We start from the raw sequence: 72,089 nt of genomic DNA, 5'->3' as shown, positions 1-72,089 counted from the left end.
ATGAGTTTGAGGAGCAAGATGAAGAATGTACATGTTCAAGCCATATCAGACCAAGCGGGTTAAGGGTCTATCAGTGATGAACTTTTGAATTCTATTTTGCCGTTCAGGTCGGCTAGAAATAAATGACTTGTAATAACGTTTGTAAATATTTTTGGGATCCCAACTATTTTAAAAGTTTTAAATATATTACAAGTTTATTTTCCTTCTGTTTAATATAAAAGTTTAAATTGTGCGCTATTTTGATTAGTAATCCCGTTTAGGGGATTAGGGTTTCATAAGTATTTTGGGTAGCGTGCCTAATTATTTAGGGCGTTACACTATAGCACCTCCACCAAGAGTAAATAATGACCCAAATATTGACTTTCGACTAACTTTGTCTAATTAAAAATCAGAATTAGTATATTCAGTAGGATTTAACTCTCTACCAGAATATACAAGCATGAGATCTCTCATTCTCCGAAGATACTTGAGAATGTACTTTATAGCAATCTAGTGTTCCAAACTTGGATTTGATTGATAATGAATAACAATCCCTAAAATGTATCATATGTCAGGTTTTGTACACAACATTGCATACATCAAGTTTCCAACTGTCGATGCATAAGTGTACTTTCTCATGTCCTCTTCCTCTTGAGGAGTCTTTGGACATTGATCTTTACATAAAGTAATTCCATGTCTAGACGGCAGTTGTCCTTTTTTAGAATTCTCCATTAATAATCTTTCTAGCACCTTATCAATATATGTTGCTTGTCACAAAGTATAATACCCCAAAAAATTCTTGGAAAAACAGAGCACCATTAAAACCCAAAACATGCGAATCACGTAACCTTAAAATTTCTAGCCCTAGATTACTAAAAAAATTCATTTAAACCCTTATTTCAAGAAATAAATGATGTAACAAAAATATAGGAGAAACAAAACAAGAAGAAATTAGAAGATTGATAAAGAAAGGTCACTTAATGGTTTGATGTAAGAAGTTGGGTGCCGAAGAATATTTTGTTGAAAACTCCTGATGCAGAGATCCTAGATGATGTCGATTCTGGGTTTGAGGAATAAAATCACTTGATACTCGAAGAAAATATGTAAAGGATAACGAGGGCATGCAATTTCAGTATGCAAATTGGTTTTAAGTTTTTTGACTTCTAAGAGCTTCGTGAATGATAATGGCAGAATAGAAGGAATTTTGGGTTTAATATCCAAATGATGAAAATCGTTTGATTACAATGATGACTGATCGAACGGATGAGAATTATTGGGAAAAGAAGGTTCAGTGTAATAAATGTTGAAGTAATGTGTACCTCAAAATTTTGAACCACCAAAATAAAGCGTGCAATTTTTAAATGGGAAAAATATGATCGTACCCTTTAAGAAATTAAAAAGTTATTTCTATTTTAAAAAATACTTCTTAGGGAGCAATTGTTATACCCATATTTCGAGAAGTAATATGGTGCTGACACATGTAATGAAGCTAGAATATGAACCAACCCTAATTATACAATAATAAATACATTTAGACAACTTGCCTCAGGAAGTACAGCTAGTAAGAATATTCGAAATCTGATGTGGTGTAGTCTAAGAGTTTTAAACACACTCTTATAGACTAACATATAGTTCCTCTTCTTAATCTTAGGATTTACTTGATTGTCTTCCAATGTTCTTCTCCTGAATTAATCTGATACCTACTCATTACTCCCACTCAACAGCAGGTGTCTGGTCTAAGGCATACAAAAGCATATCTAAGACCTCTCACTGTTGATATAAGAAATTCTTTCATGGCTTTATCTTTTCTGGAATAGTTAAGACTTTTCCTTAGATAAATAAAATCTATACCTAAGAAGTTGTGAAGCTTCTATAGATTGCCATTAGAAAGAAAATGCTTCAGCATCTTACTAAAGTAAGTTGCTTGCATTAGAGTAAGTAATTACCAGGTATACCACAAGCCATAGGTTTACTAGGAACAGGAAGTTTTGTTAAGTCCATTGAATGGACTTATAAACGAAAATTTCCTTTTATGTCCTTGTAGTAGAAAATTTTAGGTTATTCCATGTGAATGGATTAAACCATAGTTCTATTGGCTTTCTTCTTAGTTTCTTATCTTAACAATCCATTACTTGTTTAAACTCACAATGGATATTAATCACTAGTGTCTCCCAAGTCATAAGAAGGTGAGTTCCTAGAAACTCTCCCACTACGACAAGGTACCGTGAATTATGTCTAAGAAAATGGTATTGACCTCTTCGGTTGTGACAAGACAACAGAGGCAGTGGGATCATCATATGTTATATAAGATGATAGAACACTTTTGGAATCAAGAAAAATGTCTCCTTTATTTTCTACTTGTTTTCACACTTAGTCATTATCTTAGAAAAGTAGTATTTGTTTGAACAAACACTTTCTTATCTATTGACAATGGGATGGTCCACCCCTAATCACTTAGAATAGAAAATGCAAACTCTCGATTTTTACAAGGTTCGGTAGAGCTATGCCACCTACGTTCTTGGTCTTCAAAGCTATGGACCTAGCTTTGAGTTCCAATATCGAGCCAAGTTAACGAGCTTGACTAACCCTTACAACCGGGAAATTTTCACCAAGGTATTTCCAAACCTCTTACAATAGTTTCGCACCCCCGAGGACTATTAACCTCTTTCTCGGATTGTTGAAGTGCCAATCTCACTATTACCGGGTTGTTTACAATACCGGTGCCAACCTCACCTCAATCACAATATGGAAATGTGTTTGATATACAAGCTAAAATCACTCTAGAAATATGATGATACAATGGAAACCTAGAGTGAAAAGCAAGCACACTTAAGATGAATAAAATCAAATTTTGGCTCAAAGTGTGTGAAAAGTGTATGTTTGGATTTCAAACTTGGAAGCTCCTTAATCTCACTTAGATAGGTTAGATGTTTGTAATAAATGCTCAACCAACTTATTTTTTGAAAGAAAAATCGAGTTTATATAGTGTTGGAAGGAAAACTAGCCGTTTATAGCCGTTAGCACGTTTCTCGAGGTGAGGTCAGCCGTGAACCGGAAGTCCGGATGGGAACCGGAATTCTGGATTGATTACAACCGGAATTCTGGTTGCCAACCGGAATTCCGGATGACTGACCAGAGGCAAAAATGCCATTTTTCGGGACTTAAACGCGCATAACTTCTTACTCGATTATCCGATTTCAGAAATTCCAACTTTGTTCTCTTAGTTAAACAAAATGTGATTTAGAAATTCAATCAAAAAAAATTTTGAACTATCGTGTGAGAAAACTTGTTGCACAAGTTAGTGAATGGGCCAAAATTCAAATTTATAAAAACTTAGTGTGCTATGCAAATCACTTTAACAAGACTAAAGTAAATTTATACCATTTGATTTTGAGTAGTCTTGATGTAGATGAGCCTCCTAGCTTGATTTGCATGTTTTTGATCCCATGTTGACTTTTCCCGAGAGTTGACCTTGACTTTGACTTTGACTTTGACTTTCAGGTTGACTTTCAGGTTGACTTTTTGACTTTGGGCTTTTGAAGACCTCTTTTGAATAGGGTCTTGAGTTGTTGATCCCTTGATGAATCTTTTGCTCTTTATATGCTTGTTGAATCCATTTAGTGTTGCTTTCAAAAGTTTGGTAAAAATACCAAAATATTTATTTTCTCATTTAAATTTGCTACAAAATCAATAAATCATTAGTAACAAATAATAATCAAATATTTGTTAATCATCAAAACAAGGAGATCTAAAAGTTTGAGTTAACAATCTCCCCCTTTTTGATGATATCAAATATTTGATTATTTTGAAAGGGAAAGAAAAATTTAAACAAAGTAAATTGGATTAGCTCCCCCTTAATGTGTGCAAGAAAAAAAATTTACCTTTTAATTTTACCTTGCATGAATTTGTAAACTCCCCCTCAATTTTTACTTATGATAAATAGATTAGATACCAAAAAAAAATTTGAGGTGATGCCAAAAATTAATCAATAGTTGTTCTCCCCCTTTTGATTCATCAAAAAGGGTGGCAAGGAATTCACAAAATATAAAAGAAAAGAGAGAAAAAAAAATAATAAAGATAAAAACAAAGCAACATTCCAATGCATTAAAAAAAAACCATAACATCCAAAATAACATTCAACACAAAAAAAGATAAAACAAATAAAAGGACCAACTAACACAAAGTCAAGAGGCATGAAGCTTTTGCACACAACCAAAAACAAAATAAAAAGAAACTAAATATGCCAAAAAAATGATGCAAGAACTAGTTTGGTGGGGGGCCAAAGCGATCCATGTATGCCCTCCATTGTGCCATCTCCTCTTGAACATTTGCAAACCCATGAACCATGTCACTCCTCATGGTGTTGATATCATTGTTAAGGTTGGTGAGTTGTGAGTTGAGATCATTCCTCAAGGTTTGAAATTGATTGTCAACCGAAGTGTGAAGACAAGTAAAAGTTTCCTCAAGGTTGAATTGGGGAAAGTTAGGCATGGGAGGAGCTTGAGGAGGCATCTCTTCTTCTTCTTCTTCACTTTCACTTGCGGGCAAATTAATTTCTTCATCATCACTCTCCAAATCAATTTGCATTCTTTGCCCTCTTTTTGGTGTGAACACCCATTCATTGTTAAGGAATTTGTAACCCATAGCCTTGAAAGTTTTGGATCCTAGAATGTCACTAGAGGTAGGATCATTTTTCTTTTCATGTAGGGTAGGGATTCCTAAGAGAGGAAAAAGGTAGCTAAGAAGAAAACCAAAAGGAAGTGCCTTAATCATATTAGGCTTGTCCACATCAATTATGAATTTTAAAATAAGATAGCCTAGATTGATTGGTGTAGTTTTGGCTATGATGAGATGCAAGAGTAATTGATCAATGGAATTTATCTCATCTTGGTGTCCACTTCTAGGAGCAAGATTTGCAACAATGAATTTGTGGAGAATTTTAGCCTCTAAAGTGAGTTGGTGTCTTTTTGGTCTCATAATAAAAGGGCCATCACCACAAATATTCCTAGAGCATTCATCAAAGTTAAAAATGGCATCATTTTTTATAGAAAGTTTGGGTTCAAGTAATATGCCACTATTTGGTGCTCCTAACATGTCATTGAGAGAGCTACATTGAGTTCAAAAGCTACTCCTCTAAGGGTTCCTTTAACACCTAAAGGTTCTAAGGTAGGTTTAATGCAAGCATAAAAACCTTGGACTAGTCTAGGATACAATGGAGTATTAATTTGAATGAAAGATGTCCATCCTAGGGTATCAAAGTGATGACTAAAATCAACATAATCAAGGCTAGAGAGATCACAAATTTTACCTTTGAGAATCTTCCTAGAAGAGAAATCATTGACAAATTTGTTGTGATCCTCATCATTGAAGAATAGAGTGGGCTCTTGCCTTGCTTTTGCCCTTATTTCCCTTTGTTGAATTGCACTAGCCATTCTCTTGTGAGCTCTTGAGGAGGGATTAGATGAGGAAGCCATTGAAGAACACACCTTTTTTTTTTTTAATTATTGGAAGATGAAAGTGAGGTTTTGAAAGAGAGAATTTGAGAGAAAAGGGAGGAGTGGCTGCTGTATTAGGTTAGAAAATCTGAATGGGGAATGAAAATTTCTGTGGTAGGGTTTTAAAGGGGAAAAATTGCACTGAAAAGACGAATTTGACCTTATTTTCTGGTCCTGCGCCATCCGGAATTCCGGATGGTACAACCGGAATTCCGGTTGGTGCAGTAGACCAGAAAAAATCCCCCTAAAATCGTCCTAAAAATTCCTATTTTAACCCAAATGACCCCAAACCAATTCTAATACCTTTAATATGATAAAACAAAATTGCTCAAACAAGAAAAACTGAAAAATAATGAAAAATGACGATTTACGGTAAGTTTTTCGAAAATTGCCAAGAAAACTAGAACCTTACCGAAAATGAGTTTTAAGCAACGAAACTGAAAAATTCTTTTTCCGACAGTTTGATAAAATAAAATGTGAGGTGTACAAACTTACGGAATCGAAAAATGTTGAAAAATGAGAAAGTTTGGCAAAAAACACTCTTTTAGGCCTAAAAATCTATAAATTCAACAAGTGAGGTACCAAAAATTTGTTCCATGCAAATTTCAATCAAGATAAACCTATAGGCACACTAAATACATTCTATTTCACATATTCAAGCATATAGACACATAAGAAAATCAAATATGCAAAAATTCACATGTTCACTTGTTTAAAAAACAAGTCCAAAGTTCACCAAAAATCCACATTTTGACCTATAATTTTGAGTTTTCAACAAGTATAGTTCATATAGGTCAAGTATCAATAAATTTTCTCATCTATGCATATAAATCTCATTAATATCATATTTGGAATAATTATGCATAAATAAGTAAGTAAAGAGATATGAAATTTTTCATAGCTAACAAACCTTATATTTCATTTAAGTTGGTCATGCCTAGCTCTCTTCTAATGAAACTAAATCTCTCATCACTAAGAGGCTTGGTGAATATATCCGCTAATTGGAATTCGGTGCTCACAAAGTCTAGCATAATATCACCTCTTTGGATATGATCTCTAAGGAAGTGGTGCCTTATGTCAATATGCTTGGCTCTAGAATGCAATATTAGATTCTTAGAGAGGTTAATGGCACTAGTGTTATCACACTTTATGGGTGTACATTCAAAATCAATATCAAAATCCTTAAGAGTTTGTTTCATCCAAAGTATTTGTGCACAACAACTACCCGCGGCTATATATTCGGCTTCGGTTGTGGATAGAGCTACCGAGTTTTGTTTCTTCCTAAACCATGACACTAAGGAATTTCCTAGAAAGTGACAAGTTCCACTAGTACTTTTTCTATCAGTCTTACAACCGGCAAAGTCGGCATCCGAGTAGCTAACTATTTCAAAGTTTGAGTTCTTGGGGTACCAAAGTCCTAGATTCATTGTGCCTATCAAGTATCTAAATATTCTCTTAACGACACTCAAGTGGGATTCTTTAGGACAAGATTGGTACCTAGCACAAAGACCAACACTAAACAAAATATCCGGTCTACTAGCGGTTAAATATAATAAAGAGCCAATCATACCTCGATACTTGGTGATGTCCACATTCTTACCGCTTTCATCTTTGTCCATCTTTATGGATGTGCTCATGGGTGTATTCATGGACTTTGCATTTGCCAAGTCAAACTTTTGAAGAAGATCCTTGATGTACTTAGTTTGACCTATGAATATGCCATTCTTTTGTTGCTTGATTTGAAGTCCAAGGAAAAAGTTGAGTTCTCCCATCATGCTCATCTCAAACTCACTATGCATACACTTAGAAAATTCTTCACAAAGAGCATCATTAGTAGCACCAAAGATAATATCATCAACATAAATTTGTACTATAATAATGTCTTTCGATTTTCTTTTTATAAAAAGTGTATTATCCGCTTTACCCATTGAAAAACCATTTGAAATAAGAAAAGTGCTTAATCTTTCATACCAAGCTCTAGGAGCTTGCTTTAAACCATATAACGCCTTTTTCAATTTGTAAACATGGTTAGGGTAATTATGATTTTGAAAACCAGGTGGTTGAGAGACATAAACCTCTTCCATAATGTACCCATTTAAGAATGAGCTTTTTACATCCATTTGGTACAAGATAAAATTCTTGTGGCATGCAAAAGCTAACAACATTCTAATGGACTCAAGTCTTGCTACCGGGGCAAAGGTTTACTCATAATCAATTCCTTCTTCTTGATTGTAACCTTGGGCCACTAATCTAGCCTTGTTACGCACAATGACCCCATGCTCATCTACCTTATTTCTATAGACCCATTTTGTTCCAATCACCGATTGATGTGACGGTCTTGGAACTAACTCCCAAACATTATTTCTTATAAATTGATTTATTTCTTCTTGCATAGCTAGAAGCCAAAATTCATCAACTTCGACCTCTTTAAAATTCTTTGGTTCAATTTGAGAAATAAAAGCAATGAAATTACACAAGTTTCTAAGGGAGTTTCTAGTAGTGACACCTTGAGAAGGATCACCTAGAATTTGGTCTATAGGATGAGCACTTTTGAATTTCCACTCATGTGGAAGGTTAGAGTTCATACCTTGGCTTTCATTTACCTTTTCCACGGGTGGTTCCTCTTTGGGAGTTTGTGAAGGAGCATTGGAAGTCTCTCCAATTTCGAGATTTTGAATCTCATCTCCCAAACCTACAACATCATCATCTAAACTTTTGCTTGTAGGCGGGTTAGTCTCATCAAAGGCAACATGAATAGATTCTTCAACAACATTAGTTCTTTTGTTATAAATTCTATAAGCTTTACTATGTGTTGAATACCCTATAAAAATTCCAACATCGGATTTTGCATCAAATTTTCCAAGGTTGTCCTTGGTGTTTAAAATGTAACATTTGCATCCAAAAACTTTAAAATAGCCAATGTTGGGTTTTCTTCCTTTCCAAAGCTCATAAGGAGTTTTATTCATGTTGGGCCTAATGAAAACACGATTCAAAATATAACAAGAGGTATTGACGGCCTCGGCCCAAAAATATTTTGGTAATGAAATTTCATTTAGCATTGACCTAGCCATTTCTTGAATTGTTCTATTCTTCCTTTTGACAACTCCATTTTGTTGTGGAGTTCTTGGTGCCGAAAAGTTATGGTTAAAACCATGTTCATCACAAAACAATTCTAAGGCATCATTGTCAAACTCACCACCATGGTCACTCCTAACGGAGGTAATAGAATATCCTTTTTCATTTTGCACACTTTTACAAAATTTGACAAAGTTTTCCAAAACATCACTTTTAAGAGTCAAGAAAATAACCCAAGTAAATCTTGAAAAATCATCAACAATTACAAATGCATAGTATTTACCACCAAGACTAGCAATTCTAGAAGGACCAAATAAATCAATATGAAGCAATTGCAAAGGTCTAGTAGTTGAAATCTCTTTCTTGGAATGAAAAGATGTTTTAATTTTTTTTCCAAATTGGCATGCATCACAAAGTTTATCTTTAACAAACGGAATAGATGGCAAACCAATAACAAGATCTTTTCTAACCAATTTTGAAATAGAATCCATACTAGCATGTCCTAATCTTCTATGCCACAACCAAGAATTATCATTCATAACGGTTAAACATTTATTTTTACTATCAAAAGAATCAACATCAATAACATACACATTATCCTTCCTTACTCCAAGGAAAATAACTTCATTGGTTGAAACATTTTCAATGGAGCATTTTGAGGATTCAAACACAACACGAAAACCTATATCACATAATTGACTAATACTAAGCAAGTTATGTTTAAGATTATCAACAAGAAGCAAATTTTTAATACATGGAGAGTATATGTTACCGATATCACCAATGCCCAAGATTTTTCCTTTTGAATTGTCTCCAAAAGTGACAAAGCCGCTTTCCTTGCTTTTAAAGCTTGAAAATCTTGATGGATCACCGGTCATATGCTTTGAACACCCACTATCCAAGAACCATAAGCTTTGGCTCTTTCTTGTTGATTCCTACAAAAATAAGTTCATTTGTTGGCTTTTGGTACCCATATAACTTTGGGTCCATTCTTGTTAGTTCTAGAACCCTTTGGTACCCATTTAGTCTTGCCTAGATATGCAAATTTCTTCACATGACAATAGGAAATAGTATGACCATCTCGGTTACAATATGTGCATGTAAAGTGAGGTAGACTCGATGATTTCACAAAAAAGTTTCTCAAAAACTTTTGTTTCTTACTAGGATCATAACCAATACCATTTTTTGAAAAACCACATGATTGGTTTCCCACCATGAGATCATAGCCTTCCTTACCTCTAGTGAAGGTATATATGTCATTTTTTAGGCTTCTCACATGGGCTTTCAATTCAACAATTTCTTTCTTATGTGAAACACATGTAGCACATTGAGATTTAGCTATAAGTTATTTTTCATTTATTTTTAAAATCTCAATTTCTTTTAAAAGCATGTTGGTCTTCTCTCTAAGGGTTTGGTTTTTAACAAGCAATTTACCAAAATCATCAAATAGTTCCTTAAATGAATTAGACAACTCATTATATGACATATCTAAGTTATCATCATCATTTTCGCTATCACAATCATTTTGGTTAGAAATGCTTACCCCATCATCAAGTGCCATCATGCACATGTTTGCTACTTCATTCTTTCCTTCTTCAAAGTCCTCTTCGTCACTATTGAGCCAATCCGCCAACATTGCCCTTCCTTTGTATTTGTTCTTCTTTCTCATTGGACAATCCATCTTCATATGTCCGGGCTTCTTGCATTCAAAGCAAATTGGTGGATCATCTTTGCTTTTTCTTTCTTTTGAGTCACTCCCTCTTTGTGGCTTCTTCCCAAAGTTCTTTTTGAATTTCATGAACTTTTTGTATTTCTTAGAGAAGAGTGCCAAGTCCTCCATGTCACTACATAAGCTTTCCTCATCTTCTTCACTAATGGCATGGGAGGAGGTAGACTTGAATGCAATAGTCTTCTTTTTCTTCTCAACTTCCTCTTCTTCTTGAGCACTCATTAAAATTTCATGGTTCATGAGTGAGCCAATTAGTTCTTCCAAGGGAAGTGTTGAGAGATCCTTGGCTTCTTGAATGACAACCACCTTTCCTTGATAAGCCTTGGTGAGACTTCTCAAAATCTTGGTCACCATATCCTTTTGAGTAAGTACCTTGCCAAGAGAGTTCAAACTGTTGGAAATTATTTTACCAGGATCTTAGATCTACTCACAAGTATGTTGATTAACACCCTAAATATGAACTTTCTAAAACGATGAAATAAACACATATAAAGTTTAGGAAACCTTACATTGGGTGCAGCGGAATAATATGACTCCTTCCGTTCAGATATCTAGCCCTTGATTCCTTTCTGTAGCAGAGCATTATCAATATCTGAACCTGGATCTCTTTCTCTGAATCTTTGATGCTGAAACTCCTTTGCTGATGATCTTTCTTCACGATCTTCCTCACTATGATTGAGGTATCACTTGCTGTGTGTGGGCACTACTCATACACTAAGGATTTCGAAATTCAAGAGGGAAGAGAAAGAAGAAGTGGCAGCTAAAGATAGGGAGAGAGAAAGGCTCAGGTTTTTCTCTGAAGGAAAAATAGAAAATTTAAGTGTAATTTTCCTGAAGCCTTCACTATCTATTTATAGCATTCCACTGGGGTTAGGTTTGAATTATTTGGCATTAGAATAATGAAAATATCAGTTTAAATTTCCTACAAAAGTGGCTGGCCCTATACTAGTGGATTTGGGCCTCATTTTTTGCAATTTTGCAGTTTTACCTTTTCTGCATCTGATTTTTTCAAAAACGCCAATTTTCTAATTCAACCATTTAAATGCCAATTCTAACTATTTAATAACTATAAATGATTATTAAATAATATTGTCATTTATCATATTTATTAATTGAACCATACAAAGTATCATAATTAACAAATATGCCCCTATAAACTCTTTCTTTACAATTTCGCCCTTACTTAGTGAAAAATTTCACAAATAGACATAGTCTAATTTGAGAATTATAATTGATTAATCAAAACCAATTACATGAGTCTTACAAGCAATATTATCTCAACTAGTGGGGGGACCATGGGTCTATATAACCGAGCTTCCAATAAGTAGATCAAGAATTTAGCACTAAAATTCACTAACTTATTAATTCTTCGTTGAATCCACGCATAAAACTTAGAATTGCACTCTCAGTATATAGAATGCTCTATATGTTCCACCATATAGACACATCATTAGTTATCCATTGTTATAATCCTAATGTGATCAATGATCCTCTATATGAATGATCTACACAGGGATTAAATTACCGTAACACCCTACTATGTATTTTATCCTTAAAACACTTGACCCCGTATAAATGATATTTCAGCTTATGTGAAATGAGATCTCCACCATTTATTTTCGTTTGGTCAAGCTCGAAGGAGATCATCCTTTGCTTACTATTTGCCAGATAGAAGCTATAGATTCCATGTTTATGCTAGCGCTCCCACTCAATTGCACTACCGTGTTCCCAAAATGTACGTATCACCCTGACCTAAAAGTAGGCTTAACTAACAAATCAAAGAACACGAATAGCCTTTCAAGATTGAGCCTAATCATAACAGGATTAAGATCATTTGATCTAGGATCAACTTGGCGATATTGACTTGAATAGATTCTACGGCAAGTTTAATTAAATCTAAGTCAAAGTTCAATATCGGTCCCTTCCGATGCATACTCCATGCATCCAACCTGAGCTTTACTTTAACCAATGTTCTGGAAAGAACATAGTATTTCTCCAAATACAAGTAAACTCTTGTTGTAGATTATCATATCAGTAAAACCCTGTGTCTGATAAATCTAGGAAACTTTATTCACATAGTCATGTTTACTTTCCAATGTGTTGACGGCACAATAAACAGGATCAAGTATGTGAAAAGGGTTTCAGATGAATTTATACATTATGTACATATAATCATGAAACAAATCATGTGAACCATGCAACATTAAATATTATTTCTGATCTATATTAATAAGTAAATCTGATTATATTGAAATGAGTTTTATTTAGGGCATAAAACCCAACAAACTCCCACTTGCACTAATATAAAACAAAAAGTGTGTTTCAAATAATCTCAACACCTTGATATACAAATCAAGTGTAGTAGTAGTAAACTCCTCGTAATAGGATCTGAAAGGTTGAATTAACCACAACCTTTTCTCCACCATTACTCTTCCTTAATCACAAAATCATTGATTGTAATATCCAGTTTATATACATATATTGGTATTTGGTATATTAAGTGTGATACAATTATATTGTTATTATTATTATTATTATTATTATTGTTGTTGTTGTTGTTGTTGTTGTTGTTGTTGTTGTTGTTGTTGTTGTGCGTGTGTAACTAGAAAAGAAATATATATATATTAAATAGTGAGATAAATAAATAGTGAAGCATTAGATTAGTTAGTTTAAAATTTAAAATTTAAATTTAAATCAGCATAATTTTATCTGATTAGTTAGATTTTTATTTTTAAATTTAAACCTATTATACGATATGTTATATACGTATATACTCTAGAACCCTAGCAGCCAGATAGTATCGTATTCCTTTATTCTCACCATCTCTCAATTACCTTTTTTTTATCCTCTCTATTGAACCAAATCAATTGTTTTAATCTTAAGAGCTTCGGGGTTAGCAATCAACCGATCATCGTTCCGTGTCTTCGAAATCTCCAGGTAAAATTCGTAGTTGTTTTTATTTTCGTTTTCAGAGAAATAGGCTTTCATAAAACTATCATATCTCTCTCCCCATAAGTCCGTTTTCAGTGATATAGGTACCGTTTTAAAGAAAATTTAATGATCTATATTTTTTATGAAGAAATTCTTTCCTAATTCTGATTATTTCGATGTCAAAAAATTCATGTTTTACACTGACTATCGAATTATAGTTTTTTTTAAATTTCTTTTTGATATTGTCATAGTAAAAGTGTGATATCTCTCTCGATATCTATTATTTTCAAGCGATTCTTGTACTGTTAGAAAGATAATTCAATAATCCATATTTTCTTTGAAGAAACCTTTCCCTAATTCGGAGTTCTTACCAGTCAAAAGTTAGTATCTTTACTCGGTTATGATATTTCGTTTTAAGTTTTATTTCAGAAAAAGTGTCTTCAGTAAAAATTCAATATCTCTCTCACTTTTGATCCATTTTAAAATATCTTTATCTCGTTTTAAAGCTTAGAAAAATAGCTACATTTGTTATGAAGAAAGTATTGTCTAGATCGGGGTGTAACTATTTTTAAAACTTTTATTTTTGAGCTGTATTCAGAAATCGGCATGATCCAGGATTTTAAAGAAACTGTTTTGAGAAAACATGCATAACTCCTAGGTTATAGCTCCGATTTTGATGATCTTTATACCGTTAGAAAGGTCTTTCAATTAACTAAAAACTTTGTGAACAGTAGAACTTCTAATTCAAACGTTTTATAAGTCAAATTCTAGGCTAAACTTGCTGTACAGTAAGAATAATAAATATATTGAGTTTATCGGTGGACTAAGGGTTTCACTAATTGTTATAGGGCCTAGAAGGTATCGTAGGAGTTAATTACAGCGGAGTTGAGGTAAGGAAAAATAATTATACTTTATACTTGCTTTTTATATGGTTTGAGTATTTAGTATGACTGCTTGAATAAATTGTATTGAAACTGTGGAATGTGATAGTTTCGGTGAAATAGTGTTTTATCGATGAATTGTATATGGCTGTTTAATCATGTTCCAGGTACTTGGAAGTGGTTGGAAACCACACATGTATGGTGATGTGGTAAGTGAGGCAGTGTACGTAAGGGTGCACTGGTTATTGGTACTGCGTTCTGGTTAAGAACGTAAGACACTCCAGATTTGTATGGAAGCTGGAGTGTGATTGTGAGTGTGAGTGTGTGGTATTTCAGTATTTGTGTGGCTGCCTCTATTTATACTTATGATTATGTTGTTGTATGTTTGATGTATATGTTTGTGCTATGATGTGTGAATGCTGGTACATAGTATTTTGTTTTTCCTTACTGGGCTTTGCAGCTCACCCCTTATTTACCCCCTATGTGCAGATAAGTAAGCCTGTAAGCTTTCGGTGACAAGTTGAGTCTGGGCAGCATGGGGTGTATCTCGTGTGATCATGTAACTGCGTGTGGTCTTGGCCATCTTCCGCTGAAAGTTTTTTTTTAATTTATTAAACTTATCGAGGATGTTGTTTAAATTTTCTTTTACTTTTCCCTAAGTGGTAATACTTTATTTTCAACTGGGTACCCATGTTTTGAAAAGTGTTTTTTTTTTAAATAAAGGCAACATTAGTATCTTAACGCCAGTTTATTTATGGCATCTTATTTTACGTAAGTAAGGGCGTTACAAATGGTACCAGAGCCACAGTTACATTGATCTTGAATTCACGCGACATACACACCATCGCTGCAAAGGATCAACTTGTCATCAAGTATGTATGCTTTATATATGTTATGTCTTATATGTTAAATTTGGTTTAGTCTTTATCTTTTAATTTTCCTTTAGTTAGCTAGAAGTTTAGGGTATGGTTAATCGAAATAATTAACTGATTCTTCGGAGTTAGAATTTTAGTATAACTCAAACAATTTTCTTATTAGTGTAATTTTTTTTTTATATGAGTGAAGATTATTTATTTATTTATTTATTTTACATGGTGAACTGTTGCTTGATGATTTACGTTTTTTTTTAGTTTATATAATTTAGTGTATAGATATTTCCTTTTTGAGCGAGATACATCTTTGGTTATTTTTCTTATCGATACCATCTCCTTTCTTTTGAAGAACAAGTTAAGGGATTTGATGGAAAACGGTGAACCCAGAAGATCAACCCGGTTGAATGAAAGAGCGGCTGTAAGAGACCGAGCTAGAGGTCGAGGGCGAGGAAGTGCTCGCGGTCGATGCAGGGGAAACCAGCATGTCCCTGCCGAGGCGGTGATCCAAGAGAATCAAAATGCCCCTGTAAATGGACAACAACCAGGTCAAGGTGGGGGCAACCACGAAGTCCCTGCTGGGGTAGTTGGTCAAGAACACCAAAACGCCCCTGTAGTGGTGCCACCACAACAAGAAGATTTGGCGCAAGATGTTGCTCGTCTCAGGGAAGAAATTAGGAAGCGAGATGAAGAGGCTCACAACCGTCAGGAACAATCCAATCAAGGACAACATCGATTTTTGCCGGTGCAATACATGCCTGTGCCGGAGGGTCGATGGGAACCAATATATGAAAGGTTCCGCAACAACACCCACTAAATTTTGAAGGGGGCTTAGATCCAATGGAAGCTGAGGAATGGTTAAGAACAGTGGAAGGTATTGTTGAGTACATGCGGCTCGGTAATGGAGATAGTGTAGCTTGTGCTGCTAGTTTATTGAAAAAGGATGCCCGCATCTGGTGGGATGTTATTAAACAAACACGGGATGTGGCCGCAATGACCTGGGCTGACTTTGTACAAGTTTTTAACAAAAAATACTACAGTGAAGCAATACGCTCAGCTAGAGTTAATGAGTTCACGAACCTGAGGCAGGGTAAGTCTACAGTTACAGAGTATGCTCGCCAATTTGACAGATTAGCAAAGTTTGCCACAGATCTGGTTCGACTGAGTTTTTGAGGATTCATCGTTTTACTGAAGGGCTCGACTCCCGAATAAGTCGGGACATAGCGATGTCAGGAATAAGGGCAACCACGTATGCTGAGGTACTGGAAAAAGCCCTAGAAGCTGAGTTGTGTGAAAGTCGTATACAGAAAGACAATACAGCAAGGTGGGAGGCCAGAAAGGCCAGTAATGGAGGTGGTGATAACAAAAGAAAATTGCCAAGTAACCAACACAACGAAGCCGACAAGAGAAACAAGATAGGGTCCAATAACTACAAAGGGAAGAAGCCATATGTGGAGTACCCCCTATGCCCAACATGTGGTCGTAAGCATCTGGGAGAATGTCGACTGAAAGGCAAGACTTGTTACAAGTGTGGGCAACCAGGCCACTATAGGAAGGACTGTCCACAAAAGGGTGATCAACTCAAGGATGACAAACTTGTCCCAGCTCGAGTATTTGCACTAACCAGAGGGGAGGCTGAGACTAGTAACACTGTGGTTCCAGGTCAGATTTCTATCTCTGGAAAACTATGTACTGTTTTATTTGATTCTGGAGCTACGCACTCATTTATTGCTTTAAAGATGATAGATAAGTTAGAACTACCGTATGTAAACTTTAGTTATAAGTTCATGACGGAGTTGCCCTCGGGCGAGGTTATGATATCATCTAGAGGAGTGCGGGATGCGCCAATAAGGATTGCAGACAAGGAACTTAGTGGAGATCTGATAGATCTGGAGATGAGGGATTACGATCTTATCTTGGGTATGGATTGGCTATCACGACATGGAGCAACAATAGACTGCCGAAAGAGGACAGTGACTTTCACCCCTGAATCTGGAGAGGCATTCATATTTGAAGGAATCAAAGTCAAGTCAAGCTTACCGCTAGTTACAGCCCTGAAGGCACAAAAGATGATACGTGCGGGATGTCAAGCATACTTGGCCAGCATAGTAGACAAGTCAAGAGAAACCACCCTCAAGCGTAGAATGTCCACATAGTATGTGAATTCCAAGAAGTTTTTCCGAAGACCTACTGTGGCTACCCCCAGAGAGAGAGATAGAATTTGTGATTGAGTTAGCACTAGGCACAACACCAATCTCGAGGGCTCCATACCGCATGGCTCCCAATGAATTGAAGGAATTGAAGGCTCAACTACAAGATCTTTTAGACAAGGGGTTCATTAGACCAAGTTACTCACCTTGGGGTGCGCCAGTGTTGTTCGTCAAGAAGAAGGACGGTAGTATGCGAATGTGTATAGACTATCGAGAGCTGAACAAAGTGACTATAAAGAACAGGTATCCCTTGCCTCGCATCGATAATTTGTTTGATCAGTTACAAGGGGCGATCGTCTTTTCAAAGATCGACTTGAGATCTGGGTACCACCAATTGAAAGTCCGAGAGGAAGATATAGCAAAGATGGCATTTCGAACACGGTATGGGCATTATGAATTTCTAGTGATGTCATTTGGGTTAACCAATGCCCCAGCAACCTTCATGGATTTAATGAATAGAGTATTCAAGGAATATCTTGACAAGTTTGTGGTGGTATTCATTGATGACATACTCATTTATTCAAGGACAATGGAAGAGCATGAGGAGCACTTAAGGCTAACTCTAAGTAGACTCAAAGAGCACCAATTGTACGCCAAATTCAAAAAGTGTGAGTTCTGGTTGGAGAAAGTGGCGTTTCTAGGCCATATAGTGTCCAAAGATGGGGTAGAGGTGGACCCTGCGAAAATTGAAGCAGTGAAGAGCTGGCCAAAACCAAAAACCGCAAGTGAGGTTCGGAGTTTCCTCGGACTAGCTGGATATTATAGGAGATTCGTTGAAGGGTTCTCAAAAATAGCCACACCATTGACGAATTTGACTCGAAAGCAACAAAAATTTGCATGGACAGATAAATGTAAGGAAAGCTTTCAGACATTGAAAGATAAACTCATAACAGCACCTGTCCTGTGTGTTCCAACTAACAAAGACAAATTTGTAGTATATTGCGACGCATCAAAGCAAGGGCTCGGCTGTGTGTTGATGCAGAATGAGAAGGTGGTAGCCTATGCCTCTAGGCAGCTAAAGGAGTATGAGACAAGGTACCCAACTCATGACTTAGAGTTGGCGGCGTGGTCTTTGCATTGAAAATCTGGAGGCACTACCTCTATGGAGAGAAGTGTGAAATATACACGTATCACAAAAGCCTAAAATACTTCTTTACGCGAAAGAGCTCAACATGAGACGAGGCGGTGGTTGGAACTCGGTAAAAGATTACGATTGTGAGATACTGTACCATCCTGGAAAGGCTAATGTAGTGGCGGATGCACTTAGCAGACGCAACTATGCAAGCTTATCAATGTTAAGGGCATTAAAAGTGTCGTTGCAACAGGAAATCGAGAGATCTGGAATAGAGTTAGTAACAGGAAAGCTAGCTAACCTCACAATTGAATCAAATTTATTAGAGAATATCAAAGAAGAACAAGCCCAAGATGAGTTTTTAATCAAGAAGCGGGTCGAACTACAAAATGGGAAAGTCGGGGACTTCTCAGTTAATGAAGAGGGTATTCTACTATACAAGGCAAGGGTGTGTGTACCTAAGAAAGCGGAGTTGCAATCAAAAATCTTACAAGAGGCGCACACTACACCGTATTCTTTACACCCAGGATCAACCAAAATGTACAATGATCTGAAAGGTAGGTATTGGTGGCCGGGAATGAAAAATGATATAGCAGAATTTGTAGCGAAATGTCTTACCTGCCAGCAAGTTAAGGCCGAACACCGCAGACTCGCATGGCTGTTGCAATCTCTTGATATTCCTGAGTGGAAATGGGAAGATATTGCTATGGATTTTGTGACAGGGTTACCGAAGAACAGCAAACAACAGGATTCCATCTGGGTGATTATCGACAGACTCACTAAATCAGCACATTTTCTGCCTGTGCGCACTAATTACAATGCAGAGCAATATGCTGAACTGTATGTAAAAGAAATTGTAAGGCTACACGGAGTCCCAAAGACCATTGTATCTGATAGAGGTTCAGTTTTTACTTCTAAGTTTTGGGAAAGTGTGCAAAGTGCTTTGGGCACAAAACTGAAGTTGAGTACAGCATTCCATCCTCAAACTGATGGACAATCGGAACGAACTATTCAAATACTAGAAGACATGCTACGAGCTTGTGCGTTGGATTTCCCAAGTAACTGGAGCAACTATTTGCCACTAATGGAGTTCTCGTACAACAATAGCTATCAATCTACAATAGGGATGGCACCCTATGAAATGTTGTATGGGAGGAAGTGTCGATCACCACTACACTGGGATGAGGTTGGCGAAAAGCGATACTTAGGCCCAGACCTAGTAAGAGAGGCCACTGAAGCGGTAGAAAAGATTCGAAATAGAATGGTAACTGCACAAAGCCGCCAGAAAAGTTATGCCGACGCAAAGAGACGGAATGTGGAATTTGCAGTGGGTGATAAAGTGTTCCTTCGAGTGTCACCTATGAAAGGGGTTATGCGTTTTGGAAAGCGAGGAAAGCTAAGTCCAAGATTTATAGGTCCTTTTGAGATATTGGACAGAGTGGGACAGGTAGCTTATCGACTGGCATTGCCACCAGTATTAGCTGAGACGCATAATGTGTTCCATATTTCTATGCTACGAAAATACGTGTCGGATCCATCACACGTGCTGAACTATGAAAGAATGGAGCTAAAGCAGGACTTGAGTTATGAAGTGCGACCAATTCGCATTATAGAGAGAGGAACGAAGGAGTTAAGGTCCAAAAGTATTCCTCTAGTAAAAGTTCTGTGGAGCAACCGTTCAGAAAGGGAGGCAACGTGGGAAATGGAGGGAGACATGAAAGAACAGTACCCCGAACTTTTTGGTAAGTCTAATTTCGAGGACGAAATTTCCTTTAAGGAGGGTAGAATGTAATATCCAGTTTATATACATATATTGGTATTTGGTATATTAAGTGTGATACAATTATATTGTTATTATTATTATTATTATTATTATTGTTGTTGTTGTTGTTGTTGTTGTTGTTGTTGTTGTTGTTGTTGTTGTTGTTGTTGTTGTTGTTGTTGTGCGTGTGTAACTAGAAAAGAAATATATATATATTAAATAGTGAGATAAATAAATAGTGAAGCATTAGATTAGTTAGTTTAAAATTTAAAATTTAAATTTAAATCAGCATAATTTTATCTGATTAGTTAGATTTTTATTTTTAAATTTAAACCTATTATACGATATGTTATATACGTATATACTCTAGAACCCTAGCAGCCAGATAGTATCGTATTCCTTTATTCTCACCATCTCTCAATTTCCTTTTTTTTATCCTCTCTATTGAACCAAATCAATTGTTTTAATCTTAAGAGCTTCGGGGTTAGCAATCAACCGATCATCGTTCAGTGTCTTCGAAATCTCCAGGTAAAATTCGTAGTTGATTTTATTTTCGTTTTCAGAGAAATAGGCTTTCATAAAACTATCATATCTCTCTCTCCATAGGTCCGTTTTCAGTGATCTAGGTACCGTTTTAAAGACAATTTAATGATCTATATTTTTTATGCAGAAATTCTTTCCTAATTCTGATTATTTCGATGTCAAAAAATTCATGTTTTACACTGACTGTCGAATTATAGTTTTTTTTAAATTTCTTTTTGATATTGTCATAGTAAAAGTGTGATATCTCTCTCGATATCTATTATTTTCAAGCGATTCTTGTACTGTTAGAAAGATAATTCAATAATCCATATTTTCTTTGAAGAAACCTTTCCCTAATTCGGAGTTCTTACCAGTCAAAAGTTAGTATCTTTACTCGGTTATGATATTTCGTTTTAAGTTTTATTTCAGAAAAAGTGTCTTCAGTAAAAATTCAATATCTCTTTCACTTTTGATCCATTTTAAAATATCTTTATCTCGTTTTAAAGCTTAGAAAAATAGCTACATGTTTTATGAAGAAAGTATTGTCTAGATCGGGGTGTAACTATTTTTAAAACTTTTATTTTTGAGCTGTATTCAGAAATCGGCATGATCCAGGATTTTAAAGAAACTGTTTTGAGAAAACATGCATAACTCCTAGGTTATAGCTCCGATTTTGATGATCTTTATACCGTTAGAAAGGTCTTTCAATTAACTAAAAACTTTGTGAACAGTAGAACTTCTAATTCAAACGTTTTATAAGTCAAATTCTAGGCTAAACTTGCTGTACAGTAAGAATAATAAATATATTGAGTTTATCGGTGGACTAAGGGTTTCACTAATTGTTATAGGGCCTAGAAGGTATCGTAGGAGTTAATTACAGCGGAGTTGAGGTAAGGAAAAATAATTATACTTTATACTTGCTTTTTATATGGTTTGAGTATTTAGTATGACTGCTTGAATAAATTGTATTGAAACTGTGGAATGTGATAGTTTCGGTGAAATAGTGTTTTATCGATGAATTGTATATGGCTGTTTAATCATGTTCCAGGTACTTGGAAGTGGTTGGAAACCACACATGTATGGTGATGTGGTAAGTGAGGCAGTGTACGTAAGGGTGCACTGGTTATTGGTACTGCGTTCTGGTTAAGAACGTAAGACACTCCAGATTTGTATGGAAGCTGGAGTGTGATTGTGAGTGTGAGTGTGTGGTATTTCAGTATTTGTGTGGCTGCCTCTATTTATACTTATGATTAGGTTGTTGTATGTTTGATGTATATGTTTGTGCTATGATGTGTGAATGCTGGTACATAGTATTTTGTTTTTCCTTACTGGGCTTTGCAGCTCACCCCTTATTTACCCCCTATGTGCAGATAAGTAAGCCTGTAAGCTTTCGGTGACAAGTTGAGTCTGGGCAGCATGGGGTGTATCTCGTGTGATCATGTAACTGCGTGTGGTCTTGGCCATCTTCCGCTGAAAGTTTTTTTTAATTTATTAAACTTATCGAGGATGTTGTCGTTTAAATTTTCTATTACTTTTCCCTAAGTGGTAATACTTTATTTTCAACTGGGTACCCATGTTTTGAAAAGTGTTTTTTTTTTTTAAATAAAGGCAACATTAGTATCTTAACGCCAGTTTATTTATGGCATCTTATTTTACGTAAGTAAGCGCATTACATTGATAATGTGAAATTCCTCTCTATATGTCTACTCTCTTGGGATACTGGATTCTATATCTTTGGCAACTACTTTTGGTTAATCAGGAAATTAACACTAGTAGTTTAAGGCAATTTGGAATGGTGCCAAAGATGTATAGAACTTTCCTTAGACTGAATAAGTACCTTTCCTGCAACCTTAACATTCAGTCCCTCTCTGGTAGACCTAGAGACTTCAGATAGGTTTTTACACTTCTCCAAAATCACTATTCCACCCCCAGAGTAACCACCATCTTATCAGAAATATTTACTAGCACATAGGCAAATTTCGAAATCTGATGTGGTGTAGTCTAAGAGTTTTAAACACACTCTTATAGACTAACATATAGTTCCTCTTCTTAATCTTAGGATTTACTTGATTGTCTTCCAATGTTCTTCTCCTGAATTAATCTGATACCTACTCATTACTCCCACTCAACAGCAGGTGTCTGGTCTAAGGCATACAAAAGCATATCTAAGACCTCTCACTGTTGATATAAGAAATTCTTTCATGGCTTTATCTTTTCTGGAATAGTTAAGACTTTTCCTTAGATAAATAAAATCTATACCTAAGAAGTTGTGAAGCTTCTATAGATTGCCATTAGAAAGAAAATGCTTCAGCATCTTACTAAAGTAAGTTGCTTGCATTAGAGTAAGTAATTACCAGGTATACCACAAGCCATAGGTTTACTAGGAACAGGAAGTTTTGTTAAGTCCATTGAATGGACTTATAAACGAAAATTTCCTTTTATGTCCTTGTAATAGAAAACTTTAGGTTATTCCATGTGAATGGATTAAACCATAGTTCTATTGGCTTTCTTCTTAGTTTCTTATCTTAACAATCCATTACTTGTTTAAACTCACAATGGATATTAATCACTAGTGTCTCCCAAGTCATAAGAAGGTGAGTTCCTAGAAACTCTCCCACTACGACAAGGTACCGTGAATTATGTCTAAGAAAATGGTATTGACCTTTTCGGTTGTGACAAGACAACAGAGGCAGTGTGATCATCATATGTTATATAAGATGATAGAACACTTTTGGAATCAAGAAAAATGTCTCCTTTATTTTCTACTTGTTTTCAGACTTAGTCATTATCTTAGAAAAGTAGTATTTGTTTGAACAAACACTTTCTTATCTATTGACAATGGGATGGTCCACCCCTAATCACTTAGAATAGAAAATGCAAACTCTCGATTTTTACAAGGTTCGGTAGAGCTATGCCACCTACGTCCTTGGTCTTCAAAGCTATGGACCTAGCTTTGAGTTCCAATATCGAGCCAAGTTAACGGGCTTGACTAACCCTTACAACCGGGAAATTTTCACCAAGGTATTTCCAAACCTCTTACAATAGTTTCGCACCCCCGAGGACTATTAACCTCTTTCTCGGATTGTTGAAGTGCCAATCTCACTATTACCGGGTTGTTTACAATACCGGTGCCAACCTCACCTCAATCACAATATGGAAATGTGTTTGATATACAAGCTAAAATCACTCTAGAAATATGATGATACAATGGAAACCTAGAGTGAAAAGCAAGCACACTTAAGATGAATAAAATCAAATTTTGGCTCAAAGTGTGTGAAAAGTGTATGTTTGGATTTCAAACTTGGAAGCTCCTTAATCTCACTTAGATAGGTTAGATGTTTGTAATAAATGCTCAACCAACTTATTTTTTGAAAGAAAAATCGAGTTTATATAGTGTTGGAAGGAAAACTAGCCGTTTATAGCCGTTAGCACGTTTCCCGAGGTGAGGTCAGCCGTGAACCGGAAGTCCGGATGGGAACCGAAATTCTGGATTGATTACAACCGGAATTTTTGGTTGCCAACCGGAATTCCGGATGACTGACCAGAGGCAAAAATGCCATTTTTCGGGACTTAAACGCGCATAACTTCTTACTCGATTATCCGATTTCAGAAATTCCAACTTTGTTCTCTTAGTTAAACAAAATGTGATTTAGAAATTCAATCAAAATTTTTTTTGAACTATCGTGTGAGAAAACTTGTTGCACAAGTTAGTGAATGGGCCAAAATTCAAATTTATAAAAACTTAGTGTGCTATGCAAATCACTTTAACAAGACTAAAGTAAATTTATACCATTTGATTTTGAGTAGTCTTGATGTAGATGAGCCTCCTAGCTTGATTTGCATGTTTTTGATCCCATGTTGACTTTTCCCGAGAGTTGACCTTGACTTTGACTTTGACTTTGACTTTCGGGTTGACTTTTTGACTTTGGGCTTTTGAAGACCTCTTTTGAATAGGGTCTTGAGTTGTTGATCCCTTGATGAATCTTTTGCTCTTTATATGCTTGTTGAATCCATTTAGTGTTGCTTTCAAAAGTTTGGTAAAAATACCAAAATATTTATTTTCTCTTTTAAATTTGCTACAAAATCAATAAATCATTAGTAACAAATAATAATCAAATATTTGTTAATCATCAAAACAAGGAGATCTAAAAGTTTGAGTTAACACTATGGAGCAAGCTTGAAGAGATTTACATGAAACCCTCTCTAACTAACAAGATTAATTTGTTAGAATCTTTATATGGTTTTAAAATGTCTTCTCATTTGTCTTTAGATGATAACCTTGATGTATTTAACCAAATCATTATAGGGTTGGCTAACTTGAAGCACACTGCTGATGAAGAAAGCCAAGCTGTCATTCTTCTCAGATCATTGCCACCTGCATACCAAGAATTGAAGGCTATGATCAAGTATGGGAGAGATACTCTCACCCTTGATGATGTTCTTGGAGCCTTGAAGTCCAAAGAACAAGAAATGTCTAAGGAGAAAGACAATGTCAAGGATGAAGCTTACTTGGCTAGAGGAAGAGACAACAACAGAGGCAGAGATCACTACAGAAAGGATCATTTCAAAGGCCAACATAGATCCCAATCAAGATCGAAATCAAGAGGAAAATACCATAAGGACAGAAAATGTTATTTCTTTGGGAAAGTAGGCCACATCAAGAGGTTTTGCATTGAGTTCAAGAACAAACTAAAAGAAGACAGAGAAAAGAAGCATGATTCTGCTTCTAATGTTGAAGAATCAGATCGTTGCTCATCTGATGGTGACTTGTACATGGTTTCAGATCAAAGAATCACAAATGAATGGATTCTTGATTCTGGATGCACATACCATATGTGTCTTATTCTTGAAAATTTTATCCACTATAGGAAAGTAAATTCTGGTACTGTACTAATGGGAAATGACAATTCTTGCAGGGTAATTGGCATTGGAAAGGTTGTTATTAGGCACTTTGATGGTACTGTTCGAATACTGCATGAAGTCAGGCATATACCAGAACTTAGAAGGAACTTGATATCACTTGGAACACCTGAGGATGAAGGCTACAGCTACAAGTCTAACAATGGTCATATGAGAATTGCAAAGGGGTCTCTTACCATCATGAAAGGAGAAAAGAAGAATGGTTTGTATATTCTGCAAGGAGAAACAGTAATGGTTTGTGAAGTTGGTGTTGTGCAACACCAAGAAACTGAGATTGAACTGTGGCATAAAAGGATGGGTCACATGAGTGAGCAAGGAATCAAAGAACTGACCAAGCAAGGACTCTTAGGCAATTTCAAACCCAACTCATTACCTTTCTGTGAAGCATGTGTGTTGGGAAAGCATCACAGATTGAAATTCATGGCTGGCCATCATTGTTCTAAAAGACCACTAGAATATGTTCATGCTGATTTATGGGGTTCTCACAAGGTTGGAACTCACTCAGGTAAACATTATTTCTTGTCCATTGTAGATGATTTCAGTAGGCATGTATGGGTTTATTTACTTAAAACCAAAAATGAATGTCTAGAGAAATTCAGAGAATGGAAAACTGAAGTGGAAAATCAGTATGAAAGGAAATTGAAAGTGCTTAGGACAGATAATGGTTTAGAGTTCATTAATATTGAATTTGGCTTGTTGTGTTCTGAATTTGGAATTGTTAGACATAGGACTGTTAAGCACACACCTCAGCAAAATGGTGTTGCTGAGAGGATGAATAGAACTTTGTTGAACAAGGTTAGGTGCTTGTTGATTAGTTCTGGTTTAGGTAAAATCTATTGGGGAGAGGCTTTGATCACTGCATGTTATTTGATTAATAGGAGCCCCAGTAGAGTGATTGATTTAAAAACTCCCTATGAAAAATTGCATGGCACTACACCTAAACTGAATCACTTGAAAATATTTGGCTGCACTGCATATGCACACCAGAAACTTGACAAATTGGAACCTAGGGCTATTAAATGTTTCTTTCTTGGATATCCTAAGGGTGTTAAAGGATATAGACTATGTCATGTTGAAAATGGAAAACCTAAAATTATCATATCTAGGGATGTAGTCTTTAATGAGCATGATTTCATGCACTTGACAGCCAAGGAAGGCAAGGGTTCTGATGTTGCAGGTACTAACAGGGATAACCTTGCTGAGTTGGAGATCAACACTGATAAGATTGAAGTCTCCATTGATTTACCCCACACACCAGAAGCAAGGACATCTCTTGAGGTGGAAACACGGGGTGCAGACACAACTGAGGCTGGTACAGATACAGCTGAGGTGGAAACCAGTCAAGATGATCAACAAGATTTGACCAACTATCAATTGGCTAGAGACAGGTCAAGGAGAGAAATTAGACCTCCAAGTAGGTATGCTGAAGCTGATTTGATAGCCTATGCCCTGGCTGTGATACAATCTGAGAGTGAACCTGAACCAACTACCTATGAAGAAGCAATTGCATGCAAATCAAAGAAGAAATGGCTTGCTGCAATGGGAGAAGAGATGCATTCCTTGAAGAAGAATAGAACTTGGATTCTGGTGCCAAGACCAAAAGATAAGAAAGTTGTCTCCTGCAGATGGTTGTTCAAAGAAAAAGAGGGAATATCAGAGGGTGAACCACTTAGACATAAAGCTAGATTGGTAGCTAAGGGATTCACACAGGTTGAGGGAGTTGATTATATAGATATCTTCTCACCTGTTGTGAAGTACAAAACCATTAGAATGATGTTAGCCATTGCTGCACACAATGACTTGGAAGTTGAGCAGTTGGATGTCAAAACTGCCTTCTTAAATGGTTTTCTGGATGAAGAGATATTCATGGAACAACCACCTGGTTTTCAGGTGGAAAATGGCAAAACTGATTCGGTTTGCCTGCTTAAAAGGTCATTGTATGGGCTGAAACAGTCACCTAGACAATGGAATCAAAGGTTTAACCAGTTTGTTCAGAGTATTGGTTTTTCAAGGTCAAAATTTGACTCTTGTCTTTACTACAAGGAACTAGGAACACCTAAGGTTGTGTACCTATTACTATATGTTGATGATATGATGATCATCAGCAAAGACAAGGCTGAAATACAAGTCATTAAGAACAAACTCAACTCTGAATTTGAAATGAAGGACTTGGGAGCAGTCAAGAAAATTTCGGGTATTGAAGTCATGAGGAACAAGCAAGAAGGAAAAATGGTGCTAACTCAGAGAAGCTACATTGAGAAGGTGATCAAGAAGTTTAACTTAGATTCATCTAAGGCCACTGCAGTTCCATTTGCAGGGCACTTCAAGTTGTCTAATGAGTACTGCCCTAAAACTGAAACTGAAAGGGAAAATATGAGAGGTGTACCATATGCTATGGCTGTTGGATGTCTAATTTATATCATGGTCAGTACCAGACCTGATATAGCACATGCTCTAAGTGTTTTGAGTAGGTTTATGGCAAACCCTGGGTTAGAGCATTGGAATGCTGTAAAATGGCTGATTAGATACTTGAAAGGGACAATCAAGTATGGTCTGATTTATCAGAAAGACACATCTGATGTGAGGTTAGAAGGCTATGTTGATGCTGATTATGCATCAAATATGGACAATAGAAGGAGTACCACTGCCTATGTATTCATGGTCAACAAAAGCTGCATATGTTGGAAATCACAACAACAACCAGTGGTGGCACTGTCAACTGTTGAATCAGAATTCATGGCCACCACTGAAGCATTCAAGGAAGCTATATGGTAAAAAGGAATACTGCAAGAGCTGATACTGCTTAAAGAAAAAGGGACAGTCTATTCGGATAGTCTGTCATCTATTCACTTGTGTAAGAATCATGTATACCATGAGAAAAGCAAGCACATTGACATTAGATTGTATTGGATTCGAGAGAAGATTGAGGACAGGGTTCTGGAATTGGAAAAGGTGCATACAAGTGACAACCCTGCTGACATGGGAACAAAGGTTCTTACATTCAGTAAACTGATGCATTGTCTCAGTTTGCTGAACATTGGTTCTTGCTGAACATTTCGAGATCTCACATCATCAAGGCTTCAGTGAAAAGTTTCTAGTAGGTTGCTTTAGAGAATCAAGGTGGAAATTTGTGGAAATTGATCCTCTAAACCAACTTATTATCCAACTCATTTAAACCAACTAACTCAACTAACTTTCGGTTATTTTAGTTAGTTAGTTGGTGCTATTCTTATTTGAGTTGGGACCTATATATAAGTCTAGTCTTTTCATTTTAGAAGGGGGAAGAACAGAAGGTAGAAGAGAGAGAATAAGAGAGAGGATTAGAGAGAGTTGCTTAGGGTTCTAAGCTGAGAGTTCTGTTCTTGAAGAGGGTCAAGAACCAGGGGTGTACTCGGGTTGATAGAGAGAAAACTGTGACTGTTTTCTCTAGTGTGTGTCGAGTGCCATCTGAGCTGTGATTGCTCTGGTTATTGTAATTGTATTGCTGCTCTCTTATTCACATATATTAATGAAAAATTGGTGATGTTTCTCAGCTGGAGTATGGCCAGGGATCATGTTGATCTCTAGGACCAGAACCAGGATAAAATCTTGTGTTGTTCTTTGTTTGATTTCTGGTTTGATTCATTGTGTTGATTAATTGGTTTATGATCATTATTACTGTCCAAGTGTTGAGATTATTGCAGGTTTATGATTGAATCCTCAAAGTTATTTCCGCTGAAATTACAACAAAATAGCTTAAAATTTACCAATGTGTTATTCTTAGCACTAAGTATTATTATTATTAATACATTTTATTTTGTGTTAGTGTTTAAGCAAAATTTTGAAAAATGTCATAATAGTAAGGACTATAGCTACGGTCACACAATCTTCATCATTGACCCATACACACACTTTTTCATTTATTTCTTTTTTATGATGGAAACCCATACACACTTTATTATGGGAAGTTGGGAAACTACCAATCTTGTTTTACTTTCTTTTATAAATTTCTATTACTAAACAACTATTTTTTTTTCTTTAAAAAAAAAAAACACTATTTTTTATGAATTTTATTTACTAAACAACTATTTATTACAATGACCCATAAAAGGATAAAATTTAAGAACCCCATGACTAATAAGATACTGACATTTTTTTAAAAAACTGATCTTCTTTCAATTTTTCAGTAGACAAATCTAAATAAAGGTAAGAAATGAGATCAAAGAAAGAGACCAACTTTTTTATAACCAAAATGTAAATATAAAATTGCATATTAAGGTAGAGAAGAGATTGCATGTAAGGGATCAACTTCAAAGTCACATGTGTTGATAAACTCCAAGTAGGGACTGCTAAGACACATGTTTTTGGGACCACCAACTATTAAAATTTGTCATCCAATCCATCTAAAAGCCTTCACAATTTTTATTTTATTTACTTTCTTTTAGAAGCAATTTGGAATTTCATTGGTAGAATTAATTTCTCAATCCTCATACGAAAAGAATCTTCCAAAACAAATTTAAAACAAACTAAAAATATAAAACTAGCCCACTCCATAGAATTAAATATCACTAGTTGATAACTTGAGCCACACAAGCCACATGGTTTTAGAATTTTGCAACAACAAACAAGTGATTCATCACCTTTATTATTTTGTATGTTTAAAATTACAGCAATCCTATTAGTTACTTTATCCAAGGCTAGAACTAAGGCTTACTCAGCTCATAAGCCAAATTTTTTATTTTTTTATTTCTGCAAATATACATATTTTTATGATATTTTTTGAAATTACTATATTTCTTTAAATACGAGTCCATTTTTTAAAAAAAATTATAGTAAATGAACTAAACATATAAGGGAAATTTGAAATTATATGCATAATAGGGACTAAAATTGGTCCCATAATTTAAAACTATTCAAAATTTGTAAAATGGGATATTTTTACTAAAACCCAATTTTACCTCTCTCTCTCTCTCTCTCTCTCTCTCTCTCTCTCTCTCTCTCTCTCTCTCTCTCTCTCTCTCTCTCTCTCTCTCTCTCTCTCTCTCTCTCTCTCTCTCTCTCTCTCTCTCTCTCTCTCTCTCTCTCTCTCTCTCTCTCTCTCTCTCTCTCTCGAATTCCCACCACCCACGGACCATTCCCACTTGACCACCGATGAACTCACTACCCCACGAACCGATGAACCCACCACCCCACGGACCGAACCCTCTTCGGATCTTTTTTTTTTCGTTAGATGTGATTTGGGAAAAATATGGGTTTGGGGTTTGATTTCGTCGGGCCCGATGCAGGCCCGACACCGGTCCGACGGTATCACAGAAAAATTGAGGAAGACAAAGACCTGATGGGGCCCAATGCCTGTGTAAAAAAAATTGATATGGTCGATTGTGAGCCTGATAGTGGGCCCGATGGTGGGCCCGATAATGGAGTCGATGGGTCCTGATGGCTATGAAATAAAAGAGAGAAGAAGAGAGAGGAGAGTGATGTAAATGGGGGGTATTTTAGGAATATTATAAAATGTGTCATATCCCACAAATATCAAATATTACGAGTTTATGGAAAAAAATTTAAGTATATGTGAGCATAAAAAATTAAATTTTCCACATATAATACTATGTAGGTAAATATTTTTATTTTTACAAAATGATCTTTTTATACTATTTCTTACTTAAATTATATTTATTCACGTAAAATTTCTTAGTTATAACATTTCTAATGTTTAATCTATATGTATATTTTTTCATATATCTTTTTCAAAAAAAAAAAAAAAAAAAAAAATTAGAAGCAAACCACTTAAATATTATTAAATATCTTTGTTATTTTTGTTAAAATATATATCAGTTGGTATTCAGTGCAACTCTATATACACTAATACTGCTATTACTGATATGTTATCTAGCAGGCATTCATAAACATGCACGCTAAACATGTAAGTACATATACAATTATAATACTAATCCTACCTTAATTCTGAATTTAGGTGTGCCGATCAACCTAAGTGAAAACTGCTGCTCGACAATTTACAAGCCCTTAAGTCACAACATACATAAAAATGATAAGTGATACGTTAAATCACTTTTTGATGACTTAAACTTAAAACTAGAACTTTTCCTATCAATAAATAGCGTGGCAATACTCTAAATATTAAATAAACATGAAAAATTGGGGTCCCAAAACTGCTAAAAGTGGTAAATCAGATTTCCAAAATGGTAAACTATTTTTCTCGGTTTTGCCTGGGAAACCGGTTGACCGTTTCTCTGTAGAAAACCCAAAAAACTTCAATACTAGCTCAAAACTTTTCCAAATCACACCAAACTCTCTAGAATACCTTATTAAACATCCATAAACATAATACAATTAGAAATTGCAAGAAAAACCCCATAATTAAAATCCATCATTAAAGAACTTTAAGCTCAAACTTTGATCTTTCTCTACAATGTCTACTAAAACAGTAAGAATCAACATAAATAACTCAAACTTAACTAGGGGTGTTCAATAAAATTTACAAACCGCCCAACCCGAATAAATCGCCCAAACCAAACCGAATAAACTGACAAAAAATACAACCCGAAATAATACAATGAAAATCCAAACCGCCCAATGAATATATTGGGTGGTTTACAAATTATTCTAAACCGCCCAATTAACCCGAATAGACCGATTTATATATTTTTCAATAAAAGTGTATATCTTATATTATATAAATTACATTTATTAGTTAAACTATTTTGTATTTAAAGTTTGGACATTTTAATTTTTAACTTAAAACTTAGATTTTATAGTTAATAAGTTTTAGTGTATTTGGATATTGAAGTTAAAGTTTAAAATCTATACTATATTATCACTTTTTTTTATTATTTTATTCAATTATTTTATATTTACTCAATTATATTTATCTTATATTAAAGTTCTTAAAATTAATTCAAACTATAGCATTTTTTAGCTTGAAATATAAATAATATATTTTTATTTTTTTAAAACTAACCATAACAATTATTAAAAAAAAAAACAGTTTGGACGGGTTAACCCGACCAAACCGACAAAATTATTGGGCGGGTTGAACTTTTTTTAAATTTTCATTGGGCGGGTTACGATTAAATATTTGCAACCCGATATTTATATTGGGTTAATAAAAATATGCTATAACCCGACCAAACCGACTGACGTACACCCCTAAACTTAACACGAGAAAGAAATTCTAAACATCACGACACCAAATAGCAACCTAAACCCTAAAACATACATAAAATCATATTTTTCTTCTTGAAATTCAAAGAGAGAAAGGGAGAGAAGCTTAACTTGAGCTACCCCTCTCTTAATCTATAGAAACCCTAGCTGAAATCCTTGACTTTCTAGATTGAAATTGAAAGTAAAATTTTGGTTTCTTGCTTATTGGTGGTGGCCGAACAAGGAAGTAGAGAGAGAAAGTTTAGGCTTTTTCTTAATTTTTTGCTAAGTGTAATCAATTAAACTACTTGTTTTATTCAACTTAAATAAGCTTAGAGTTTATTAAAATCCCACTCAAAAAACATTAATACTAAACTAGGGTAAAATGACCTTCTTACCCTTTCTTAATCACTTAAAGGTGAAATGGTCATAAACCATAAGCCCAAAAATTTCCGACATTTTAAATGTCTAACTATATTACCCCACTATTTCTAAGGTACTAAATTATATCTAAGTGACTATACAGGCCATACGTCGCATTCCACTATTACCGGCATAAACTATGAAAATCATAAAATTCTACATTTATTATAGTTAATACACATAGAATTAAAATAAATCTCCATAATTGTAAAAATAACAATCAAAAGTCTATTTCTAAAATTAAGCTCTAATTATCTACTGATTCTCATAATAAAGCTAAGCGGTGATTACAATATGTGTTGGTTTTTATGGTACTAAATCGGATACGCAGCGAAAAGGTTTCGTATTGTTGATTATCATTGTATCATATCCCAACAATTTCCAAATGTATTTACATTAAATTAAAACATAAAATAATAAGTTTAGAATATATACATTTTGAATACTATCATGGTATCCTTGAAATATCTCATATGTTGTATCCCTTAATCCAGAAGATGAGGATAATGAAATTGGACTCATACTAGTATTTTTCAAATTAATCCACCACACATAAAGAATAGTGTGGGCTATTAGGATAAAGTGTATAGAGTTATTTTTGTTGAGTTTTCAACACATGAGCAAGAACAATTGAGAGAAAAAAAATTTCTTTCTTTTCTCTCTATATTTCAAAAATATATATTTCAAAGTAAGTGTTATAATTTCTCAAATCAAGCTTCTATTTATAGTAGTTAGAACCTTTTAATTAAATCATATTAAATTATTTAAACAAATCAATATCTATAATCAAATTCGGTTACTCACATTTATGAGGGAATCTCTTAACTACTTGAGAGAATATCTCAACCACTTTAAAATATCTTTAACCACTTTTTAAATTCAAATATTTATCTAATTGAATCAATTAATCCAAAAAGACAAACTCTATAGGGACAGCTACATAGTAGGCGCCTACCCTTGTCAGTTTATGACAAGAATGGTGTCCTTTGTCCTGACAACTTTTGTCTCAATAAATCTTGTCTTAACAATTTTTATCTTTTTTCTATTTAATTAATTTGAAAAAATATTTATTTATTACAAAAATAAATAATTACTATTTTTTCAATTCAAAATATTTTTTTTTCTGAACGATATTATACTACTCTTTATTCCTTCCTTTGACAATATTTCAAGGTGGTGATTTGGGGACCATGGACCTATAATTCTAAGCTCCAATAAACTAGATTATTTATTGAGTCTCATCAACCAAATAATCATTGTTTATTAATTCCATAATTACTCCACTAAAAATATAGAATTGAAGTAATTATAGAACTTTATTTAGTGATTTTTATTGTAGTATCCATTAATATAATCAATTCTAGTGATTAGTCCTCCATGTGTTGATTCGTAATTAGTTTTGATCAAATTACCATTTTACTCTACTGATTACTTCTTTAACATTTAGTACCATTAATTATATTGGTCCTTGTCATATATAATATATATTATACACAGCACATTCACTTTGATGTCATGCTATATTCGTAATCCGACTAAAGATTACTTGCACCAAAGAATGGGCATCAGTGAGCCGTACTAGCAACCATCGATTAAAGATTCTATATCTTTAATATGTTGATGATTATAATCATAGTTAAGTGGTCTTAGTTCTATGTACAGCTACAAGCTACAACCTCATATATAAATAAGGAATTTTAAGATATTTAATATAAATTATTCAATAATGAATATTAATAATTTCACATTCAAGCATATATCAATATATTCAACTCTTTATTAATAATTAGAAATATCTTTACAAGCTTTTTAGAGCATAAACCCTAACAACCTTCCACTTGCCCTAAAATCAAACTAAGCATCTCCATTAATCACATATTAGTAACATGACCCATAAAAGATTTCCCTAGTAGCATTTTTGTAGATGGATCTACCAAATTATGTTTCGATGTGATCTTCAAGACCATCACATCACCTCTCTCTACTATATTTCTTATTAGATTGTACATCCTCTCAATGTGCTTGCCTCTATTGTTGGCCTCTTGGTTCCTTGGAGTTGGCCACCGCTCCACTATTGTCACAATAGAGCACTACTGGTTTTTCTACTTCTAGAACTACTTCCAGAGTAGTGTAGAATTTCTTCAACTAAATTTCTTCCTTAGCTGCTTCACAAGCTACTATATATTCGACTTTGCTTAATGTTTCTCCAGACTGCTTCTCCTTCACCAAGAGTAAATACTGACCCATATGTCAATTTTTGACTATCTTTGTCTGATTGAAAATCATAATCAGTATATCTAGTAGGATTCAACTCTCCACTGTAATATATAAGCATGAGATCTCTCGTTCTTCGAAGATACTTGAGAATGTATTTTACAACAATCTAGTGTTCAAAACATATATTAGATTGATAACAACTAACAATCCCTACAATGTAGTATATGTCAGGTCATGTACACAATATTGCATACATCAAGCTCCAAATTGTTGATGCATAAGGATACTTTCTCATTCCCTCTTTCTCTTGATGAGTCTTTGGACATTGATCCTTACATAGAATAATTCCATGTCTAGACGTTGTCCTTTCTTAGAATTCTCCATTAAGAATCTTTTGAGCACCTTATCAAAATAAGTTGCGTGCAAAAGTTCTAATATTCTCCGCTTTGTATCTCTATAGATTTTGATCCTGAGAACATAGCTTGCTTCTCCCAAACCCTTCATTTAGAATGTATCGACTAACCACTTCTTTATGTCTGATAACATTTCTACACTAGTACGAGACAAATAGTTAGTGCATGTGGTATAGATGTCATACTTTTACTAAGAACGTTCTTGATGCATCTGAAGCCTTGTAAATAGGTGTATGGGCGCCTAGATACAAGTTGGTATCATGTTTTATGTTTAATATTTTTCTTACTGAGTTTGTCGACTCACATATATTGTTTGCATGTGTAGGTAAGGGAAAGGCAAAGGCTAAGAACCAATGAGTCCAGGGTTTGAGGATGATTGTACATATCTAGATGGTTAGGCCTGAAATGTTTGGCGTCGAAACGACTTGGGCCTTTATTTTGTAGTCGCAAGGTGACATGTTTATAAAATATATTTTGAATATGATTGTAAATTTTAAAGATAGGATTTCAGTTTTTGTGTACAATTATACATTTATAAAAGTTTAAAGTTTATTAAAAAATTTAAATTTGATACGATTTTCGAAAAACTCTTTAATTAGCAAAGGCGTGCACAAAGAAATTACTATAGCGTGCCTAAGCCAATAGGATGTTACAATTATTGAATTATTTATTTCAATAATAAGTTTTTAATTTGATTAATTTAGGGAAATAATTTTTTATTTTGTTATTTTGGGAACTATTTTTTGATTTAGTTAATTCAAGGAACCAATTTTTGATTTAATTATTTTATTTAACTGGCTTTTGTGTGTAAATTTTTATCTTGGTTGTTTTACGGAACCAATTTCTTTGTCTCAAATTTTTAACTAGTTGATACATATAATGAGTTTCTTTTATCTTAAATTTTGAGTTATTGTGTGTTATTTGTTTTTACTTAATTTGCTATGAAACCGATTTTATTTAGACTTATGTCTCAGTATTTTTGGAATTAATTATTAATTTTTTTAATTGTAACCGAAATCAGAGGTATTATGTGTTATCATTTTTATTCATTTTATCGTGGAAGTAGTTTTAATTTTAATTTATGTTTCAGTGTTTTAGGAGTTGATTTTCTATTTATCTTTTTATTTATAACTGATTTCAGAGTTATTGTGTGTTATTTATTTTTACTCATTTTATTGTGAAACTGATTCTATTTTAATTTATGTCTGAGATATCTAATTTCGATGAAGATGGATACTCCGATGACTTTATCGACGACGATAATAATCCCAGTGACTTTTTTGATGAATTTTCCGATGACTTTTCGGGGACGATGAATTTTTTAGCAACATTGATTTTTCCAGTGACGATGTCTGTTCGATGATTTTTTCGGTGATATTTGTTATTAGAAATTTATCAACTTTATTTATGGTCTTTTGTTTGGTTTCTTATATTTTAAATTTTATTTATTTTTTAATCTCATATTTTTTTATATTATATTTTATGCTATATCAAAGTAAACTTTAAATTTTTTTTCTCATATCTATGAAAATCCTTAAAATTTTACACTATCCATTGCAGATAATCTAAAGGTGTCGTATTAGGATTTCTCCAACGGGATACTAAAATTTCAAAAATAGTAGAGTTTAGACACAAAATTACTCTAATGAAACTTTAAATATTATCTTATATATGTGAGAGTTTATAGTGTTCCACTAAAAATAATAGTACATTATAGACTATACTAAATTTTTTTTTTTTTTGAAGGAACTAATTTTTTTTTAATTTTTAATATTAAAATAATGTATTTTTAATTAAATTTTATTATATATATTAGAGCATCACCAACGACACGGAAAATACTTTGTTTGGTGTTGAATTCTTATCCAAGGAGGCTTCATATATATCTTGAATTTGCAGTGAATGCTACACTCCACGGTATAGATACCGTGTATTGTAGCACACGACATACATATATTTTTATATATATATTTAATTAATGTATATATATTTATATTTATATTATTAATTGTATTTATAAAATTATAATACTTTTTTTTAAAAGTAGTGCACTGATGTACTTCTACTTATTTCAGCATTCAAGAGATTTTTTAGTCTATTTTTTTTATGGTCGTGTACATTATAATTATTTAAGACAACCTGTATATTTTTGAAAAATTCAAAAAAATTTAACCCGCCAAAAATAAAATTCAAACTGTCTATTGAATGTGTGACTCTTTTATTTGGAAGGGTGCATTTAGTTAATTGTGGTAATTTTAGTTAATTAATATAATATTATTTTTTTATTTTATTAAAAAAATATTATAATAATGAGGAATATTTTTTTGGTGTAATTTTCGGTGTTGTGGTTAGAGTAAAAATAGTTTTTGACATCAAATTTGGTGATACTAGGACACCAAATTTGATGTGCTCCTTGGAGATGCTCGTATAGTGTGAGATAGTTTAATAAAATAATATAATAATAAGAAGTATTTTTTTAGTGTAAATTTTAATATTTTGGTTAAAATAAAAAAAAATTAACATGAAAATTATACTCATTTAATATTAATTGTTTTAGATACAATATTTTCTCTCTTCTTCTTCTTCCTCCTTCTGACCCGAAACAAAGCTAGGGTTCTATAGGTTTTTCCTCTCTTCTCTTATTCTCACTTGCCGCCGAAATTTAGGATTCTTATAACAACAAAAATTGGTAAGTTAATGATTGGATTCCGAGAAGTCTTAAACACAGAGAAAGATTTTAAGGTTTATCGTTTGGGTATTATTAATAAAATAGTGAGATTGTTCCTATTGTGATTGACCTAAAGTATAAATTGTAAGTCATGGTGTCTTGTCTTTTGACAAGCAAAGTTTGTATTGGTTTTCACTGATCTGCTAGCCCTTGTTTTCAGGTTTCAATGCTCTGTTTTTTTTTTTCTTCTTTTGGTTCTTTGGCAGTGGTACAATGGCACTAGACATGGCTGAAGCTTTAGCCATTAAAGAGGCGTTAAGTTGGATCAAGGATAATGAATAGCATAATATTGAACTCGAGTCCGATTGTCTCTCAATTGTCCAAGTTATTTGAAGTAACATCACCATGATTTCGCCTCTTGGGGGAGTGGTGATGGACTGTCGAAAGCTTCCTATCTATTTTAAACAATGTTTCTTTGTTTTTTGTAAACGATATAACTGTTAAGTCTGACAGTTAGTTTAGTTAGTTACAAATTAGTTATGCAAGTAGTTTTCTGTTATTTTCCTTCTGTATTTTACTTCATAACAGTATAAATAAATGGTCTCGAGCTAACCACTTTGGTTAAGCTTGTCTCGGTAATCTGTTGTGTTAAAGGCTATGCCACTTGCTCTGCTATATGCTCTGTGTTTTTCTTTCACCTTCACCATTGTTAAAGCTTACATGGTATCAATCGCCATTGACTAGCGTCACTAATGGCCTCCACTGCAAACAATTCTGGTATTCCCACTGATCCAACACCACCCGCTGTCGTAACTCAAGCCACTTGCTCTGCTATATGCTCTGTGTTTTCCTTCCACTTCATTTACTACAGATCCCAATATATCACATACTAATACTTTTGTGGTTGATCCTATTGATGCTACATCTATCTCCACTACTGCCTCACCCGTGATCAACAATGAGTCATCATCCACTCATACAGCACAGCCAGCTGCCTCTCCACTTGTCCCCAACTCATCACCCCACATTCCACCACCTGTTTCCATCTCACCAAATACAATACCATCAAACCATATACCACCTTCATCCACTATTCTTGAACCTATAACCTCAAATAATCCTACCACAACAGTCACCCGAACTCATCCTATGAGAACTCGATCTCAAAGTGGAATCAGAAAACCCAAATCCTATCTTGCCACTAAACATCCTCTCCCTGAATCTCTTCTACCAACTGAACCAAAATCTCTAAAGTCTGCCCTCAATAACCCAAAATGGCTAGCTGCAATGAATTCAGAATTTCAAGCTCTCAAAAAGCAAAGAACCTAGACACTTGATCCCTATGAAAAGCATATGCAAGTCATTACCAACAAATGGATCCACAGAATTAAGCTCAACAAAGATGGTTCTTTGAATAAATTTAAGTCTCGGATGGTTGCAAGGGGCTTTCTTCAAACACCTGGGATCGACTACGAAGATACCTTTAGTCCTGTAGTAAAGCCAGTAACAGTCAGAATTGTGTTGTCTCTAACAGTCAATGCCAAGTGGTCTGTCAAGCAACTCGACGTGAGTAATGCCTTTCTAAATGGAGATCTAAATGAAGTGATACATATGCAGCAACCACCAGGCTTTGTTGACACATCCAACCCTACTCATGTGTGCCTTTTACACAAAGCCATTTATGGCTTCAAACAGGCCCCTAGGGCTTGGAATGAGAAGCTTAGACAGACACTGTTACATTGGGGTTTTCATGGCTCAAAATCTGATTCCTCTCTCTTTATTCATGGCTCTGGTGATACATTAGTGTATCTTTTGGTATATGTGGACGATATACTTATCACAGGTCCAAATGCAGATCTCATCAACACCTTCATCTCAGAATTGAACACTGCATTCTCATTAAAAGATTTGGGGGAAGTACACTATTTCTTAGGGGAATTTTGATTTTATATACTTAAAAAATTAAAAAATTTTATTATTATACCAAAAACTTAAACCATAAAAAAACTATACCTTTTTTTTCAAAACTCCAAAAATACCCCCTCACAATTCTCTCTCTCTCTGCATCATCTCTCTCTCTCTCTCTCTCTCTCTCTCTCTCTCTCTCTCTCTCTCTCTCTCTCTCTCTCTCTCTCTCTCTCTCTCTCTCTCTCTCTCTCTCTCTCTCTATCTCACATCCCAACCGCCCACCCTCACCACCACCTCCAGGCTCTCAGGCCTCACCGCCACCTCCGATCACCCGCACCAACACCCCGACCCAGCCCCACTCTCTCGGACCGCCCAAAAATTGCACCCCGAAAACCCACTCTCTCTTCCTCTCTCTCTGAAATCGCAGAAAAAAAAATTGCTCTAGGTCCGATGGTCGGACCATGGGTCCGATTATTTATTTATTTATTTATTTTTTGCATTTTTAGAGAGAAAAATTGTCCCAGGTCCGATGGTCGGACCATGGGTCCGATTGGTCGGACCCCATCGGACCCATGGTCCGACCATCGGACCTGGAGCAATTTTTTTTTCTGCGATTTCAGAGAGAGAGGAAGAGAGAGTGGGTTTTCGGGGTGCGACTTTTGGGCGGTTCGAGAGAGTGGGGCTGGGTCGGGGTGTTGGTGCGGGTGGTCGGAGGTGGCGGTGAGGGTCGGAGGTCGGAGGATGGAGGTCGGAGGTGGTGGTGAGGGTGGGCGGTTGGGGTGAGAGAGAGAGAGAGAGAGAGAGAGAGAGAGAGAGAGAGAGAGAGAGAGAGAGAGAGAGAGAGAGAGAGAGAGAGAGAGAGAGAGAGAGAGAGAGAGAGAGAGAGAGAGAGAGAGAGAGAGAGAGAGAGAGAGATGATGCAGAGAGAGAGAATTGTGAGGGGGGTATTTTTGGGGTTTTGAAAAAAAAGGTATAGTTTTTTTAGGGTTTAAATTTTTGGTTTAATAATAAAATTTTTTAATTTTTTAAGTATATAAAATCAAATTTCCCTTTCTTAGGGGTTGAAATCTATCGAGATAACACTCGGGTATGTATCTTAGTCAGAGCAAGTACATCACGGATATACTCTGTAAAGTTCAAATGGAAAGAGCAAAGGTGTGTCCCAATCCTACTAGTTCCACTTCCAAACTGAGCTTACTTGATGGGGAACCTTTTGACAACATCACATTGTACAGGAGTACATTAGGAGCTCTACAATACCTTAGCTTAACTCGACCCGATGTAGCCTACATTACCAATAAACTCAGCCAATTCCTTCATGCTCCCACTGTTAAACACTGGGAGGCATGCAAGAGACTACTTCATTACTTAAAAGGTACACTAACAGATGGATTGTGGCTCAAACCAACAGATACTTTTCACCTATAAGGCTACACGAATGCAGACTGGGCAAGCTGCATCGATGACAGGAGGTCCACAGGAGGCTATCTAATGTTTTTGGGCAACAATTTAGTATCCTGGTCCGCAAAAAAACAACAAGTTGTTGCTAGATCAAGTACAGAAAGCGAGTTTCGAGCCCTTGCTAATGCTGCTGCTGAGGTTAAATGGATCACATCTCTCCTGTCTGAATTACAAGTACCACTCTCACAGGCTCCTATTCTATGGATTGACAATCAAAGTGCTGCAGCTCTTGCAGCAAATCCTGTGTTTCATGCAAGATGTAAACACATTGAGATAGATCTCCATTTTCTTCGAGACCAAATCCTTGCCAAGCAACTTTCAGTTCGCTATGTTCCTTCATTAGATCAAGCTGCAGATATACTAACTAAACCGCTCACTACAGATCGTTTTAACTACTTAAAAAGCAAACTTCAAATGGCTTCTTCACCATTTCGTTTGAGGGGGGATGTAAACGATATAACTGTTAAGTCTGACAGTTAGTTTAGTTAGTTACAAATTAGTTATGCAAGTAGTTTTCCGTTATTTTCCTTCTGTATTGTACTTCATAACAGTATAAATTAATGGTCTCGAGCTAACCCCTTTGATTAAGCTTTTCTTGGTAATCTGTTGTGTTAAAGGCTATGCCACTTGCTCTGCTATATGCTCTGTGTTTTTCTTTCACCTTCACCATTGTTAAAGCTTACATTTTTAATTAAACGATCTGCTAATATGACTGCGCACAGCTTTGCTAGAGCGTTACATTCTTTTCCAAATTGAGTTTTCAGTGGGAGGGATGTTCCGGTTGAATTACAGTCTTGTTTTTTGGCTGATTTAACAAATTAATAAAATTTCAATTTACATTCAAAATAATACTAAATTTAAGTTACCCAGTAATTAAATATTAAATCTTAAATAAATTAATTTAATAATTATTATAAAATATCACCTAAATCAAAATTTCAACATAGCTAGCTAGTTGTTCTAACATTGCACACTAGATTTTTGCTAACATACACCTTCACAAACTTAACAGTTCAAATTGTCAAATGTTGACCTTTCTAGTCAGTGTTGTGTGGGTAGGTGTGTTGTTGGAACATGGGTTTTCTTTTCAATTTTTATCTTTTTTTATTTGTTTTCTCTTTCTGACTTATGTTTTCAGACAAACCCACCCATGCACATATTGAATCTTGTTCCTATCTCATTTCTTTAAAGAAAAAGGTAAAAAAAACCATTTTTGGTGACCATTTCCCGAGTCACAGTCAGAGACACATCTTATTTGGACAAATCCTTGGGGTTTCGTATGGTTGAATGAATATGTGGTTAATCACAACATTCTATTACCATTTTTTTACGCAATCTCTCCTTCCAAAAATATATTAAAGATTAATTAGGATTTTTACTTCTTAAATTTTGACATGTATCAAATCATACTTCTTGAATTTTTAAGGTCGTTCAAAATATCTCATAAACTATTGAAATTGTTAGATTTAAGGATTTTTGTCTGATTTTAGTAAAAAAAACTTAACATGGATAAAAATTTAGAGAACATAATTTAGTATATGTTAAAATTCGAAGAGCATAGATTAGTACACATATAATTACTGAAATAGTAAAATTAAATAAAATTAAACAAAAATCCTTAACTCTAACAATCTCAATAGTTTAGGGACATAAAAGTTCAAAGGGCATGATTTGATACATGTTAAAATTTAAAGGATAAAAATCCTAATTAACCTATATTGAAATGTTTATTAATTTTTAATTTTTTATAATAATTTACCACATTCACAACAATAATATAAATTTGAAACGTTCAGCAAAAAAAAAAACATAAATTTGAAACAATTTTTATGCGTGTTAGGATGTGTGTGAAGTCATGAGATTGAATCTCACATATGTAATGGGAAATTTGAATTTATATGCTTAAATAATTAAAAAAATTTATTATTATACCAAAAATTTACACTATAAAAAAACTATACTTTTTTTTTCAAAACCCCAAAAATACCCCCCTCACAATTCTCTCTCTCTCTCTCTGCATCATCTCTCTCTCTCTCTCTCTCTATCTCTCTCAGCCAACTCTCTCTCTCTCTCTCTCTCAACTCACAGTCGACCCCAACGCCACCCGAACCCAAACCCCATCCCCATCGGACCCAAACGCCACCCACTCTCGGACCCAAACGCCACCCACTCTCGGACCGAAACCAACTCTTTCTTCCTCTCTCTCTCGAATCTAAAAAAAAAAGTTTCGTAGGCGATGGTCGGACCTTGGGGTCAGATGGGGTCCGACCAATCGGACCCCAAGGTCCGACCATCGGACCTTTCTCTTCCTCTCTCTCAAATCGCAAAGGAAAAAAAAAGTTTCACAGCCTGGTCGGACCTTGGTGTCCGATGGGGTCCGACCAATCGGACCCATCGGACCCCAAGGTCCGATGGTCGGACCTTTCTCCTCCTCTCTCTCTCAAATCGCAGAAAGAAAAAAAAAAGTTTCACAGCCTGGTCGGACCTTGGGGTCCGATGGGGTCCGACCAATCGGACCCATCGGACCCCAAGGTCCGACCATCGGACCTCTTTCTTCATCTCTCTGAAATCTGAAGAAAAAAAAAAGAAAAAAAGAAAAGTCCCACAGCCGAAGGTTTCGTGGGTGGCGTTTGGGTCCGAGAGTGGGTGGCGTTTGGGTCCGAGAGTGGGTGGCGTTTGGGTCCGATGGGGATGGGGTTTGGGTTCGGGTGGCGTTGGGGTCGACTGTGAGTTGAGAGAGAGAGAGAGTTGGCTGAGAGAGATAGAGAGAGAGAGAGAGATGATGCAGAGAGAGAGAATTGTGAGGGGGGTATTTTTGGGGTTTTGAAAAATAAAAGTATAGTTTTTTTATAGTGTAAATTTTTGGTATAATAATAAAATTTTTTAATTATTTAAGCATATAAATTCAAATTTTCAAAAATATAATATAAAAACGCTTCAATAAAAAAAACTTTCATAGCATTCATTATTATTTGTTATTTTAGTTTTTTTTTTGTTGTAACACCAAAAAAAAAATTAAAGAAAATATTCCCACATATATTATTAAGTGCAAATGTTGTACAAAAAATATAATAGAAGATTGTAGGACTCTTCACAATTTATAGTTTCTGTACTCAATAATTTATATTTTATTTTTTTTTATTTTACCTCACACATTTATATTATACTATATATTTATATTATTTTTTTAAAAATATTTTTCTATATTATTTAAAAATTATTTTCTTTCTTTTAAAAAATATTATAATATTACACACATTTTAAAATGATTTTAAAAAATAATATAATATTAGGTGATTCTGCAATGCACTCTCTAAAAAAAGTGTACTGATACACCTTCACCCATTTTGACATCTAAAAAAAATTTAATCTAATTTTTTTTATATTCGTTTACGTTATAATTATTTAAGATATTTTATAAAACTTTGAGAAAGTCAAAATAATTTACAATATAGAAAGTAGTGTTCAAACAATCTATTTTACACGTGTATAAAATAAAATAATCACGCGTGTAACACATTTTTTGAACCCTATTTTTGGCGTGTTAAATTTTTCTAAATTTCTTAAAATTTTACAGGATGTCTTAAATAACTATAACTTATATAAATGTAAAAAAAAAATTAACTAAAAAATTATTTTAAATGTTAAAATAAATAAATGTACATTAATACATCTATTTAAATGCATTATCAAATTTTTCTATAATATTTATAGATGAATAAATAGTGATAGTTAAACTATTAACTCATTTAATAGACTTTTCACTGTTTTTCACTTTTTAGTTAATTTTTTTTTAACTATTAGCTATTTTATTTTTACCTTTTTTTTTCTGATAATAATAATAAATAATAATTAATCTATCATCGTCACCATTTTCAGAGTGAGTCACAGGCAGAGACAGAGAGACAAACACCTCTCTCTTGTTTTGGTTTTGGACAGTTCCTTTGGGTTTCGTGTTCTTCATTCTTTTCCTCTTATTGCTCTGTTCTTCACTTCTGAAATCTCTCTCTGCTCATGTGTACCAAACTTGTATCCTTTCCTTTTCTTTATTATTATTATTATTATTTCTTTTTTTCTTTTATTATCTTTACAACCCTTTTTCTCAAGTATTGTGTTCCTTTTCTAACTCTGTTTTTTTATCAAAGAAAAGGTCTCAAACTTTGTAATAAAATACTGGTTTTGCTTTAGGGTTTTCCTTTTCCTTCTTGATGCTGATGGGTTTTCTTGAAAAGTAACATTTCTTCTTCAGGAATTTGTTCTTGCCTTTGAGAAAATTTTCCCGGAAAGCTTTTCTCTTTGTGAGTATAAATAAGTGTTCTTTAGTATCTAATATCGTTTGGTTGATTTTCTTTTTAGGGTTTTGATTGCTACTTACCCTGACCTTAATTTCTGTTGTGTAACACATGGTTTTCGCTTCCAAATTTAGCTCCAGTGTTGAATTTCAGGAATACCCATCTCACATTTTTTAGCCAATTATGCTTTGTGTCTCCTAGGCATTTGTTCAAACACTTTGGCTGCACTTAAATTGCTCCTGTTAAAGAAACGTTCATCACTTTCTTCGTCTTACTCCTTGAACCTGAACATGGGTTGTATCCATGGCAAGTGTTGCAGTCGCTACCCTTCATCTTCTAACGACGATCCTAGAGACTTCACGGAAGCTGATCCTTACAGTGTTCAGAGAAAACATATGCTTGCAGAGAGATCATTGGAGACTGTTCTTGTTCCTTCTCGTAACTTCCATTTAGAGTACTCTGCTCTCACTCAACGAGGCTATTACCCAGACTCACTCGATAAAGAAAATCAAGACTGTTACTCCATTAAAACGCAGCTTCAAGGTGACCCAAATGTCCATTTCCTTGGTGTATTTGATGGGCACGGTCAATTTGGTGCTCAGTGCTCCAATTTCGTTAAAGACAAGGTAGTCGAATTACTATCAGACGACCCAGCATTGCTTGATGATCCTGAAAAAGCTTTTAATTTGGCTTTTGAAACGACCAACTACGAGTTACACAACAACAACGATATAGACGATTCAATGAGTGGTACCACGGCGATTACCGTGCTCGTCGTAGGTGACACCCTTTTCGTCGCCAATGTGGGTGATTCGAGAGCTGTTATTGCTGTTAAAGACGGGAATCAAATTGTTGCCGAGGACCTGTCTCGTGATCAGACTCCATTTAGGAGAGACGAGTATGAAAGAGTGAAGCTCTGTGGAGCGAGGGTTCTGAGTGTTGACCAAGTGGAAGGGCTTAAGGATCCTGATATTCAGAGTTGGGGCAATGAAGAGAGCGAAGGTGGTGATCCTCCTAGGCTTTGGGTTCAGAATGGAATGTATCCCGGGACTGCATTTACAAGGAGTGTGGGAGATAGTACGGCAGAGAGAATTGGTGTTGTAGCTGATCCAGAGGTGTCAAAGGTTCAGCTAACACCAAATCATCTCTTCTTTATTGTTGCAAGTGATGGAGTATTCGAGTTCCTTTCAAGTCAAGCTGTTGTAAACATGGTACATGCCGAATTCCCTACTTTGTTTTAATCCATTATAATCTGTGATCACCCAATTGGTTTTTCTGTTCAATTAAAGATCACCCTTCTTAGACACCCACATATAGCATTGCTATAGTTTCCTCTGGTCCCCAAATATTGCAGGGTCAGGCAGAGAGCTTGTTTCAAAACCAAGATCTAAAGAATAGATGTAACTGCACTAGGAAGCTTCTTATCAGTCGTACTTTAATTTATAATTTCCATTTGAATGTGGGGTTATACTGCATATCATATATAGGTTTTGATTTATGTATGGGTAAGGTCTTGAGATGAAATGTACTCGTTGAGTCATTTTATGTTGGGAGTTTAGCTATATTAGTCTGCAGGGATAATTTGACTCAATGATATCCATAGCTGAAGTTTCTTGCTTGAGCTTTGAACTCTGTTGTGTGCCTTTCTGTTCTGTGGGTATAGTCGCAATTACTCTTGTTCAACTATAAATATCTACTTGTTTCTCTCTTTTAAGTTTTAGTTTTACTCACGCATTCTTTGTTTAGGCGGCGAGATATACGGATCCTCGGGATGCTTGTGCTGCCATTGCTGGAGAGTCTTACAAGCTATGGTTGGAGCATGAAAGCCGGACAGATGACATCACAATCATCATTGTTCACATCAAAGGCTTGAATGTATGACCTTTGTAAATTTCATTTGGTCGCATATTTTAACGCCTTCTGTTTTTATTTGCCCAGGGTTGAGTTCACTTTGATTTGTTTGTATATTTCATTATAATGCTTTCTGGTACATGTTGCCTACAAATTCAGGGCTTCACTATGGGGTCTAATGCTATGAATTGGGTCTTGTTTAAATAATTTCTTTTTGAGAGGCATTTTTTGACCTCATATATATGTATGTAGTTTCATTTAAATCTGATTTAGTTGCCTTCTTCCCGCAAGATGGAAAGTGGCACAGTCTACAGATGAATTGAACAGTGATTTTTCTTTATCTAAATTATATATCTACATATTTAGCACGAACAGAACTAAAAATTGTGTAGTGATCACTCTAATTATCCATTAGTTACTTGTCTACCCCTTGAGTGAATTAACAAATTTATTATTTTAAAAAAACAAATAACCAGTTGTGAGAGCATTGTTATTCTGTCTCTTTCCATTTGCTGGATTGAATAGCTAATTCTTGTTCTGTTTGCTTTAGTCAGCAACTGGTTCTGCAGATGGATCAAGTGGGGTCAATGGTAGATCTGCATTAAGAAAAGGGAAAGGAACTTTGGAGATATCTGCTACCACAGGATCAGAAGTCTACCGTTCGGTAAGAAATGATTTCTCAGATCTACATTCCTGTCAGTATCATGTTTCAACGAATCGAAGTCCAGCCATTGTTGTTCCATCACCAACATGTCGAAGGCCCCTGGAAGTGGTGGGTCTCTTGAACTTTGTTTAGGCTTTTCTGTTTCTATATGTTTTCTATGACATGATGGTGGGCCTTTAAAAAACTGTATTATACAATGTATCTGACGGAGCTTTTGTTCTTTATCACCATATTTACAACAGTGACTCGCTTTAGAGGTGCATTCATGAAGCTGCTTCACATCTCCTTGGAAAATTAATTTAAGAGGTACCCTCCCTGCTCCATTTAAGTTTCCTTAAATATCTAATGCTGCTACCATGTACTGAAGAGTAAGATATACTGACTTGCCCTTTGGCCTGTGAACAGGATGTGGGTTAGACGTGCAGTTGAGCGGCGGTGAAAGTCAGTCAGACGGTTTTTCTACATACATAAATACATCTTCACTAATATCTAGTGCAGCGTTCCTAATGTTACTCATCACACGGTTTCTGACTATAGATATGGCCTCAAGGGGAACAAAATGGTCTCCTTTCAGCTATAGCATTTGTTCTACTAATTAATCTAAGCATGATGTAGATGAATGAAATGGAAATAAAATTTGGAGGCATTACTCATAAGGAAAGTTGTCATGGGAGGTGGTTGGATGATGATGATGATGATCCATGTAGTAGTTGTAGTAGAATGTACAAGTCATGTTGTTTGTTTTTACCACACTAAATTTCTGTAAGAAACAATGTACAAATTTCAAAACTTTGTTTGTGATTCCTTGGCATTCGTTTTCTTGACTAGTTTGCACTAATTACTTATAGTTTTTTGAGTGGTTTAGTTTGGTAATTTTACATGAGAAGCTAGTGGAAATTTACTTGGTTGGTTAATGACTTCCATATTGTCTTGTCTTGTCCCTTTTTTCAATGAAAGTGACAAAAGCCCAAGAGTCTTGAGAGGCCTACTTGTTCATACCTTATTAAAGCATCTTAAGCCCTCGTAGAAAAAGTTATCATTTTCTTTGAAGGTAGGAGCAAATTCATGTATATGAAATGAAATAAAATTTTAAGGGCATAGGGTTTTGCCCTCAAATGAATGGCAAGCTTTTGATCATCTAAATACCAAGCTGACAAGGCCATTTTCATCATATGAATAGATTATTAGAAAGAATTTCAGTGTAATAAAATAAAAAATTAAAAAAGATGAGTGGTGGTAAGTACAAGATGCAACTGTTTTCAATTGTTTTTCTACAGTTCTATTAAAGGTGAACAAAAATAGAAAAAGAGACTCCACAAAACTAATTAATTAGAAGAAAATATAGAGCTCTTACCAGCTTAACCCAAAAGCTCAAAAACTCAAACTCAAATTCTGTTTCAAAACCCAAACTAATTTTCACTCTTGCTCCTAACCTTATTCATTTTTCATGGATTCCCCACCCACCCAACCCTATTTCTTTCAATTCATCCGAATTGAAGCGTTTGTAGAGAGAAAGTTGCAGCTTCAAGCTTTCCATTATTAATGGATTTTCTTTCAAATACAAAAATACATTAAAATAATACAAGGAAAAATTATAGCCTGCTCTATTAGATTAGATTTGTGATTAATGGTATACATTTAGGTAGCGTTTGGTTGGAAGGAATGAAAATATAGAAATAAGAATAGAAATAGAATGAAATAAAATTTTAAAATGCATAAGGGTGTGTTTGGAATTAACTGTGTAATTACTAGGTATGGTAATTACTAGAGTGGCCATGAGAATTGGAGAGTGTAATTGGAACCCCTCAATTACTTCTAATTAGACAGTTACAGTGTAATAACATGGTCAGACAAACATGTCAAATTGTGTAATTACCTCCAATTACACACAAATCCAATTACATGGTGACTTTCCAAACGCACCCTAAAAGAAATTGACATGTTACATTGAATGATCTTTGCTTCCGTTTTAAAATAGAATAGTCATTCCACTAAAATGGTGAAAAGAGCATTCCAATATTTAAAATGTAACCAAACAAAGGAATAGAATGAAAATTATTTTCTTTCCATTTTATTACCTCCAACCAAACGCCAACCTAATTTGTTAAAACCTATACCCCACCAAATTATTCTAAAATTTAATATTAAAGTTTCTATATTATTACTGTATAATTATTCTAAAAACGTTGTTAGAGGGCGTCTATATAGTAGTTTACTCTTGTTTTTTACCGGTGCGATATTCTTTTCATGTGTAGCCTCCATATGAAGGCTTTTTTATTCTAATTCATCACAACAATGTTCTTTTTTCTTTTAATATGAAATAACAATTTTATTAAATTTAGCATTTGGAGCACAAGATACCTAAAAAGAGGTGTGCATAAATTATCCAATTCAATGACAACCGACTAATTCAATTACAATTGACCGCCAAACATTAGATATTTAATTGTGATCGGATCGAGTTGGATGTTATTTTTGAATATCCAATTAGATCAGATAAGATGTTGGATAGGGTATCCAAAAATCCAAAACATCCAACATCCAATCAGATCAGATGTTGGATTGGATCGGATGTCGAGTGTTATTTTATTCTTTTTTTTTTTAGATTGGATGGATCCAATCCAATCTAATACACACTGTATTTAAAATATTAGATGGATCTAATCCGATCCGATCCAAAAAATACTAGACCTAAAATATTAAATAAACTCAAATTAAATCAATAAATATATATGAAATACATCCAACAGATAGAACCGATCAAATCCAACATCCAATGGATATTGGATCAATTGGATGACTAGAAATTAATTGGATTGAATCAAATGATAAAATCTAACATCCAATATATGATTGGATCAAATCTGGAAAGGCCTAAAAATATTGGATGTGGTCCAATGAACACCCCTACCCAATAACATAGCTAGAGCATTAGCTACACAAATGCTACGATCAGAGTAATCCCGAGAAAGTCTAGAATGCTAGTCGGTTTGCTGATCGTTTAACAAAACGAATTTTAATATTAGACAAAGAAAGCAGTAAAGTTTTACAATCTTGAACAATGAAGCCAAAAATAGAACATAAAGTAGAGTGGCTCCAGATTGCTTGAATGGAGAGCAGGCTATCGAATTCAATCTAAACTTTCTACCAACCATTTTCTTCAATTTAACTTAAAGCTTTCTTGATGCCCATGACCTCAATAATTTCAGGAGCGAAAGAACCGTCACGGCAAGTAGCTTTGGCTTCAATAAGAGCACCTATGTTTGATCTCGCCAGTAGATCGTAGCTGAAAGCATGATCACTAAGAAATATGGCAACGTCGACATTAATCTTGATTGTGCCTACATCAGGTTTAGTCCAAAGCTCAGCTCTATCATCAGTGTTACCGAAGTAAAAGGATGATAAAGAGTTGTTATCTTGAGCTTTAATCCAATGACCAAGAATTAATGATGTCGAAGCTAAAACATGAGCTACAGTGAGAAATTTGTCTTTCCAAATACAGTAGAACCTCTATTTAAGAATACTCTATTCAAGAATAACCTCTAATTTGTTATAAAAAAATCAAGTCCCAATTTGCGCCAGTTATAAATAAGAATAACCTCTAAATTGTAATTAGTTATACATTTTTTAAGTCCCGTATTACCAAAGTATACCTCTATATAAGAATAATTACATCTTAATAAAATATATATATGTATTTTGTAAATTTATTTATGTAAAATTAATAATTTTATTTTAAATTATAATACATGTATGAATATTATATTTACTCTAAAATATTTCTATTATGATATAGTATTAATGATTATTTATTCTTATTATTGTTACGTTCAATTTTTTTTTTCTAGTGTAACTCTATTTAGTTATAACCTCTCAATTAGAATATAATTTATTTGGTCCCAAGTGTATTCTTGAATAGAGGTTCTACTGTAATAGAATTTCTTACTTTCCACAAAGACCAACAAACCATCACCACTTTACACACACGATTGTCATCAAGTTGTTAGAAAAGAGACTCTAACCAAACCCCGAAAGAGGCAGCAAGGGAAACTCCCACAGGAAGACTCGTACTATTCCAGTAAGAAGTAGCAAAAGGGCAAGACAATAAAATGTTAGAAGTAGATTCAGTAGAAGCATTACATACCAGAAAAATAGTAAGGACATCCATGTTTCGATTGGAGGTTTAGCCGAGTTGGAAGACAACCAGAAGCTACCCGCCGTAGATTTTTAACTTTTGGCGGGATTTTAAGTTGCCACAGCTGCTGCCAAAAGCCAGAGTTGTTATTGCCAATCCTTGGATCCTTGGATTTTTGAAGGAGGTAATAGGGTTGTACATAAAATTTTGTAAACCCGTCCAAATCAAACTGAGATAACTCGATGAAAAATACAAACTGAAAAATTCGACAAAAATATAATCCGCCAAATCTTTATATTAGGCACATTGAAAATAATACCAACCCGCTCAATTAATTCGAAATAACTCGACTAAGATTATAAAGTTTTTTTATATATAATCTATATGTAATATAATTTAAATACATATTTATAAAAAATTGAAAGTTTAAACTACTATATTTTCTTTCATGGTGGTTGATTTTATCTTTGAATTCAATCTATATGTTTGTCTCATTATCACAATTAACTAAAATATAATAATTGAATGTAAACAAAAATAAATATTAGGGCTTAGTTAGGCAGGTTGATTTTTTTTAATTGAGCGAGTTGCACTTAAATTTTTGTAACCCGATCTTTACGTTGGGGTTGAATAAAATGTAACGTAAACTAACCACAATGACCGACATACACTCCTAAGAATTTATATGCGCTTGGGTGCAAATTTCTTTTGGGAAAGGATGCGCATGGATGTCAAGCACTTTGTCCAAGCATGTATAACTTGTCAAACCATCAAATACACACCTTCCGCTCCCTATGGATTGTAACGGCCATTGGATATTCCGGAAAGGGTGTGGGAAGATCTTTCTATGGACTTCATTATGAGATTGCCCAACTCACACGGTGTGACCAACATTCTAGTAGTTGTAGATCGTTTTACAAAATACGCACATTTTAGTGCTCTCCCAAACCATTACTCTGCCACCAAGGTTGCTGAGTTTTTCTCTCATATGGTGATCAAACTCCACGGCATGCCTCGCACCATCATTTCTGATAGAGATCCTATTTTTACTAGTGTCTTTTGGAAAAAATTGTGCGTACTCATGGGCACCACATTAAAGATGAGCTCATCTTATCACCCCCAAACAGACGGCCAAACGGAAGTTACGAATCGCTATTTGGAGCAGTACCAACGAGCATTCAATTCGAAAAACCCAAAATAGTGGAGCAGATTTCTGTCTTGGGTCGAGTACCACTATAACACCAGCCATCACTCTGCCATAGGTCCCTTTCCAAGCTGTGTATGGGCGCATCCCACCTACGATTCTAGCTTACACTCGAGGCACCACTACAATCCAAGTCGTGGAAGACGATTTATTAAATCGGGATTCTATATTGCAGCAACTTAAACTAAATTTGTAGCAAGCACAGAATCGAATGAGCCAACAGGCTAATAAGAAGCGGAAGGACATCTCTTTTAAGCTCGATGACATGGTCCTTGTCAAACTACAACCATACCGACAAATTATAGTAGCTCATCGACTTAATACTAACTTTGTCGCCGTTATTTTGGATCCTTTGAAGTGATTGGAGAAGCGGGACATGTGGCCTATACACTAAAGTTACTTCTGAAAAGTCGAATTCATCCCACATTTCATGTGTTGCTACTCAAACCATTTCATGGCTCGTAACCAGTCAAGTGTTTCTTGCTATCTGAGCTGAGCATAGCCAACAAACCCATCATGTTTCGCTTGGCAATTTTGGCAGCTCGAAGGAACACAAACAACAACAAGACTAGTCGACAAGTGTTGGTTTAATGGTCCTTAAGCCCCCCGGAAGACGCCACTTGGGAAGATTTTGATGAGTTCATTACGATGTACAAACTAGCCAACCTTGAGGACAAGGTTGATTTCGGGGATGGGAGTAGTATTATGGAGGCCCCCATGAGATAGGCCCATTAGCACTTGACTCAAATGCTATACAAGACCACATGAAGACTTGGATGATTGAGAAGGCCCAAGACCAAGCTGCAACTTCAGCTTGTGGAACCAGCAGCAATGATGAAAAGAGAGAAGAGGTGAGCTGTAACCAGAAAAAGGATGTCATGGAACGTCTGCAAAGGAAGCAAGCCAAGCCGCACTGGTTCCGAGACTTTGTTCTACTGCTGTCACGCTGAATTCGTGTGAAGTTGTAGCTCTAATTTCTGTCATGATGTTTGCCTTTTTGAATTTGAGTATAAAAAGACTTGTAATAATTTTTGAAGTTTTGTTGAATGAAAAGAGCAATTGGATGTTTGGGAAATTGGCCGTATCTCGGAAAAAGCTCTGCACTAACACAAAAATATAATAAAAAGATTTCCCTATACACCACCAAAACTTAAAAATGTTTGCAACTACATTTAGCTAAACACTATTTTTTACGAGATTCTACTAGTTTAGCACTCTTATTAGCTTGAATTCGTTAATAATCATTAGCTATTGAAAAAATTATCGTAACACTTGCATTATGAAACAAATTGGACCAAAATTCTGCTTTTTGCTATTGATTATTGCCCTTTAAAAATTGGACATAACTCGAGTAATTCATACGTCCACGATAAAAATACAAAATTTTACAAAAAAATTAAAAATATACAGATAGCTTATCATCTATCATGTTTTGTAGTATGTTACATTTCTCTAGCAACTTACTCAAATTTTCAGCTTCTACATTCACTTTGTCAGTCTCCCGTGCTTCTCTAACGTTACTATCTGCAACAACCAGTCTATGATCCTGATCAAAACCTGAATTACCCTCCATGAAATCACTTATGTCGACAGGTTCTTGAACTTCACTATAAGCATTAATCTGAGTAGGAGGTTGATTAGCTCCCACTAGCTGTCCCTTGCTGATGAAAGGAAGGGGAACGCAACTAACTTCGATCATTTCATCCAGAGATGGCCGATTTACATAATACGATGAAAGTCTACTGCCTTCAAGCACCAGCTCGTCTAGATCACCAAAAGCTGGAAAGATATCAGGATGATCCAGAACATAAGCCAAAGAAAATGCACCATTGGAAATACCCATTAACCGCCAATTGAATATCCGCTTGAAGATCATAACCCAATCTGGAACAATTCGGTAGCATGAGCCATGCAACTCAAGCAGAGAACTTTGCAGCATTATGCTAGCCTCATTTATAGCCAGCCCAATACCCGATTCTGAAAGGTATCTAATAAGGCTCTTTCCAAATTCTTCTTTCTGGATCTTAATCTCCCTGTCTGTATTTGTACCTTTAGCCAAGTAAGACAGGTCGTCATGGAAAAGAGGAAGTTTGCAATTAAGTAATGCAGATATCAGTGGTTCAATTCTCTCCATTGAGCTCCACCCAATTTCAGGAGCACATTCCTCCACATATTTACGCTCATAACTGTACTCTTCCAGTAAAGCAATCTCAGGGGAAGGCCAGCTGGTATGATTTGCTTTCACGGCAGTTTCAATGTCCACAATTGACTTATCCAATGCTTCATTGAAGGCTATGACAAAGCTATTAGGATTTACTTCACGATCACTGATCCTGTCTAGTGCTTCCAAGGAAGGAATCAGGTGAGCAAGAACAAGTTCACGGGTTTTGATACAGTGAAGAACAACTTGTGGAGGTGATTCACTTGCCAGCCACTGTAGTCCTTTCCTTAATTGGTTATCACTGAGAAATCCATCTAAACATTCCATTTGCTCATTTTCAATAAGGGAAACAACGAGAAAGCTGCTTATTCGTGATTTGTCAATGTTGAGGAGGCCCAACTCATTTATTATTATGGAGGTAAGATCTGAGACTTCATCCTTGCATGATGAGTTACTTAAAATTAGTAGGGGCAAACAAGAACCTGAAGGTATCGAAGTTATAAGTTTATGAAGCTGAGCTTTTTGAAGATGCCAAGAGATGCTATCACATACAGGGAACAAAACAGCACTTGCACCAGAAACAGTCTCAATCAGATCATTAGAATTTGAATCCTTCACTACAGACAAGCAGCAAGTCAGATCCGTACGTGATTCACCAGAAACCCACTTCTTCCAAATTGACAATCCAGGACATGAAACCAACAAATCATCATCATCATCTATTCTAGAAGGAATGAGTTTCGAGATCAACCATGGACTAGCTGAAGAATAGGCAGTTTGGCTCCCTTTTCTGACTTCAGCTTCTGGATTATTCTTTGGAGAACACACAATAATTTTCCAACAGATGCATTTGGCATCAGGATTTCTTCTGGTTAATATAGCAGCTATTTCTTCTGAAACATTAAGTCTTGACCATGATTCTTTATACTTGTTATATCTTTCCTTCAAAGCAAGATCAATGTCAAACACACCAGATACACTGGATGGCTACAAAAAGAAAAAAGAAAAAAAAGGGATGAAGACAAAAAAGAAGCACAGACGTCAAGGTTGAAAGAAACACGAGCTAGTTTATTTGACCGTTCAATAGATATATAGGGAAAGAGGGGAAATCATGTCAATGACTTTCTGGAATGCTACTATTATGCAAACTTATAATGGAAATACCAGTACACTGCACAATTTGGAAAAGCTTACATCTCTTTTCAATTGAACTGGTGGACCCAATGGTAATGAATCCAATGCTGTATGTGCAGCAGATTGCCTTTGTTCTCTCAACTCTCTCTTCCTTGATGTACGTCTTTTCCATAACCTAAACGGAGACATCCAGAAGCAGCAAAGCACATGGTTAGATAATAATTCTCAATGATCATTCAAAGACTAGAGTTTCCAGCACAAAATGGGAAAAAAAAGGTAAAAAGTGAAAAATTTACATATAAATAAAACCTTAGTAATAATTTGAGTTTCGCCTCAGCAACTTCATCTTGATAATCTTCTATAAGTTCCTCACTTTCATCTTCGTGGGGGACATCAAAAGGTTCTTCAACTTCCACTTTATTAACCAGGCTTCTTGGTACTGAATTCTCTTCAGCACATTTAAATGGAGCATCAAGATGTCTATCTTGTGAAGCTGTTTGTGAAGCAAGTTGCAGTGGCATTTGATTTGATGTGCCTACTCCTAGTGGTTCTTCTATTTGAAACAAATTTCTCTGTGCGGGAATATTTAGAGAAGCCTCATAATTTGATTTACTCTCATTACTGACTTTGCTAGGCAGGGGTTTAGGCATGGAGAAACCCCATAAAGGAGGATTGAAACCAACCACCTTAGACTCATCTTCACGTTGCACACTAACTACGGGTATTTCAGTCCTTAATTTTGTTTGTTTGTGTTTTTTATGGGGTGAAACAAGTTCAAAATCACACATTTCTTCATCAACTGCATGCTTAGGACTATGTACTGCAGCTGATGGAATATCATGAACAGGTCTTTCCCTTTCACCAATCCTAGAAACATTTAGTTTACTCTTGGTTGGCTCAGCTACCTGTACTTTTGGTGCTTTAGTAGGAGATACGACTTCAATAGAAGGCAACACATCCTCCATTATCAGATCTGATTTTTTCATATCAACAAGTTTAGAGCATCTGGTAGGATAGTCCTTATCACCATTGAGAAATGGTCCTTCCTTCACCATATATGGCTCATCAAAAACCTTTATAAGGAAGCCATGGTATTCTAAAAGGCTGTCCATGTCCTCTTCCTAGTTTCAAACACCATGAGATGTAATGTAAGACAAGTAGATATAGTTCCAATATCCAGTGCACGTAATAAAGATAATTTATATCAAATTAAATCAGAATAAGTACCTCCATTGCTAGCCACTTAGCAACATGCATTACAGGTAAACCTTGATTATTCTGGAGACCAGCATGTAGAGAAGCAAGTGCTTGTGCCCTTAACTGACCAAAATAATAAAAACAAGATTCTTTAGTACACTGTACTGTCATAACTGCATATGAATGGTTGCATATTCTCATAGATAGGTTGCAACATAAAAATTATGAGCATTAATTGATTACAAACATTATTTATTATGCAACACACCTAAAAATCCTGGCCATGGTCCTATAAAATGAACGGCGATCAATACCAAATGAAAAAGTAACCTATACCTTTGCAAAGTGAGCGTGCATTAGGCATGCTTGAAGGTAACTAGCTTTCCTGGCCAACCGAAAAAAGGCAATAAAATTTCCTGTTCTACAGGCCCTGGCAAAATAAAAAAATAAAGAGAAAAATCAATCATTAGAATAATGAATTTACGAAGACGATATAATCAAAGATACATTCAATGAGAAGGAACAACCTTGCCACATCACGTGCAAACAGCACCTCTTTTGTTTGTCTAATCTCCGGAGTCATCTTTGCAAGATCAAGTGAGAGCTCTGCTGGTTCAACCTAGTAGGAATTACTTATTTACATAAACAAAACGAAAACGAAACCTTTACAATTGAGCATCCGCTGCAGATGACTTACTATGTACCCAGGGTGCTTGTCTAGCTTGAGAAGTGCATAATAACCTCGAAATTCTTTTTCTGTGGGAATAGATATTCCTTTCTTTCTGTGATCATCATACATTTGAAACAATTCAACTGATGTTTTATTCATCTGTTCGATGTTGAGGTGTGCATCGAAACCCTCAGAGAAGCCTTCTCCCTTTGAGTACTCGCATAATTCATGCATGGCAATTACGTGAAGTCTTATCTGCAGCAAACCAAAACTAATGAGATACATCATATATATACACAGCTTATGAATAAAGTTATGTATATCAATAAGCATACCATTTAAAGTTTCACTAATATTTTTTTTCTCAAAGAAAAAGTACAATTGGAATATTAAACAAAGCATCAAATCTAAAATTCATTTTTTTAAAAAGAATTCATGAGAAGTTACTGCCACTTCGAAATATTGGCTTGTGATGAATGAAAGAAAGCCATGAGATTGAAAATACTGGTTTCCATAATCTCATTCTAACTTATCTGCCCACCTTCTATAGTTCAAAAAAAAAAGGTTTCTAGAGTCTCTTTGTGATGACAACTGAGCAAACAGCAATTAATTATCATACAAAAACAATATAGTGGCAAAACGTACCATTTGCTCCAGCATAGAAATAGCACCTTGATTAAAAATGTGCTGCATTCTCAAATCCATTCTAATTGCTCGCATCCTATCCCACAAGAAATTATACATGCCAAGAAACCTATCATTGTAAGGCTGATCAAGCAAATTTAACAAATACTCAATTGTGTCCTGCAGGACATGCATTGGTCTTATCAAATTTGCTTCCCTCTCAGCTGTCCTGTTATACTGCATAGAACAAAATAAAGAAAACAAGGTTAAAAAAATGCACTCATTAACAGGGCACGGGTTTAAAAATTTCCACTGAAACTCAACAGCCTATTTAATATCACTACCTTTTTAACAGCAAGATACTTGCTGGTTTGATTTCTATCCCCATCCACGCGTTCAAACCGGTCAAGATCCCCTTTCCTCTCTCTTTCTGCCCTTTCAGACTCTGAAACACAAATGATCACATTAAAAGATATGTATTGGAAATTCACAAATTCTAACATAGAATACAATAAATCATGCACAACTCAACTTAAAGAGTCAATCATAACGATATTTCATTAAAGAACTCATGACTTACCATTCAAAATACATACAAAACTCCCCAATTATTATATCAACCAAATGAATAAGATGAAACATAATTCATGCCCTCAAAGATGAAAGAAGCAAAAACTTAACCACACTTTTAGGAGACATACCTGGACACATATCAGTACATAAGCCAACAATAACACTAGAATGTCCAGAATTTTCATTCTCAGGTAAAGTACTGCCACCGGCAACATCTTCAGCCAATTCTGTAGAATGTTCTGGAGATAAATTGTTCCTTCCAACAAAAGATAGTTCATGTTGATTGGTTGAAACCTTTTTCTCTCCAGTATCATTACTGCTTTGCATTTTATCACCCAACTCAACCTTGAAACGGGCCAATCTCTTTGCCTTGGCTTGCATTTCTCTGCAAATTGTATCATAACTTCATATAACTTAACAAGGACATTAGAAATTGATAGACAGACTAAATCAAATCAAACAGAAAACAATACCGATCAGCATCTTCACTAGCATACATGCTTCCCTCCGTGGCTTCATCACTGGAATGTAAAGTAGGAGATCTTGATCTTTTCATAACCGGCAAGTTGGTGGGATTGGTTCCAGCAGCAGTAGCAGAATGAGTATTGTTTGCACGTGCCAATAACTTCCGAGGAGCTTGTGAATCATAAGTACTATAGTCAACATTTGAAATAGCACCATATGCAGGAGGAGATGAAGAAGGCCTGGAGTAGAAAGCACAAATAAGACAAATCAACTTTCCCAATTGCTTTTTATCCAAGTGCTTCAATGTTGCTAAGACAACTAAAATGGTTTATGTCATGTCAGACTGTCTGTCTATTAACATGTACAATGCAGTGAATTGTGCATTAACATCTTGTTTTAATTGATGCTGCTCTTATGAAGAGAAATTATATCTCAACAGGAATAAAAACAACCTTTAACTCTATTAATTGATATCTATCCAAACCCATATTCAGATTTCAGTGTGTAAGATGTCTGATCATAAATGTGTCCAACTTTATCTCACCCGGTGACCTCAAGAGTATAATAAGGCCGCTACTGGCAGAGGGAGAATATGTAAACTGAGGGGAGGGGGCAAATTGTAAAAACAATTAATTTAGGCTGGGCAAATTGATAATAATTATAAATAACCTTTTTTTGACATAATTAATTTATACAAAAATACATAAAAACAAAAAATTTAGGGAGGGCTATAGCCCTCCATACTCTCTAACTGACTCCATCAATGAAGGTCACCATCTTTTAACTCCATGACTAACAAAAATCCAGAACTCATATCCTTTCCAATAGCATGACTACCCTTGTTAACACAACATCCTACATATTTAGATCTCTAAATAATCTTAATGTAAAGAAAAATGAAGGTTTAAGTGTTGGATCACTGACAGAGGATAGAGCCATTCCGTTTACAGATTTTTGAAAACAAGGAATATAGCAGACATTCAATCAGACAGCAAGACATGAAAGAAAACATATTTCCCTCATACCACATAATAGTTTATATATTATGTATAGTTTACTTTACACAGCATCCTACCTTTTTGAATTATTTTGTGGAAAATGAGAATTTTCAGGAAGAACTTCATTGGCAAGCGGTGGAGAAGGGTATCTTATTCCATTTGTTACTTGAACATCATCAAATCGGCGTCTTTCAGAACCATACGAGCTCGTATAAGGTGACAGTGAAGACTGAGGTTGTACAGCCTGAAAATTGACTGGTGACTTGGGCTGGCCATCAAATGAATGGGAAAATGGAGCAGGCCTGTTTCATAAACAGCAGATATATTAAGGAAGCACAATGCTATACAGAAAATATGATCGGAGAACAATGAACCAAAGAAAGCACTAGAGGTACAGTGCCATCCACAAGGCAATCATGCATCTTATGTTTATGATTATTTGACTGTACTAACCAGCCAGACAGGAAAAGCCTAATGTAAGCAGAGTTCAGAAATAAAAGAAACGGGCCTCAATTTCTCAAACATGATGCAGAGATTTCCATCAACCAGCAAAAGGATATGTTGCAAGTTGTGCCTCAGCATAAATATGTAAAAAACACTTTTTAACTCACCGTACAGGGGCTGTAGCTTGGGCGTAAGAAGGGCGAAAAACCTGAAGACTGCTTCTCGAAACCAACTCTGTCGAATTAGCTCTGGGAGGAATGAAGTGACTACTACACTCAACAGCAAGAAAACAAAATCTCTACAAAATTAAGTAATTGATAAAACTAGAGCAGAGAATAGCAGCCAAAAAGAAACTCACCGTACTGGTCCAGGTCCAGCAAAAGAAGGACGAAAGCCTTCACTGGAAACAGTGTTCCTAGAAGCCAATTCACAGTCGTTAAGTGCAAATTAATACATAATCAAAACAAAATTTAAAAGAACCAAAAAAAAAAAAAAAACATGTACCTTCTGGCCATAGCAGGTGAATTGGTTCTTCTAGAGTCTTGAGATCGAGAAACCTTGAAACTAACGCTAGTATCAGAATTATCGGAAGCAACAATGGAAGTGACCAAAGGTCTTTGGTTAAACTGGGCATCATTTTTCTGATAAAATGGTCTTTGCCCATCACCCCAAATGGGAGGAGGACCACGAGACTCTACTGGCCTAAAAAGAGAAAAGAAAACAACGAAATGTTCATCTAAAAAACAGTTCTTTTAAGGGAATTAAAAAGTGACAAAACAATCGATGGAGCTGAGAGAAAGAGATAGAGAACCTGGGAGATCGCATAGGAACAGGGTTGAAAATTGGTGGGGAAGGAGAAGGAGGCCGAACCACATTGCCAAAGAGTGGCGGAGACTTAGGCCCTCCCCCTCCGATTGCCGGCCCTGATTGCTTCCCAAATCCAGAGTAAGCCATTTTTCTTCTTCCTCCTCAAATTCTAGGGCATTGCTTTTCTTGTACTGGTATGAAAGAAGTGGTTTCTTCTTGTTCAACTGTGATTCAGTGAATGTATCTTTATTTATTTTTCAAAAACCAAGGAATAAATCAGGGAAGAAGAAGTCCGAAATCACTGATGATCAAAAAAATTGGGTCTTTGCGAAGTGCAACAACAAACCAAGTCGTTTTAAGAGTACGGCCTCTATTTTCTTTTCCTTTTTTTTTTTCTTTTTTTGAAACAAAGCTTTTATATATCTTACCTGTCTATTTAACTATTTAACTGGGCACTTAACAGTTTGTTGTGTACTTAACAGAATATACTAAAAAAAAACAAATAACTTTAACAGACCCCTTTCGTTAAGTAAACCCATTCTATTTAATTATTCATTGACCAAGATAACTATTCACAAGACACCCATTCACATTTCGCACAAGTCATAAATGAGAAAAAAAGACCATCATCTTCTCAATAGTGTACTGCCACCATTTCAGAGAAATTTTTTTATTGTTGATAGGAAACTACAACTGCCCCTGTCTCCTCTACCGAGAGCCCAATAATCTCTTCCGTTGTCACTCCCTTACTTTTCCATGCAATTATCATTCAATAGTTGTAAATTTGATACCAATAGTGTTATGAGAATGAACTTAATAGATGTAGTGGGAGATTGAAAGGAAGTTCTTTTAAAATTAAGAATTTAAGAGGAAGAAGATGAGTAGTTTTCCTTTTAATTTTCTCAGGTGTTGTTCCTCTTCTACAAAATGAGAAAAACATATCGACAACCCACATAAAACCTATTTTATATAATTATTACATATATTAAATTTCACCATCACCTAATCTACTACCACTGCCGAACATTTTGCTGCATTCGACTTTATCCCCATTTTTTTTAAAGTAACTTTATAATATGATGAGTATATATAAAATTAATAGTTATCTAAAATATATATAATTAATAGTAGAACAAAACCCATAATTCTAATCTGAACCATCAAAATCTACAAAATGATTGAAATAATACCTGTTTTTAATAATATATAATATAAATGATTGCTGAAGATGTTCTTTGTATACCTTTTTAGGCTAAGATTTTAGCAAAAAAAGAGAAAAAATGTAGTAAAATTGTAAATCAGGAATTTGATATTCTGTTTGAGAGAGAGAGAGAAAAAATCTTGGCGTGATAGGAGATTAAGGAAGGAACGACGAAGTGAGGGAGGAAGAATGATTGGAATAGGTAGGTTATCAAATCTTTCATTTAAAATTACTGGCATATTTTTGTTAGGTAATTCTAGAATGGGATATTTTTGTTAGGTAATTCTAGAATGGACTCTCTTAAAAGGAATGTACTGATATGTTTTCTATTTATTTCGGTACTGAGAAGAATTTTTTAGTCTAACTTTTTTTATATTCATGTAAGTTATAGCTATTTAAGATATCCTACAAAATTTTCAAAAATTTGAAATAATTTATAATATTAAAAATAATATTTAAACAATCTATTTTACACATGTATAAAATAAAATAATCACGAATGTAAAACACTGTTTGAACGTAGTTTTTGATGTGTTAAACTTTTCTAAATTTCTTAAATTTTTACCAAATGTCTTTAGTAACTATAATTTACATGATCATGAAAAAAAATTTGACTAAAAATTATTTTCAATACTAAAACAGATAGAGATCTATTAGTATATTCCTTTAAAAGGGCGCATTATAAAATTTTCCTATTTCTTATTATTATTATTGTTATTATTATATTTTGCTCGTAAATAAATGAAATAATTAATAATAATTAAGTGTATTAAATGAGGAGGAAGATAGTGCTTTGTATTTTATTCTTGCAATTGGAAAAATAAAATAAATTAAAAAAATATTTAAATTTATCAACTTTTATTTATTTATTTATTATTTTTTAAAAAAATATATGTAAAATATTATTCTTATTCAAAATAAAAATTAAAGATAACAATTTTAATTTTTAAAAGTAATAATGCGCCCATCATGTGAAAAATATATGCAAAAACTTATTCTTAAATTTATATAAAAAATAATTAATATATACTAATTTTTTTTGAAAGTTATAGAAAGATAAAACAAAAGATTGGATACCCAAATATATAAATAAAATATATTTATTTAAGAAACATTTTTTTATTTTATAATTATTTGTCATATAATTTTATTTTGTTATTTACAAGTCATCGCAATATTAGCTATCGGTACATATATACAAATACAAGCGTAAAAAATATCAAAAGTTAACTCTTATTGATAAAAAGATAAATTAATTATTTTTATACTTATAAAATATAAAATATTATTTATTTCATTTACTAAATTTAACTAAAATTATATACATGCTTTACTACAGGAAAATAAAATATAAGTTACAATTTTTAAATCTTATCCATACTTTGAAAAAAACATTAAATATGTACATCATTAATATACATGTTACTAAAGTACATGGCCACTTTAAATATAAAGACTATCCATATCAATGGATAATTACCTCTACAACAAAAATAGAAAAACTTACAAAAAATTAAAATAAAAACTAGCAATCTGAGTACAAAATAAACAATTTTAATGAATTGAACCCCTGCACATCTTCTAAAGAAAAAATAGGCAATTTACTTTTAATATAGTAATAATATTTATCCTTTATGCACATTCCTTATTTAATTTTAAAATTTTTTAATTTTAAAAAAATCAAATATATTAACGGCCGTCGCAATACAAGTGAAAAACCACCAAAAGATGTAACAAAAACATATGAAATAAAAAGAATCTAAAAAAATATATATGAATTATAAGTGGTAAAAAAAAATAATTAGGTAAATCAAATTTCCACTTCTATTAAAATAAATTAAAGATCCTTAATTAATTATGTTATCTTAACTAATCAAATATTTCTAAATTTTAGTTTCAAACCAATTTGTTTAATCATGCGGAGTCGATTTGTTAATGAAGAAGCCCAAAAAGTATCTTACATATATGATCGATGAAAAACCAATCATAAAATAAATATATATGAAATCATTCAAAAGTAATTACTACAATACACTATACCATTAATTTTATTACCAAATATTTTAAATAGAAAAAATAACTAAAAAAACCAAAACAAAAAAAACATAAAACGTGCCTTGCACGTAGTTGCCGCCTAGTATTAGATAAAAGCGGTTAGATCTCACGGTCATTACAAAAGATAGCATTCGGAATAGTAGAAACCTCTACCATACCAGAAATATTATCAAAAAAGTAGAGAGATGCTTGCATTGTCTTGTGTAGTTCTCAATCCTCCAAAATGATTCAACACCTTTTAGGTTCTTGATCACAATCTCAGAATCACTCTCCACCATAACAAAAAGATGATGCATCGAGACCGCCGTCTCCACGGCTAACATGCAAGTCACCGCTTCCCTGATAAGAGGATCAGAGAAGTAAAGCTTGTTTGTCGCCACCCACAAAATCGACTCCGTATGGTCCCTCGCAATCGCCACAACGCACATGGTTTCCCCTCCGACTCTGACATCGCAGTTGATTTTGACCTAATCCTCTGGCGAGGGGGACCAACCCAGAGTACCATCAACCTGGTGAGACTTGAACAGACAGGATCCATAATCTGTGTAACAATAATATATAAAGTCAATATAATGTATCAAGCTACCCATAGTGTTATTATGAACCTTGTCATTACAAGCCCTCCAAATCGTGTCAACCACAACCGAAGCGTATAGGAATAAACCATCAGTATCCATTCCTCTGGACCTAAGGCTCCAAAGAAAGCTAACCCAATCCCACATGCGAGCCCCAGATTCCGCAATAGGCATAACCCCCCAAGGGGAAGATCTCCTAAGGTGGGACGCCAAATCGCAATAGAGAAACAAATGTTCCATAAATTCATCTCCATTACCGCATATGGGGCAGGAGATCTCATCAATAACCATTCTCTTTGAGAGGAGGGCCCTAACAGGTAGAGCATTCGAGAGGATACTCCACTAGAGAACTTTGTGACGCTCCAAAATTTTTGAATTCCACAGCTTGTTCCATAAAGTCGGAGCAACATTACACAAAGGAACCCGTCCCACGACCCGTATGAGATAGGCCGATTTAGTTGAGAACACACCATTAGAGTCCTTAGTCCAGACCCATATATCCCTACCTTGACCACTCGGTTTACTGCCCCTCAAGATACTATCAACTGTTTCCTTGTCAAAGAGATCATTAAGCTTCTGGATGTCCCAATTCCCGTCAGGTAACAGTAAATTAGCCACAAGTTTGGGCATTCCCTGGGGGTTGTGCTTTGGTCTAGGGTAGAAATCTCTCCCATGGATAATCCATGGGTCATTCCAAATACTTGTATCCCTCCCATTGGCTATAAGTTTGCATGCCCCTTTCTTCAAAATCTCTTTAGTACGCACCACATTCCTCCAAAACTAGGAGTCCGAACTCATAACCGCACAATCAAAGAATTGTCTACCCCGAAGGTATTTAGCTCTAAGCAACTTACAGCACAACGACTGCTCCTCATTGAGAAGATCCCAGCCCCACTTGGCTAAGAGAGCTTACTTAATTTCTAAGGATTTTTTAAAACCAAGCCCACCATGAGACTTGGGCAAACATAGGTGATCTCAAGCCTTTAAACAGATCCCTCTGTTACCTTGTTCACAACCCCACCAGAAGTCTCTTACCATCTCGTCAATCCTTGTAGCAAGTTTTTTCGAGAGCCGCGTCGTTTGCATCGTATAAACAGGCAAAGCAAGGCCTGCAGATTTGATCAATGTGGCATGACCTGCTTTAGAAAGCGATTTTAATTTCCACTCATGCAACTTCTTAACAAGATTATCAAGAATAAAGTTGAAGTCGACATCCTTTTGGCGAGATCTAAATGATGGGAGTCCCAGATAATTTATGTTCCCCATCCCACAGTTGAGCCCCATAGCATGTTTGATACCCCTCTTCATTTTGTTACTTGTATTACCGGAGAAGAAGATGGATGTTTTGAGCTTATTAATTCTTTGACCAGACCAATCGCAGAATTTCTCGAAACACTGCCACATCTCCTTAGCTTCATTCAGATTTGCCCTGCCCACCAGAATCAGATCATCTGCAAAGAAAAGGTGGGACAAACTTGGGCCATCTTTGCTCAACTTGATACCTTTAATGGTTCCACAACTCAAGGCATTCTCAAGAATACGTGAAAGAATTTTTGCGGGCTAGATAAAAATGTAAGGGGAAAGGGGGTCCCCTCGTCGAATGCCACACTCAGTGATAAAACTACTAATCTTTCTACCATTGAGGAAAACGTTGAAATATGTCGTCGTAAGGCACTGATCGAACCCAGAGGTGAAACGTCTCAGGGCCCCTGAAGCTGCAAAGAACGTGATCGATAAAAGACCAGCTTAACTTATCATACGCTTTAACCAAGTCAATTTTAATTGCGAAAAAGCCCTCCTTCCCTTTTTTTTTCTTGAAGGAGTGGATAATCTCCTGGATTAAGACATTATTATCCTGAATGCTCCTTCCCAGGGCAAAAGCAGCTTGGGTAGGACAAATCAGTCTCGGGAGGATCGCTCTAACTCTGTTAGCAATAATTTTGGAGATTACCTTATAGATGACGTTGCACAGGGCAATTGGTCTAAACTGGGACACTTTCTTTGGGTTGGGAATTTTAGGAATGAGCGTCACATTAGTAGTATTAAAGCCCGTGCGCAGATTTTTATTATATTCGTTTATGTTGTAGTTATTTAAAATATCTAACTGACTAAAAATAAGAAAATAGAATTCTCTAACTAAAGAACTAATTTGAGGTAAGTTAGAATCTTGGATTGATCCACAACTTACTAACTCCTAGTGCTGCTTCAAAGTTCGTATCATTATCTCCTACGAACATGGCCGATGAGGACACTCTAGTGTGGAAACCTTCTGTTCAAGGTAATTCCACCCTTAAATCTGTATATTGGGCTCTTAATGCTAATACTTTTTTTTTAAAAAAAAAAGTGATGATCTTTACAAAACACTTTAGCATTCCAACCTCTACCCCCGCTTCAAACTGTTCTTATGGAAGGTGTAGTGCAATGCCCTTTATATTGGATCTCGTCTAGAAGTGATCTTTAGTAACACTATAGGGCCTTGTGTTCTTTGTGATTTACCGAATGGTAATTTGACGAGTCACCTTTTTTGCCTCTACCCGATTGTGCAGAGATTGTGGTTCTTGTCGAAGTGGAATTTGCAGATCGAGGCCTTCTCTTTGGCTACTGGGTCGGATGTGGTTACTTGGATCCTTAATGCTACGTTCTTAGACTTCCTTAGAGATGCTAAGATTAAGTAGGAGTTTAGTTGTTATGCGGCGTGTTTGTACTACAAAATTTGGTTCTATCAGAATCAAGCTTTTCACAAAAAGATTCTTCCTTCTGTGGATGTTATGTGTAACGTCCCCGCTTCAAGCCTCCATTGGGTCCTTCCACCCACGGAATAATGGCTCTTATACACGAGTACGCCACTCTGGCTGCTTCCTGGATTGATGACTGACCCTACAGACCAACACGAGTGTTTCCAGCATGCTTTGTCCTCACTCGCACGCTTCCTAGGAAAACTTCCCAGGAGGTCACCCATCCTAAAATTGCTCCAAGTCAAGCACGCTTAACTGTGGAGTTCTTTTGTGATGGGCTACCGAAAAACAAGATGCACCTTGTTGACATAGGTAGTACCAATCAATCCATTTAAGCTCTCTTCAACTGTGTAGTCCCATACCTACACAGTCTCAGAATCATCCCACTTGACCTTCCCCAGGCGGTGTGGGATTGCACAGCTTACCCGGTATTTCCCCTTACGGATCACGGGACTACTGACTGTCACAATCACCCCCCCTTACGGGGTCCGACGTCCTCGTCGACCACACTTCCGGCTGGGTCAAGGCTCTGATACCATTTGTAACGTCCCCGCTTCAAGCCTCCATTGGGTCCTTCCACCCACGGAATAATGGCTCTTATACACGAGTACGCCACTCTGGCTGCTTCCTGGATTGATGACTGACCCTACAGACCAACACGAGTGTTTCCAGCATGCTTTGTCCTCACTCGCACGCTTCCTAGGAAAACTTCCCAGGAGGTCACCCATCCTAAAATTGCTCCAAGTCAAGCACGCTTAACTGTGGAGTTCTTTTGTGATGGGCTACCGAAAAACAAGATGCACCTTGTTGACATAGGTAGTACCAATCAATCCATTTAAGCTCTCTTCAACTGTGTAGTCCCATACCTACACAGTCTCAGAATCATCCCACTTGACCTTCCCCAGGCGGTGTGGGATTGCACAGCTTACCCGGTATTTCCCCTTACGGATCACGGGACTACTGACTGTCACATTATGATTATAGGGATTAAGTTGGATTTTAATCTCCACTAGAAGTAGGGGTCTTTGACGAGGGATGACTCTTCTTACTTTGTCTCGAGTGCCATTACGGTCCCTGGTGTCTCAGGTCGTCACAAATTCTTTGTCGATGCAGTAGTTAAGGACTTGATGGCGGTTGTGGGTGTTATCGTCAAAGACAATTCGAATTAGCTGACTGCTTTGTATGCAGTGAAGATTCTTACTAAAGACCCCCTTTCGGGTGAGCTCCAGGCCCTGCTTCATGGGGTCAAAGTCTTTCAACAATTTGAGTCTATTCTTGGGGACCTTTTTATGGACAGCCAAGTTCAATCCAAGGCCATTTCAAGCAAGCTTATTCTTTCTTGGTCTGTTGTCTCTTATTTTGCTAAGTTGCTAGATACTTTAGATGGTATTGATTGTAATGTGATTTGAATTCCTAGGGATGCTAATTTTAGTGCCCAAGCTCTTGCTAAGCGGGGGCTTAACAACACTTGTTCGAATTTTCTTAAATTTTGGGAGGTGAATCTCCATGTAATCACCACTATCTTTTGTGTTAATGAAGTTTTTGAGGTATTTACAAGCAAAAAAAAATATTCATTATCTTATTTTAGTATTGATTGAGTGGTATAATATAAAATATAACATAGTAATGTTAGAATTATAAAAAGAAAAAATAAAATTAACATTATAGAATGATAGAATTTTAGAAATAAAATTTGGTATTTTACAAAATAGAAAAATGTGGTTATTTTTGATAAATAAAAAAAATGATGAAATTAAGGTAAAAAAATTGTATGTATTTAAAAATTAAATTGAAGAATCTTAAAAAAAAAAATTAAATAGAACAAAAAGAGAACAACTCAACTAAATTTAAAAAAAGAAAAAAGAAACGATTAAAAAAAAAAATTAACTCCCATTTATGAAATTTTAAGGGTGTGTTTGGAAGTAACTGTGTAATTACTAGGTAAGATAATTACTAGGGTGGTAATTACACAGTTTAGTAATTACACTATATTTTAAAATGCAAAGTGTGTTTGGATATGAGGTGGTAATTACATATGAATTTCTAATATCTTGTTTGACAAAATAGTTAGTAATTATATGGGAAAATAATATTTTTTTTAGTAGCTAATGTTTAATATGGAAAGTTTTTAGTAAGTACACAGTGTAATTACATTCAATTCTCATGGGGGGCATGAGAATTGGAGAGTGTAATTAGAACCCCTCAATTACTTCCAATTACACAGTTACAGTGTAATTACATCAGACAAACATGCCAAATTGTGTCATTACCTCTAATTACACACAAATTCAATTACAACGTGGTTTTCCAGACACACCCTAAACATTTTGTTTTAGTGTTGATGGAATTCCTTCTCTACATCCGTGATTGTAAGAAGAAAGTTGTAAAAAGAATTACACAATTTGCAAGCATCAGTGTTAATACGACTCCGCTGTTGATTGGCCAAATTTGAGGTCAATAGATATTTTCTTCAATTAAGCTTGTATTAAATGTTCATTTAGTTTGAAATAATCTGTTTTTGGGTATGTATTAGTGATTTAAATAGGTTTGAATCAGTTTAATGTTGTTTTGAATATTTTTTTTGTTAGAATCATAAGATGCACGGGGTTCTATCTCAAATCAATTGGTA

The 72,089-nt window shown here is 35.1% G+C and overlaps 2 protein-coding genes and 1 long non-coding RNA gene across 6 annotated transcripts in view; 2 read left to right on the top strand and 1 right to left on the bottom strand.

Moving 5' to 3' along the window:
- The window catches only part of LOC133030944 (uncharacterized), a 2,486-nt gene extending 2,279 nt beyond the window's left edge, over positions 1-207 (top strand). The window contains exon 3 of the long non-coding RNA XR_009684480.1: positions 1-207. This exon is cut by the window's left edge and continues 28 nt beyond it. This is a non-coding gene — a long non-coding RNA (uncharacterized LOC133030944).
- A 45,335-nt stretch (positions 208-45,542) lies between these two features.
- On the top strand, positions 45,543-49,306 carry LOC115722697 (probable protein phosphatase 2C 35). 3 transcript variants are annotated; one of them, XM_030651971.2, is made up of 6 exons: positions 45,543-45,973; positions 46,169-47,178; positions 47,714-47,842; positions 48,369-48,590; positions 48,725-48,788; positions 48,888-49,306. In XM_030651971.2, the coding sequence occupies exons 2-5, from the start codon at positions 46,258-46,260 to the stop codon at positions 48,725-48,727; spliced, it is 1,275 nt and encodes a 424-aa protein (XP_030507831.2). In that variant the 5' UTR covers positions 45,543-45,973; positions 46,169-46,257; the 3' UTR covers positions 48,728-48,788; positions 48,888-49,306. The 3 variants fall into 3 exon arrangements, with proteins under 3 accessions (XP_030507831.2, XP_060960099.1, XP_030507833.2); XM_061104116.1 differs by having other exon boundaries at positions 46,145-47,178; XM_030651973.2 differs by lacking the exons at positions 48,725-48,788; positions 48,888-49,306 and having other exon boundaries at positions 45,543-47,178; positions 48,373-48,587.
- Positions 49,307-55,110: 5,804 nt separating this feature from the next.
- Positions 55,111-63,285, bottom strand: LOC115722220 (SAC3 family protein B). Of its 2 annotated transcripts, none has more exons than XM_030651369.2 (16): positions 62,899-63,285; positions 62,592-62,789; positions 62,446-62,502; positions 62,255-62,335; positions 61,721-61,945; positions 60,654-60,884; positions 60,309-60,565; positions 59,952-60,052; positions 59,629-59,844; positions 59,011-59,238; positions 58,841-58,932; positions 58,650-58,743; positions 58,344-58,436; positions 57,426-58,237; positions 57,177-57,291; positions 55,111-56,969 (listed from the first exon to the last, which is right to left on the bottom strand). In XM_030651369.2, the coding sequence occupies exons 1-16, from the start codon at positions 63,039-63,041 to the stop codon at positions 55,218-55,220; spliced, it is 4,695 nt and encodes a 1,564-aa protein (XP_030507229.2). In that variant the 5' UTR covers positions 63,042-63,285; the 3' UTR covers positions 55,111-55,217. The 2 variants fall into 2 exon arrangements, with proteins under 2 accessions (XP_030507229.2, XP_030507228.2); XM_030651368.2 differs by having other exon boundaries at positions 62,255-62,356; positions 62,899-63,284.
- Positions 63,286-72,089: the final 8,804 nt, after the last annotated feature.

The sequence above is a fragment of the Cannabis sativa genome, chromosome 9 (assembly GCF_029168945.1).
Source record: "Cannabis sativa cultivar Pink pepper isolate KNU-18-1 chromosome 9, ASM2916894v1, whole genome shotgun sequence".
Taxonomy (NCBI): domain Eukaryota; kingdom Viridiplantae; phylum Streptophyta; class Magnoliopsida; order Rosales; family Cannabaceae; genus Cannabis; species Cannabis sativa.
Note: the sequence above shows the minus strand (reverse complement) of the source record. Positions and strands in the feature narration are given on the sequence as shown.

Coding starts and splice junctions, on each gene's coding strand:
- LOC115722697 (XM_030651971.2), top strand. CDS start 46,258: ATGGGTTGTATCCATGGCAAGTGTTGCAGTCGCTACCCTTCATCTTCT. Junction 47,179..47,713: donor GTCAAGCTGTTGTAAACATG/GTACATGCCGAA, acceptor TTCTTTGTTTAG/GCGGCGAGATATACGGATCC. Junction 47,843..48,368: donor TTCACATCAAAGGCTTGAAT/GTATGACCTTTG, acceptor TGTTTGCTTTAG/TCAGCAACTGGTTCTGCAGA.
- LOC115722220 (XM_030651368.2), bottom strand. CDS start 63,041: ATGGCTTACTCTGGATTTGGGAAGCAATCAGGGCCGGCAATCGGAGGG. Junction 61,946..62,254: donor CAAGCTACAGCCCCTGTACG/GTGAGTTAAAAA, acceptor TTTATGAAACAG/GCCTGCTCCATTTTCCCATT. Junction 59,239..59,628: donor TTTCTATGCTGGAGCAAATG/GTACGTTTTGCC, acceptor GGTTTGCTGCAG/ATAAGACTTCACGTAATTGC.